At 42.4% G+C, this 72,089-nt stretch overlaps 2 protein-coding genes across 3 annotated transcripts; both read right to left on the minus strand.

Annotated features, from left to right (window-relative positions):
- Positions 1-3,997: 3,997 nt before the first annotated feature.
- Positions 3,998-27,374, minus strand: GRHPR (glyoxylate and hydroxypyruvate reductase). 2 transcript variants are annotated; one of them, XM_069962188.1, is made up of 9 exons: positions 27,247-27,374; positions 24,697-24,827; positions 13,279-13,351; positions 13,020-13,136; positions 11,302-11,390; positions 10,817-10,864; positions 10,579-10,714; positions 8,577-8,707; positions 3,998-4,224 (listed from the first exon to the last, which is right to left on the minus strand). In XM_069962188.1, the coding sequence occupies exons 1-9, from the start codon at positions 27,330-27,332 to the stop codon at positions 4,103-4,105; spliced, it is 933 nt and encodes a 310-aa protein (XP_069818289.1). In that variant the 5' UTR covers positions 27,333-27,374; the 3' UTR covers positions 3,998-4,102. The 2 variants fall into 2 exon arrangements, with proteins under 2 accessions (XP_069818289.1, XP_069818290.1); XM_069962189.1 differs by having other exon boundaries at positions 10,817-10,921; positions 27,247-27,365.
- A 2,421-nt stretch (positions 27,375-29,795) lies between these two features.
- LOC138785821 (glyoxylate reductase/hydroxypyruvate reductase-like) lies at positions 29,796-50,391 on the minus strand. Its single transcript, XM_069962190.1, has 9 exons — positions 50,186-50,391; positions 46,267-46,397; positions 44,494-44,566; positions 43,582-43,698; positions 40,976-41,064; positions 40,317-40,421; positions 33,649-33,784; positions 31,436-31,566; positions 29,796-30,048 (listed from the first exon to the last, which is right to left on the minus strand). Exons 1-9 carry the CDS (start codon positions 50,350-50,352, stop codon positions 29,921-29,923), a joined length of 1,077 nt encoding a protein of 358 aa, XP_069818291.1. The 5' UTR covers positions 50,353-50,391; the 3' UTR covers positions 29,796-29,920.
- Positions 50,392-72,089: the final 21,698 nt, after the last annotated feature.

Consider the following 72,089-nt stretch of genomic DNA (forward strand, 5'->3'; position numbering starts at 1 on the left):
TGTTCCTAAGGCCAATACTGCAGTAGGAACATGCTATGTGATAGCCGGTCCCTGCGCTGTGATACATAGTTGTATTACAGCATGTAAACATAGCCTAAAAGTTTAAGTTGTCCCCCTTTTCCCATTTTATGTATAAAAATAAACATTTGGTATCGTGTGGAATTTCCCGAACTATTAAATTGTTGTATTTCTAATCTCGCCCTGTTACGACAAAAGCACCAAAAACTGCTCATACTAATAGAAAGTACAGATCATAGCGGAAAAAATTACACCACACAGCCCCATAGACAAAAAAAAATAAAAGTTTTATAAGGATGATAATAGAGCAATTTTAAATACATTTAGTTTTTTTTTTTTTTTAAGAGCAGTCAGGTAAAATAAGTTATATGAATCACCTAACATTGTAATCGTACTGACTTGAGAGACCTGGATAACATGTCCTTTTTACCACAGGGCGAATGGAGTGAACACAAAACACTCCCCACCCCCAATCGAAAATAAATGCTTTTTTTTTTTTCAATTTCACAGCACAAATTGTTTCTTTTCTGGTTTTGCAGCATATTTTACGGAAAAATTAAAGGAGAAGTCAAATTTATTGTATTGCCCCCCAAATGTTATACAAATCACCAATATACACTTATTATGGGAAATGCTTATAAAGTGCTTTTTTCCCTGCACTTACTACTGAATCAAGGCTTCACTTCCTGGATAAAATGGTGATGTCACGACCTGACTCCCAGAGCTGTGCGGGCTGTGGCTGCTGGAGAGAAAGATGGCAGAGAGATGCTCAGTGTCCTGTATCCCTCAGTGCTCCCCCGCCATCATCCTCTCCCACAACCACAGCCCGCACAGCTCTGGGAGTCAGGTCGTGACATCACAATTTTATCCAGGAAGTGAAGCCTTGATGCAGTAGTAAGTGCAGGGAAAAAAAGCACTTTATAAGCATTTCCCGAAATAAGTGTATATTGGTGATTTCTTTAGCTTTTGTGGGGGGTAATAAAATACTTTAGGGTGCGTTCACACCTACCGCATCCGCAGCTTATTTTTCCGCGGAAATCCGCAGGTCTGGTAGTGCAGATTTCAACCTGCGAGAAATCCGCGTATGTGTGCGTTTTGCGGTTTTTCCGCAGCAAGTTTATCGCAACTGAAATGTCAGTTTAAAATGTCTCTCATTCTAAATAGACATTTCAGTTGCGATAAACTTGCTGCAGAAAAACCGCAAAACGCACACATACGCGGATTTCTCGCAGGTTGAAATCTGCACTACCAGACCTGCGGATTTCTGCGGAAAAATAAGCTGCGGATGCGGTAGGTGTGAACGCACCCTTAATAAACATTTTCACCGGACTTCTCCTTTTAAGTCTGTCCTTGCAAAGTACCATTGGTGTTCTAGAAAATAAGGGATCGTGTGGGTTGTCAGCACATTCAACTTTGTACTGAACGTATTTACTGAGAATATTTCATTCATTCAGATCTAGAATGTGTTATGAGTGTTCCCTTTATTTTTTTGAGCAGTGTACATTATTTCTAGAGATGAGCGAATCTTAAGCACATTTTGGAGCGAATCTTAAGCACATTTTGGTTCATTCAAACCCAACCATGTGGCATTTTGTTAACAGCGGCTGAAGTTGAATGGAAAGGCTTCCTGGAAAACATTGATGCAGCCATAGACTATCCATGTTTTCCAGAACTCCTTATGGCTGCATCCAACTTCAGTAATCAAATGCCAAACAATCGAGCTTGGACGAACCAGAGTGTGCTCGAGATTGATTCATCTCTAATTATTTCCTAACCAGAATGGACCTGATCTGGGGTTCTTTAAAATGAACAAATGCCAGAGTACTGCAAAATACAAAAGGGTTCCACAATGCTCCAGGACACCACGGATACTCACTTTCTCAGTATGCAACATTTATATCTCACGGTATGTGACCATCACCATTAATGTAATATGTATGAGTATAAAAGTTAAGTCAATCACTTTTAGTCGTCTTCACCATAGATTTTTATTTCTTTTCAATCAGGCAAGTTTTCTGGCTGTGTAACAGGTACTGGGGGTGGCTAGCGTTCTTTCCCCTGCCGAGCGGTGTTTCAGGAGATGGGGCTCCCTTATGCGGCCCTTATGCATCCCTTCCTGCCTCCCAGAACGTGGAGCGGCGGGGTGGAGAATGCTAGTCTCCTCGTGATCTGGGGTTAAAGACTGCCAATTGGTCAGGCAAAGCACCTTGTCCAGAAACATGTTTAGAATTGACGATTGAAAACTGTTGATAGTAGTTGTCCAAAATTATAACAAATGCTGTAAAGCTTATTAAGTAATGCACCCTAGGCTTTTAATGTAGCACATTTTTTTTAGACTCAAGATACAGCTTTTTATACCTATACAGTGTTTTATACCTATTTTACTGTTTGGCAAGGAAAGATTTCTAAGTGCTTTAGCGGTTATTCCTTCCGTACAGAATAGGATCAGATCAAAGTTTAGGCTGGGTTTACACTTCATATTTTTTTTTTTTAATAAAACCAGGAACAGATTTAAAACAAAAAAGGCTGCAAATAGATAAAGCTTCTCTGTTTGAGCTAAAAGTGCTCATCAAAATCATACATGTACTCCTACAGTGTAGATCCGCCTTCTATTTGAATAATCTAGACTGGTCACTCATGGACATATAGGATGAAGGACCATTTTAAGAAGTTAAAGTGGTTATCCAGTTAGATAAAGTACATGTTAAATCATCCCCCCCTCCTGGATACTAACAATCCAATACATGTTATTACCTTATGTCTCTCTCCCTTAGTTGTGAGAGAACGATGACGACAATCATTGGCTGATCGTGTCTTTAGGTCCTGACCTAAAATCATCGTCTGCCAGACGGGCATTGTTACATAAGAGAGTATGTCCACACTAAGGACATCACACAAATAACTTGCCGCAGATTCCGTGCGCTTTTGCTTTACTCTCCACCCATCCCATAGACTGCATTTTATGGTCAGGCAGATTACGGCGTCCGCCCAAAGAATGAACAGGATTATTCTTTGGGCAGATGGCGTAATCCACCTAACCATAGAATGCAGTCTATGGGATCGGAAAGTGGGAGCGGGCAGGCAGCAAGGTATCCACAAGAATTCTGTAGTGTGGACATACCCTGATAGCGATGTTCTGCTAGCTTTTGCTTGCTTCCAGCAGTGTCTGAAAGGCCACTCAGCCAATCACCAGGACAGTGCCGCAGGACATCAGGGCGCAGAGGGGAGGTATGTATAATTTATTTTACAAGGGCTAAACAAATATTGACTGTTATATGAAGGGGTTAGGTCTTGTTAACACGCCCTGTGAAGTTGGACAATTGTATAGCCCATTGCTTTCTATTGGGCTATTCACATGTTCCATTCTTTTCACGAATCTGCAATCCATTCTGTAAAAAAAAAAATAGGGCATGTCATATCTCGGACTCTGATCAGTTCACAGATCCTCCATAGAAATCAATGGAATCTATTTTTTTTTTCCACAGATTTTACAGCTGTGACATCCATGAAAAAATATGGATGTGATATTTTTATTATAAATAGCACTCTACAATTTTAACAGATCTGCGAAAACAACTAACATGCAAAAAGGGTGCAATCTGGGCCACATTTTTTATGTGTGAATAAGGCCTCCCCCCACAACTAGTGCTCCATGTATTATCAGTGTTATAGGTGTTCATATTGCCTCTATAACCTTTTCTTTGCCCTTTGACAAAACTGCCCTGGGGCAGAGAATTAAACGCACCCTTTAGCTCACCTCCCATCCAGCATCACCACCCAAAGTGTTACACTAGCATCCCATTCATTGACCACAATACACTGCAGCCAATCACTGTCCTCAGCATATGATCACTGGCTGCAGCATCCCATGCTGACTGTACAGCAGGTGTCAGACAGGAGGCAAGTTGAAGGATGTGTATACATATATTATAATATTTTTCTATGTCAATACAATTAACAAGCCAAGAATACACACAAACAGGTTATTGAACATGTTTAATACAGGTACCAGTAGTAACTAAAATAAACCTGGTGCATTCAGTTGGTCAGGGTCTCTCAAATATAATTTTCTGCATCATTTACATCAGATCTTAAGTTCACTTGGCATTTCAGCCCCGGCCAAGCCTTTTAGTAGATTATTTACTGCAAGTACAGCCATGGTGTTCCGTGTGCTATAGGTGGCACTTCCAATATGGGGTAAAATAACTGTAAACATAACATGAAAATCTTTATTTATAGAAATATTACAAGGTTACATTGGTGGCAGGAGGCATAGCTAAAGCCTTGTGGGCCCTGGTGCAAAATATCAGCATGGCCCCCCTCAAATCAGGTGCAGAATGAAGGTTGCACAACTACAACTCCCATTTTACCCTGCTGACAGTCCATGCTAGAGGTTGTAGTCCTGCAGCCTGGAGAGCCACAGGCTGCAAAACTAAAACTCCCATCATTGACCATCAACAGGGTATGATAGTAATCTTGCCTGTCCTACTCTTCTATGGTGCCCTGACCTCTTCAGGTCAGGCCTGCATCCTGCGTAATGGGGGCGGGGGCTGTGGGCCCCCAGCATATGGGCTCGGTCACAATGGCAACCATTGCGACCCCTATCAATATGCCACCGATTGGTGGCCTAATGTGTTCTAATACATACAGCTAACTTATAACCACTTCGACACCCCCCCTCAAACCGCTGGTACTGTTCCTTGGCTTCAGCCAATCAATCCTGGGACCTGGTCCATTTCCCTCTTGGTGCCAGTATTCCAATAAAAGATAGCATATATTCTGGTGGCATTGGTTAAATAGGCAGGGCCTAGGGCATCCATGCCCTAAACCTACAAAACCTCTCTCTTGCTACCTGCCCTTTTTTAAGCTAGAAAGAGGTATTTACGAGGACACTCACTGTTTTCAACGCTTTATTTCTCTTCAAACAAGCATGTGAATCAGTGCAAAAGCAGAGGGTGCCAGGTAGAGATGAGCGAACCTGGAGCATGCTCGAGTCCATCCGAACCAGAACTTTCGGCATTTGATTAGCGGTGGCTGCTGAACTTGGATAAAGCCCTAAGGCTATGTGGAAAACATGGATATAGTCATTGGCTGTATCCATGTTTTCCAGACAACCTTAGAGCTTTATCCAAGTTCAGCAGCCCCAGTTAATCAAATGCCGAAAGTTCGGGTTCGGATGGACTCGAACCTGAACCCGGTTCGCTCATCTCTAGTGCCAGGGTTTCTCTGTGCTTCTCTGTTTCACACAGATTTGTGCTTCTACAGACTCAAGGTGTGCTGATGTGACCTGGTCCTTAAACCTTACTTTGGCCGTGCCCGCACCACCTTTCACAAAACAGTGCAGTGTGAATTAAAACCAATAACATTAAACAATGCAGTTAAGCAATGCAACAAACACTATGCCGCATTAGAGGAACATATTCAGATCAATTTTATTATTTGTTCCTAATGTTCCCTAAGTGTTAGTGGCCGATATTATATTATCCTCTTCCTGCAGCAGTACTTTATTATTGTCCCGTTCACAATTTAACCTGATGCATTTTAGTCCCAGAAACTTCAGGGTCCTTGTGTCACCTCCATGTTTCTCTAGTATATGATTTATCTAACTGGGTCCTCCTTTTTTTAATCCTTACCGATCTTACATGCTGAAAGAACTGTATATTTATTGGGCAGATATTCTTCCCAACGTAAAAAAAGCTCTGCAGTCACATAGGTCTGTGTAGGCTACGTATTTGGTTCTGCAACATATAGTCCCCAGTATATCAAATTTAACTCATCACAGGTTTACAGGTCTTTGGATATCCACACCAATTACAGTTACCGCACCTTAAATGGCCAGTTATCTACCCAATGAATATATGGTTCTGTGAGCATGTAAGATCGGCAAGGATTAAAAAAGGAGGACCCAGTTAGATAAATCATATACTAGAGAAACATGGAGGTGACACAAGGACCCTGAAGTTGCTGGTACTAAAACGCATTGGTTTAAGTTGTGAACGGGACAATAATAAAGTACTGCTGCAGGAAAAGGCTAATATAATATCAGCCACCAACGCTCAGGGAGAATTAGGCATGAATGATAATGTTTGTGGCATTGCTTAAGTGTGTATGTTATTGGTTTTTGATTAACACTGCACTGTTTTGTGAACTGTGGTGCAAGGGCATGGCCAAGGTAAGGTATAAGAACCAGGTCACGTGAGCACACCTTGTCTGTGCAAAACAACTGTTGCTCATCACAGAGAAACCCTGGCGCCCTCTCTCCTTTTGCACTGATTTACATACCTGTTTGAAGAGAAATAAAGCGTTGAAAGAGGTGAGTGCCCTTGTATATACTGTATCTCTTTCTTGCTAAATGTCATAAAGTGCTAGAAATCTACTGGAGTGAGCACCCTGTATCGCTATACAATATATATGCTGACCCCTGACATATATCCCCCAGTGTTCAGTAGTGCCCTTCTTTTTTTGCTAGGCCCCAGGGGCAAGTAGCAAGAAGAAAGATGCATTGCAGGCCTAGGGCATGGATACTCTAGGCCCCGCCTCTCTGACCACACCACCAGAATAAATTTATTTTTTTGCCAGCTTGGATTGGCAACAAATTTCCTTTACTTTTATTAAATGATTTTTTTTTTTTTGATGTTTCACCCTAATAGACCCCATGTCGCCTGCTGTATCCACTGAAAATTGCTCTAAGATTTAGCATGTGCAGATCAGCCTCCCACCATTTCTATTGCTGTCTCGCCACTAGATCATCTTTACTATAGAGTGAGCATGTACAGAATCATCTTGCTCCCCTGCTTTTTGGGATAAGGCAGGCAAATTTGCTCCTTCTTCCTGGTATACGCCTCAGGCAGGACCTTCGTAAATGGGGGAGATTAATCAAACATGGTGTAAAGTAAAACTGGCTCAGTTGCCCCTAGCAACCAATCAGATTCCACCTTTCATTTTCCAAAGAGTCTGTGAGGAATGAAAGGTGGAATCTGATTGGTTGCTAGGGGCAACTGAGCCAGTTTTGCTTTACACCATGTTTGATAAATCTCCCCCTATGTGTTAAGTCTCTTTTTTTCAACCAGAACAAGACTAAAAATCTGCCTTCAGGAGACTGGACCTGGATTTCTGGCAAGTATAGCTTTGTTTTACAGCATGATAATGAATAAAAAAAATTAATGTAAATTGTAATCATGCTTTATATAACATCTACTGCAAATTTAGATTTTGAAAGTACACTTAAAGGATTTTAGGATCATTCAAATATTCTCTCATGTAGGGACATCACAGCCTTAAGGGCCTTCTACACATGCCGATTATTGGCCAGAAGCATTGCTAGAAAATAGGCCATGTAAAAGTGACAGTAATCAGCTGAGGTCCGGGCACATATTTGTGCTGTCAGTTTTCTGAACAAGGATTGTTCGTGCAGCCCAGCCGCTTGATTTGTCGGGCCATGTAAAGGCACTGATCAGCGCTCAAGATCTAAAAGAACCTTTAGGCTATGTTCACACACCGCCAAAATGACAGCCAACAACAGCCATTATTTTGGTGTGTTAACATAGCCTTGGGGTGGATCAGAGAATCTGCAGTGTTTCTGCACCAAAACCAAGACTATAAAAATGTATTTAAAATCTGTTGCATCTCATTTTTAGAAAACAATTGTAAAACTGCAGTGGTTCCATATCATGTGGACATACCCTAAGGGCCCTATCACGGGGAACATTTGTTATATCTTTCGAACTTAAAGGGGTAGTCCACCCAAAAAATTTTTCTTTCAAATCAACTGCTACCATGAAGTGCCAGAGATTTGTAATTTACTTCTATTAAAAAATCTCAAGCCTTCCAGTACTTATCAGCTGCTGTATGCCCAACAGGAAGTTGTATTATTTCCAGTCTGGAGAGCAGGAGAGGTTTTCTATGTTGATTTGCTCCTGCTTTGGACAGTTCCTGACATGGACAGAGGAGGCAACAGAGAGCACTGGGTCAGACAGGAAAGAAAACACCACTTCCTGCTGGACACACAGCAGCTGATAAGTACTGGAAGACTTAAGTTTTTTTAATAGAAGTGAATTACAAATCTCTGGCACTTTATGGCACCAGTTGATTTGAAAGAAATTTTTTTTGGGTGGACTACCCCTTTAAGCGATAATCTTTCTGTGTGTTCAGGCAACGATCAAACAACTAACGAAAATTCATTTGTGTGTCATTGATTGCAACTTTTGACCTGACCATAAAATCGTTGTTTATGGTTCATTAATCATTTACAAATCTTTCAGTACATGTACACATTGCAGTAACAATTGTAACTAATGTTTATCGTATATTATGGTGAACAATTTAAGGCCTTTCGCAAAAAAAAACTTGTTTATCGTTAATCACAGAAAATGAAAAATTGCTCCGTCTAATAGGACCCTTACACTGAATAATTGTTCTGCTTACTATCTTGTCCTCACAACCTGACCTTGGCAAAGTCACGCAAAATATATCCCACTATTGAATATAACACTACATATACCACATTTCAGTCTGTCTAGAAGTGATGATGGTAAATTCTGTATAGTTTTTATACTTACCACAGTTCTTGAGGCTGAGAAGTGGGTGGTTCGTTGGCAATGGTTCAGGAGTTGTTACATCTAAACCAGCAGCAGCAATCTGCCCAGTGACCAGAGCCTGGTACAAGTCTTCTTGGTTTACAGCAGAGCCCCTGAAATGGTTATTTAAAAACTTAATATAGTTGTAGTGAACACCCTGGTTTGGAAATATAAAAAAAAAAACATATAGTAACATTTCCATAATTAAGAAAAGTTAAAAGGGAATCTGTTACTAGGTTTACACCGTTGTATTTTAAGAAGGCCACACACCATCAATAACTGACGGACGAACAATTATTTGGCCATTAGTTATCTCTCAATGTCAGGCTCCAGTGTCAACCAGTGGCCGGTGGAAGCAGTATCTATTGAATATTGTGGACTACACAGCGCATGCTCATAGTGCAGTAGACTGCTTCCCTGTGCTTGATGTCAACATCACTGTACTTAGCTTCTCTTTCACCCGTTTATGCTGCACTCAGGACAGCATAAACCTTGTGATAGTCTCTTTATAGCTAATATATTGCAGTTGATCGACACTGAATGGCTTATCTAACGATGTAGTCAATTCTACAGCAACAACACTACAACTTCTCAGTGTTTCTTACTGCTGCAGTAGTAATGTTTGCGTGTAATTATGTGTTGGCAGCATGGACTGACTTGTGGGGTATACTTTAACATAGTTAGGCTAGGTTCACACTGCGTTTTTGCAATCTGTTTTTTTCATCCGTTTTTTGCAAAAAACAGATGAAAAAAAACACGGATGCATTTGTGTGCATCCGTTTTGATCCGTTTTTCCATTGACTTCCATTGTAAAAAAAAAAAAACGGATCAAAACGGATCTGGTTTTTTTTTAACGGACACAAAAGTAGTGTCAGCTACAATTTTGTGTCCGTCAAAAAAAAAAACGGATCAGTTTTGATCCGTTTTTTTTTTAACAATGGAAGTCAATGGACAAACAGATCAAAACGGATGCACACAAATGCTGTGAACCTAGCCTTACTAAAAGGTGTTATCCACAATAAGAAAAAGCACAGCTTATTTTTTTGCAAAAGTCAGCTCCATTCACACCAATAGAACAGAGCTGTAAAACCCACACCCAAACTGAGGAAAAGAGTAGCCCAGAATATGCACTGCAGCTCTATTCATTTTACATCTGTTTTTGCAATCAAAGGGGCTCCACCAACTGGCTAGTTATCTTCTGTCCTATGGATACAGCATAACGTTTAACTTTGGGATACCCTTTTAAAGGTATATGGACGTTGTAGTGAAGGGTTAACCACGGTGTGGGTCAAGCTTTACATTAGAATAGCTTACGTGTAATATATATATATATATATTTTTTTTTACCACTGCAGGAGAAATGTCTGGCTCCTGAATCTAAGGTGAACACTGTGGGGGAGATTTATTAAGCATGGCGTAAAGTGAAACTGGCTCAGTTGCCCCTAGCAACCAATCAGATTCCACCTTTCATTCCTCACAGACTCTTTGGAAAATGAAAGGTGGAATCTGATTGGTTGCTAGGGGCAACTGAGCCAGTTTCACTTTACACCATGTTTGATAAATCTCCCCCTGTATTTTTAAACTACTTGATCCACCATGATATCTTCCTATTTTGTCTGCACTACATTTCATATGCAACAAACATTATGCTAAGGATTTATTTCCATGTTTCGTTAAACACAGACAGCACGGACGGGGAATATTCAAACACTTTTACCACTCCTGGCATTATACTGATCTACTACAGGGTTTCCACATCCGTGCTTCATGGAATCATGAACAACATTCATTCTTTACATTTTAAATACAAAAAAAGTTCACTTCTGTGTAACAGTACCTCCATCCACCTTCCCAGTTTGTGAAGCAGAGAGTAAACTACCATAGGTAGGAACACAGACCTGCTTGACTTACTGTAGTTCACATGAAAGCAGTTATTTTGCATAGTACTCTAACATAGGCTGAATAGTTAACTGTACTAACTTACCGACTAATGTTAATAAAAACTGATGTTTTCTTCATTCTGCTAAAGAAATCCTTGTTGCACAACCCCTCTGTCTCAGGAGTCAAAGAGCAAGACACAATAACAAAATCGGAATCTTCTGTAAGCTTTTCACAAGGCACTAAAAACATAAAAAAAATTGAGAGATTGATGTCTATCGAGCAAATATATAGCCAAGATGTAATGTCCCATAGAGGGGAAAAGACCATTTTTAAAAAATTACCGTATTCAGCATTAACCTCTGCAGCACGTTCAGGTCGAGGCTGACGCCCTGTGTACAAGAACTTTTTTACTCCAAAAGGTTTAAGGCGCTGGGCAATAGCCATTCCTTGTAAAGCAAAAAAACAAGTAAGACTTATACATCTTCTCATCTATCACATTTGACTTCTAAGGGTGCCTTCACACCTAACGGATCCGCAGCGGATTTCACGCTGCGCATCCAGTCCTATCCATTCCTGCGAGTATGTGCTCTCTAGGAATGAATGGGACTGGATCCGCAGCGGATCTCGCTGCGAATCCGCAGCAAATCCAGTAGGTGTGAAGGCACCCTTAAAGTAAAAGGTTGAACTATATGCCAACCAAGGAAGAACTGTCCCTAAATGTCATGTAATAAAGAATCTAATCACTAATACAGTCTTTTATCCTACAAATATAAAAAATTGATTATCAAAATTAGTCCTTATTTACCACATATTCTGGAGTATTTACCTATTCGGCCTAAACCAATGATGCCCACTGTGTTGTTAGATAGTCCATAGCCACACATCCACATTGGTGCCCATGATTTCCATCCTCCACTTTAAAGAAAAAGCATAGCTATAATTAAAGAGGTATTACAATTTAAGCAAATAAAGGTTACAATTTCCCTACTTTCCTGTACTTTCTGTATTTAAGGGGTAATCCACCATCAGGTGAGAAATAAATATGCTGCAGAAGCATATGGCATTGCTTACCCGCCTGCCCCAGTTCTGTTACATCAAAAATCTATTTGTTTTGGGGCTCTCAGTTCTGATTGAGCAGTTGCTCAGTACTACAATAATACTAAGTAAAACAAAAGATGCATTGCTTTTCTTAGCTGTTCATCACAGTCCTCCCACTCTGCCTACTCCCCTCCCACAGCACTCCTGCCAATTTCCTGTCCAAAGCTGTTGTAGAATATCTAATTTCTCAGCAGATTATTGCAGTAAGGTTGCAGCAACCTATAGAGGCCAATTTAAACCCTGTCTGCTCTGCATTATTCAGCCCAAGGCAGCATGATGTTAGCGCACCTCACAATCCCTAAAGGACATGTCAATTCTTTGAGCCAAGAGCCGTGGAGAGCAGAGGCGCCCTATACAAAACATTGAGACAGTAAGGCAGGCGGGATTCCGAGTGGAGTAAGAAACGGAGATTCCGCTCAGAATTTCCACCTCTTTTCCCCAGTGTGAACGAACCCTAAATGTCTCAATAAAGAGACAAGATCCAGATAACCTCCTGTAACATCATAGGATGGTGTGTTGTCTTGGTAAACAGGAAGGCGCTGGAGAGCTGTAGACAATACACATTTTGTAGTTCCTCTAATTTCTACTGCTATCGGGGGTGAAGCACGCAAAACCACACTGAAGGCAGTACTTTTAATGATTACATGATACTGATGTATTTCAGTATAATATTATATACCCCTTTAATTCCTAGTATTTCTGAAGTTCTCTTCTTGCCCCATGTCCAGAAAAAAAAAAATTTGTTCCAAAGGAAAAATAATTTGGTCACACTGTATATATTTTATTGACGGTGCACACAAGATTATACTTGGCTCCTGCTACCTACTTTTTTGCACCAGGAAGTTAAGGGATACTGTTGGATACCACATTGGTTAATGCAAACGGGCTCTTTTGGCATCTGTTAGGCCTACAGGGTCTATTGACATATGTGTGTAAACTCACATTCCCAGCATTTATACTATAGAATGCAGTATAAATATAGGTATAGACTGGTAAAGAGTAAGAGTACTATTACACAAAGCAATTTTCCGACGACTAACGATTAACGATCTTAAACGACCGCTAAGGCAAAAGACCCGAAATCGTTCGCCCAAGTACACGAAACGATGACCGTTATTTATGATCGTTCTTGCGGTCGTTTAGTCGTCGCTATTGCGTACGTTTCAGCTGTGAATTCTTATTCCACCGAACGATATGCGAACGATGTGCGAACGATCAAACAAAAAAATAGGTCCGGATCCTATTAAACGATCAACGATTTCTTGTTGGTCCTTTAATCGTTGCCTGCTATTACACGAAATGATTATCGTTCAAATCCGAACGATTTTTCGAACGATAATCGTTCCGTGTAATACCACCCTTAGAGATCATAAACTGGAACTTTACAGTACACAAAAGTTTACAAAGGCATGCTGAGCAAGTGGCATTGTGTAAAAAAAGACTTACTTTTTAACTTCTTGTGTAGCTTCTGGCAGGCGGCGGCAGGTGGCTAACAATAATGCTACGCTCAGTTCTGCAGTGGCCTCAGTTAGAACATCTGGAGTATAACCCACTCGGATTCCTCTGTAATAAACACAAATGCTATTTATTTCAGCGTCACCATACACAAGAATGAAATAAACATCTACGCAATCCATAACCAAGCGGTATATACAAAGAACGTAGTCCAGATGTCTTTAGATTACCTGTACACTAAGGTACATACCGTTTTCTAATCTCTTCTATTGCTAGGTGGTCAAAACCAACAGACAAAGTACTAATAACCTTAAGGTTGGGTCCTAAAAATTGAAACAGAACAGAATTAGGATATGAAATGTGTTTGGAGAATGGTTTTTAAACATGTGTTTTAAAGACTGGAAATAGCTAAGATGCAGGAAATGACGACTATTGGATATGTAAACTGAAAAATACCTAGATGCCTATGTATAAATAATATTACACAAAAACACATAGAAATACAACAGCTCACCGCAATGGCAAGATACAGACACAACGTTCAGATATATAAATGTGAATAGGATCCTACCAACTGGGTCTCACATATGTGTTCAATTAGGCAGCTCCACAGCCAACATTCAGATTCCGTATAAGGCAAAAAAATGAACACACGCCACACCAATCCGTGATTTTCAATTGCTTATGACTTCATTTTTTCATTCACATTTTTCAAGGACAATTACATGTCTCATAATGAATAAAGTCACTTAAATTTTACATCACCCAGTGGCAAACGGTAGCAGAGTCTCTTAACATGCGTCCTGGTTCAGCTTGTAGCCATCAGGACACACTTCCCAGATGGGAGTAAAAGTCCAACTTCCATGCAAAGTACGCGACGTTTCAAGAGCAGCAGCTCCCTTTGTCAAGCCTAACTCATGTGTGACCCCTCACCAATACATATAACCCGACCTCTCGCGAGATCTGAGATCTGTTTAAAAATAGACATAAAATAAATTAGACAGCATGGAAAAACAACATATATCTAACGGAATAAACCTCCTTCTAGTTTATACATCATAGTTTTTATAAGAAGACACTGAAGTTACATGCCTCGTTTAACCCTTTTGGGTTCAGTGCTTCCATCTTATTAATCCAATACACTTCGCGTTGTAGCAGCTTACGCTGCGTCTGTTCACTGTCAAGAGGTAGAGTGTGTTGATAGTGGACAGACGCAGCGTAAGCTGCTACAACGCAAAGTGTATTGGATTAATAAGATGGAAGCACTGAACCCAAAAGGGTTAAACGAGGCATGTAACTTCAGTGTCTTCTTATAAAAACTATGATGTATAAACTAGAAGGAGGTTTATTCCGTTAGATATATGTTGTTTTTCCATGCTGTCTAATTTATTTTATGTCTATTTTTAAACAGATCTCAGATCTCGCGAGAGGTCGGGTTATATGTATTGGTGAGGGGTCACACATGAGTTAGGCTTGACAAAGGGAGCTGCTGCTCTTGAAACGTCGCGTACTTTGCATGGAAGTTGGACTTTTACTCCCATCCGGGAAGTGTGTCCTGATGGCTACAAGCTGAACCAGGACGCATGTTAAGAGACTCTGCTACCGTTTGCCACTGGGTGATGTAAAATTTAAGTGACTTTATTCATTATGAGACATGTAATTGTCCTTGAAAAATGTGAATGAAAAAATGAAGTCATAAGCAATTGAAAATCACGGATTGGTGTGGCGTGTGTTCATTTTTTGCCTTATAAAGATACAGACACAATAAAGATATAAAATAAAATAAAAAATCACTAAAAGCAGCCCCCCCCCCAACTGCTAAAAAAAAAAATTCTCCCAAAAATAATGAGGCACTTTGTTACCATTTGCAAATAGTGTAAACCATCCCACCAATGATAAGGTGGCCCCATGCCGGGATGGATCTACACTGCCTCTCCATGGCATATAATAAGCCTATGCTCTGGGCATGCAGGGTCCATCTAATACTAGAAAAAATAATAACCACCTGGGTGGGATGGGTGGGGTGCACGGCCAAGTGGAGGCAGCCACTCTCCCAGGCTCAGACTGGCCCACAGAGGAGCAGGGGAATCCCCTGGTGGGCCCTACCCTTTGGTGGGTCCCTAAACAGAAGGTGGCCAGGATGACATAATCCCCCAAAACTGCTGCACATGCCATTCATCTGTTGGTGCTATACAAATAAATATTATTAATATTTACTTCCTTTATCTAGTAACCTGGGTTTTTCATCATATAATATAGAGGCAGGAAGTGACTGTGGTGACAAGCTGCAGCATGTAGTATGCGCAGCCCTTCTCCTCTCCCCTGGGACCCTCGGCCACCTTCTCCTCTCAGGTTGCCTCTTTCTGCTCTATGTGCTGCTGCTGGCAGTCGGGACATAGGAGGAGAGGAGGAGAGGAGGGAGAGGAGCTGCAGCCTGCCCATTGTGGCCCTGGGGCTGAAACTCTTACAGCAGGTACCTGGTGCTTTCCTGTACAAGAGGTGAATATATGTGTGTGGACATGAAGTGTGTATATTGTGTGAGTCTGTGTGTATGGTGCATGTGTGTGTATTATTTATGCATGTATGTAATGTGCATTTATGTAGATGTGTGTATTCTGTGTGTGTGTGTACACTATGTATGCATAAAGGTAATTTCATTATATCTGTGTATGGTGTGTGTATTATGTATGGATATAGGTAATGTGCATGTCTTTTTATCTGTGTATGTATTGTACATATTTGTATATAATAATATGTATGTACATGTTATGTGCACACACTTGTAATTCCCCCTCCCACACCTAAACCTGCTGAGGACTCAGCTTTCAGGTGTCAATTAAGCAGGGAGGGAGGTTACAGGAGACTTTGTAGCTTGCAGCTATTCAGGAGCTTGGAGAAGCCTTTAAAACATTAAAAACATTAAAAACTTTAAAAACATTTTCTATGCTATAGATGCACTGACAAATATATTTAAGGTACCATGTGCAGATCCTGTAGGTGTGAACGCACCCTTCACACACACCGCATCTGCAGCAGATTTGATGGTGCAGATGTGATGCTGTGTTCAGTTATTTAGATCAAACCAGCTGCGTATCTGCAGTAGAAAATCCACTGCGATATGGTGCGTGTGAAGCTACCCTAAAGAAGAAGTCTTCTGAAACTAACATTTCAGTCATTTTCGACCGGGTTCAGTGTATGTCATGGCCCAACTCCTTTAGCTGCAATAGTTGGCTAATGGATTGCCTGCTCAGCCAGTCAGTGATTGGCTGAGCAGGCAATCCATCAGCCAAGTAAGTGATGTTGCAGCTGGCGGAGCTGTAGGAGGCCGGTGGCTATTGGATATCATTAAGAAGAACTACCCTATAGAAAGGAGTGGAGCTGTTTCTGGGAGAAGGCTTTGTTCACACAATGCGAATATCTGTTGCGTTTTTAACATGCATTTTGATTGGTGAAGTTATTGAGAGACTTGGGAGTTCACCAACCAAATCACATCATAAATATCCAGGAAGGGATCCCCTCCTTGTCTATTTATTTCAACAGCTTTATTAACCCCTAGACGACCAAGGACGTACCTTTCTTATGGACGTCCTTTCTTATGAAGCGCGCTCCGGAGCTTCATAGGAAGTGGGGGCCAGCTGCAATGAGCAGGCCGGCCCTCACCGATAATGACAGGCTGCAGCGTGTCATTAACCCCTTAACCTTTGTCAGGCTGCATATTTTACAATGTTAACAGGCTGCAGAGGTACAGTTGTACCTTCATATAAATTCACTGTGGGTAGACTTTCTCCTTTACTTGGTTTCAGAAACTAAAGTTCATTCAGCTACAAATGTGCTGTTCTTCCCAGATATAATCATTATTTTGTTCATGTGCATATTTTACCCAGTATATACCAGTATAAATTTACCCAGTACCTTACACAATACCTTCAGAACCAGCTTAATATGGCATAAAGATTTTCTGGGCTTGTGACTAGTCAAACGCCTACCCATTACAAGGTCAGCTCAACACTGGGAAACCAACTGATGGTCCTCGACAAGTAAACATTGGTGAACGAACAGTATTGGACCTAGTGAGCTTGTATAAAGGCTCTGGAAGAAATGTCACCACCGATAACTTCTTTACAACCATGGAACTAGTTAAGGTATTGAACTCCTGGAACATGACAGTACTTGGTACAGTGAGAAAAAACAAAAGGTTCCTACCTAGCAACATGCAGCCTGCCAAAGAAAAACTTGACAAATTTTGCCTACAATCATGATGCAACAGTCTGTTCATATGTACCAAAGAAGAACAAATCAGTCACGCTTCTATCATCTATGCACATGACGGGAGAAGTTGAAGAGGCACTAGCAGCCAAGCCAGAGATAATAAAATATTACAACAAAACAAAAGGCAGAGTTGATACTATGGATAAAGTGTTGGGAGAGTACGCTGTGAAACGACGAACATTACGTTGGCCTCTGGCATTTTTCTACAATATGATTGACGTCACTGGGTTAGCATCCTACATTGTCTACAGAGAACACAATCCAAGCTTCAGGACAAAGGATCAATGAAGAAAGTTTCTGAAAGATCTCGCAAATCAGCTGTGTCTGCCTCTAATTGAAGATCATAGTACAAAACGAATGATGACGAGAAACCATTTTCTTTGATGTGCAGTAGAAATGGTGCTTGGACGATGCATTGTGGTAGTATCGCAAGCAGCAGCTGGCCCTCAAATACCTGATGGTAGTCGTGGACCCTCCCCTGTTGTTGGTAGTTGCTATGTCTGCCGAGACCTGAGGCTAAAACAACGTAAGAATAGAAAGTCTTGTGTGGTTTGTGCGAAACCCATTTGCGATGAACACTCGGCAGCAAAGACAACATGCATTACTTGCGAAGAAAATCAATTAAAAAAAAAGTTTTACATATTTTTTTTATATTGTAAATGAACGTGTTTTTTTTTACTTGTTTATAATAATAAAATAGCATTAATACTTATAGTAAGATGTGTCTAATGTGCGAGAAATACCTTAAAGTTGCAGCTTTTCAGTGTTCACTCCACGAGATCAAGGAGAATACTCACACAGATGCGAACTTTTGCGTAAATTTATTTTTCATTACACCGGTATCTCGTACAGGACTAAATCCAATGCTCACAGGCTGGCGTGTTCCACTCTCAGTCCAAACCATCCAACCTCGCGGCGGACGTTTCGGAGGACAGGCTCCTCCTTCCTCATGCGCGAGGACGTACAGATGAGGAACGCCTTAAAACTTGAACAAAGATCATGTGATCCAACATTGCCTGGATCATTACTGGTGAAATACCCTATATCTATATACAAGCTTATAGTAATGCACATAGTAAAGACGCATGATGCATAATGGAAGAGAATGCTGAAGTTAGTTAGATATACGCATGCATATTAAAGAAATGCTCTGAAGCTGCATACTTCATTCAGTCCAATAGGACTGAGAGTCTCCAGCTTCAGAATCCACCATGTTTCCCTCCGGAGCAATCGCTTACGATTCTCCTCCACATCGCTACATAACTCAAGTTGTTCCAATATTTGCCATCTAAGATCACATACATTGTGGCGATTTTCAAAAAAATGACGTGCCACTGTGGTTTCTCCGAATTCCTTAGTATCCTTTTTATCCTTATTGTCACTGAACTTCCTAATCGCTGACTTGTGCTCATTCAAGCGAACTTTAATTTGTCTGCTTGTTTGGCCAACATAGCCAAGCCCACATGGGCATTTCAGCAGGTAAATTAAATTTCTGTCATTGCATGTGAAAAATCCTCTTACATCTATTTGGACTGGATTGGACTGAATGAAGTATGCAGCTTCAGAGCATTTCTTTAATATGCATGCGTATATCTAACTAACTTCAGCATTCTCTTCCATTATGCATCATGCGTCTTTACTATGTGCATTACTATAAGCTTGTATATAGATATAGGGTATTTCACCAGTAATGATCCAGGCAATGTTGGATCACATGATCTTTGTTCAAGTTTTAAGGCGTTCCTCATCTGTACGTCCTCGCGCATGAGGAAGGAGGAGCCTGTCCTCCGAAACGTCCGCCGCGAGGTTGGATGGTTTGGACTGAGAGTGGAACACGCCAGCCTGTGAGCATTGGATTTAGTCCTGTACGAGATACCGGTGTAATGAAAAATAAATTTACGCAAAAGTTCGCATCTGTGTGAGTATTCTCCTTGATCTCGTGGAGTGAACACTGAAAAGCTGCAACTTTAAGGTATTTCTCGCACATTAGACACATCTTACTATAAGTATTGCTGTTGTATATCGGATTTAGTGGAATCCGCTGGATGTGCATGGACTGATATACTACTCTAGTAGTGCGGTGTTGGTTATTTATTGTCAGAATAAAATAGCATTATCATAAAAAAAATATTATTCTTTTTTCCTTGCATTATCTTCATTCAAAATATATGAGGGTACATTTGTACCTATGCAGCTTGTTATGGATGCAAAAATCTTGAGCCCTTATATCGGAAGGGGGTGGAGATATTTTATTGAAATTTGGCCAATATATTCTGGACCAAAACTGCAGAGATGTCATAAAATTTCAGCCCTCTACGCCTTTTCAAAAAAAAAAAAAAATTATTGCAATTTTAAAACGGAAAAGGTACAAATTGTACCTAGTCAGACGGACAAAGGTGTCCCCTGTCACTTGCCGATCGGGATCCCTATCTCTGCATCGGACCGCCTCAGTGCGGTCCGAGCCACAGGCAGGCTCAATGAGCAGAACGCCTATAACACTGATTAATGCTATGCCTATGGCATAGCAATGATCAGTGTCTCTAATCTGAGTATTGTATGTAAAAGTCCCCCTGGGGGAACTTAAAAAGTGTTAAATTAAAAATGTAAAATCACTAATACACTACCCCAAAGCCCCTCCCCCAATAAAAGTTGAAATCACCCCCCCTTTCCCATTATATAAATAAAACATATAAAAATAAATAAATACATAAACATATAGGCCCATTTTATTAATTAATTGCAAAAAAAAAAAAAAAAAAAAAAAGGATTTCATTAAAAAAATATATAACATTAGAGAATCTGTGTAAACCTGCATATGGTTGTGCTCGGACTGGCCTATAGAATAATGGTATCATGTCGCTTTTACCATATAGTACATTACGTAGACACAGGCACCCCCCAAACGATACCATATTGCATTCTTTTTTACGATTTCACCAATTCAACCAGAAAAAGTGCTAGAGTTCTTAGAAGGGGAGGAGGAAAAAACGAAAACACAAAAATGAAAATTTGCACGGTCCAATGGGTCATTTTGGGCTTGGTCCTCAAAGGGTTAATAATCCTCTTTGGCCGCCCTTTCAACATACAATTAAATTAGATTGTCAGCAGTCTCCTCCATGTTATCAAATCAGTGGATTCTAAACTGAGTGACCGGAAATGCTGGGAATTATAGTGTATAGAAATGTTGGGAGGTATGGAGGAAGAGCTGACTGCAAAGCATTAGGGGGAAGCTTGATGTCATGTGTTTTCAGCCATCATCATCATCAGTATCTTTACAGCAATGGAGCAGTTTATGAACCTGCCAAAGACAAAACACAGTCAGATTCGCCTATAGCAACCAATCACAATCATCAATTAACAAGCTTTTATAAAATTAAAGCTGAGCTTTGATTGGTTGCTATAGGCACGTTAAGACTGTCTACTTTGTGCTTGGCAACCAATCACAGTTCAGCTTTTATTTTACCAGAGTAATTTGAGAAATGAAAGCTGACCTGTGGTTGGTTGCTATGGGCCACATCAAACCATATTATTTAGTGTTCTTAGTGTGGCCCAACCATTAGCTGTTTGCTTAGTCACAAGTGTGTTTAGTGACATCTGCAGTAAAGCACATCGCCAGTCATTAAGGGGTTAATACTTCAGATGTGTTTGCCTGCAGTAACCATGACAACCGTGCACTGTGATGACAAGCGCTTATGTCATAAAGAAGCTTCCATAAAGCAATGAACTGCGCCCTGATAAGTGCCATCTTGGATGCGTCAGAGGACCTTGAGCTTGACTACTTTGCTGCCCCCTACCCTTCATGTAATTTGGAGGTTCTAGCAGGGAAAAAGGGGTGGTCTGTTTTAGACTACCCCTTCATTAAGTCTCCACCTTCTTGAGACGTGGACCTGGATCTGTGAGGGAGAAGAGATACATCCGCCTAGCCATCCATAAGGTGACAGATACTGCAGCCACATCTCTCTCACTTCCAGTTTATTATATTTATAGTATGGTATTACCCTCTAAGCCCAGGGGAGGGGCAACTCTCCAGCCATGGCTCCCTCGAGGTTTCCCCCACAGGGGGTTTTCCTCACCTGAGTGCTGGAGGGTGACTCTTCGTGAGTTGGGGGTCTATCATTTTCTGTGTCATGTAATTTTAAATAAAATTGGGCCCTTTTGACACCTGATTACAATGTGTTGTGTCTTTATTTTGCGCTCTTTGGTTTAACTTATTATGCTTGGGAGTTGGGGGTCCATTACATATTGCAGAGTCAGAAAGCTGGACATCTGCCTGCTACTCAGATCCATCATCTGCACAATGAGCACAAGTAGGATGGAGCAGTGGCTAGAAGAACTCCTGCATGTATGTGCATATCCCTGGATTAAAGGGGCACTCAAATCTTTATAGAGGTTCTTAAGGTTCTTTAAGGTACCATGTGTCTTCTTGACCTAACAGCATCTAACAGTGTCAGCAGTTTGGAACATGAATTACAGCTGACAGATTCCCTAAAGCAGAAGTCTTGTGAAACTAACAAAAGACAGGCAGGCCGAGGAGTGCGTAAAGATAATAAAGAAAGTATACTTACCAATCCCTGTCCCCGTAGCGCTGCTCTCGGGTCTCTCTCACACCTGCCAGAAGTCATTTTCGCCCAGGGTTGATGTGCGTGCCCTGGCTTCTCCAGCTGCAATGTCATGGAGTGGCTGATGGATTGCCCTCTCAGCCAGTCAGTGACTGCAGCGGTGTCCCGTCCTAAGTCACTGAATGGCTAAGTGGGTGATCCATCGTCCGAGTATGCGACGTTGCAGCTGGAGGAGCTGCAGGAGGCCGGCGTCTGTCAGATATCTTTAGGGAAGCGCTACAAGGGCATGGGGACAGGTAAGTATACTTACCCCCCTGCCTGCCTAAGATTTGTTAGTTTCAAGACACTTCTACTTTCAAGAAAATTAAGTGGCACCTTATGCTGTTTGCATAGAGTAACTGAGTTACAAGCAGTGAGCTAGCATCGCTGGTCACATACACAGCTCTGTGCAAAGTCGTTATAGTAATGTGAAATGTTTAAAGCTGGGTATATCTGGTATATGTAGGGCGGGGCCCTAGAATTAAATTCCCTGGTGGGCCCAAGGTACCCCAGTCTGACACTCCACTCCCCCCATCTGGAACACAGAAAAAAAAAAAAGACAAAATTGCAACAGCTCACCGCAATGGCAAGATACAGACCCAATACAGATATAAAAATCACCAAACCAGCTCCCTAACTGCTAAATTGTATTTGCAGAATTATTTTGGCAGTGGGGGGGGCTACTTTAGTGATTTTCATATCTGTATTGGGTCTGTATCTTGCCATTGCGGTGAGCTGTTGCAATTTTGTCTTTTTTTACATTTTCTGTATTTTTGTGTGTTTGCAATTTCAGTCATGGCAATGCGCTCCTGCCTAGTGCGAATGGTGTTCTAGGAGAGCTGACCGATTTTGTCTTTTTCTATGAATAATAATAGTGTTACAGGCTTTGGAGAAACCCATTTTCAATCTACTTTTTTGAAATTCTTTATCACTTGCAGTGATAAATCAGACAGACACAAGCTTTAGTGAAACATAAACAGTAGCCAGCTAGGTAAAATACAGACCTTTAGAAATATCCAACTGGTACCATGCATAAAGTTGTCCCATCTCACAAGGATAGGAATAACTATCATGTTTTAGGGGTACAACTGCTGGGACCCCCTCCAATCTTGAGAATGGGGACTTTTAGGATGGATCATGCATTGCCAATCCATGGCAGCTGCCCATAGAAATTGGAAGAAGCAGCAGCATGCGTGTCCTACCACTCCATTCTGAAGGGAAACTGAAATCCACAGGGACGCCAGCTTACAGAGGTGGCTAGCAGTGAGATCTCTAACAGTAGATAGTTATCTAGTTTTCGGAGTTGGGCCAACCCAAGTGTCACTGTCGATATAACTTTCAAAATCTAAATCAACAGTAGATGTGAAATAACGCAAGTTTGCAATATACATTCATTATTTTTGTTGTTGTTATCATCATGCTGTAAAACAAAGCTGAACTTACTAGAAATCCAGGCCCAGTCTCCTGAAGGCAGATTTTTAGACTAAACACATGAAGTCTGACCTGTACAGAGAGTCACGGCTCAATGTGTCCATCAGTCACATGACTGCCTTCCTGTTTTTAGACTCTGGAAAAAAAATCTAAACATAGGAAGTGCCATTTTTATCCATGAAAACAAAAAATTTATAATAAATATATATATTGCAGACTTGCTTTATATCACATCTACTGTTGGTTTAGATTTTGTCATGACGACAGGTACACTTTAAGCTACAGTACATAAGAAGGTAATAAGAACCACTGCCAATCTATAATCCTCAGAAAGAACTGAGGACACTGCATTCCCCCAGCTTTTGGTATAGTTTAACATTTAAGACTGGGTTCACACTGTATTTTTGCGGTCTGTTTTTTTTTATACATTTTATACATAAAAAGAAATAAAAAAACTAATGTATTTGTGTGCATCCGTTTTGATCTGTTTTTCCATTGACTTCCATTATTTAAAAAAAGGATCAAAAAGTAGATCATAACTTATCAGTACACAAAAAAGTGGTTGACCACATATCTGTGTAAGCAGAAAAAAAAAAAACCAACGTTGATCCATTTGCAAAAAATGCAGCGTGAACCCAGCCTAAGACCATGAAACATGCTTGCATGGAAGGTGAAATAGGGTAATAATGACATCTGTTAGAACCCCTTGGGACTGTCAGGAGCCTTCCTACCAAAAAGCTAAATTTGATGCTAACTGATTTGCCATGTTTATGCCCTTATTTATAGCTGATGTTGAAGACATGGTTACGTTGGGCATTGTTTTTTCTGTACTATGCAAATAGGTTATTGTTTATTGATAGAGAATATGACCATGTGACCATTCCTTGGGCAAGTCCAGTTATTGTCCTAAAAAACAACTTTAGAACTTGCTGCCCTGTGTCAAATTAGCGTGGCCTAAAGTACCAAGCCCTAGGCCTGCGCCACTTCTCCGGCCCTCCTCCCCGCAGGATTTCTCCTATACATTACTTGTCTGAACACTGCAAAAGTGCGGGGTGTTCAGACAAGTGATGTATAGGAGAAATCCTGCCTGGGGCATTCCTAATGGTGAAGAGGGCAGGGAGGAGGGACGGAGAGGTGGTGCAGGGCTAGGGCATGGGTACTCCAGCCCTCACCAAATTTGATACTGCGCTGAAAGTTTAAAAGTTGTTTTTTTTTTTTACGACAATAACTGTATCGCCTGTCAGACGGACCCCAGGACAGATCTTGGATTAAAAGCAGGTATCTGACAGTACAAGTGGTTTTGGGGGGGGGGGGGCAGATGGTGGGTACAGAGTGGCTTTAACTGTGGCAAAGACTCAATCAAAACTTACCTGCAGTGTCTAAAACTTCTTTATCGATCTTATCGGATAAGAGGCAAAGCAAGCCATGCGCCCCAGCAACTCCTTTCAAGAGTTCCTCCCTCGGCACAGGATCATCTGAATCCCATTGCTGGACGGTACAACTAGAAAATAAGTTTCTAAAAGTGCTCAGAAACATCAGATCATTTTAGGTGGCTACTATAGACATATATCTACAGGGGTACTCTGGGCATTCTTTTTTTTTTTTTTTAAAGATATTGCTGGTAGATCTTTTAGATCTATTGCATGGTAGGCGAGAATAGGCGGTTTAGTATTCTCTATGCGCCTCATTAGAAAAAATATATGAATGCCCGAAGAACCCTTTTAAATCTCCCTACCTGGCTTACCGACCCCTATTCCAGCATGTGATATCACTTTCTGCCACAACAAGTGGGCAAGTTTATGTCACACAGGACTGGAAGTGGGGTGGACTGGGAACAGAACTCCACCAGTCCACCTGCAGGGTCAGGAATACACATCCTGGATCTGGATCTTTAACCAACCTGCTCATAGAGTGAACTACAAGTCTACTAGGTAACTGGCAGAGGATGGGAGACACTGCCTTGCACTTTGCCTTTACACAGAGAGATTTATCTGATGGATTTTTGAAGCCAAAGCCAGGAATGGATTTGAAAAGAGGAGAAATCCGAGTCTTTCCTATATAACCTGTTCATTGTTTATAGTCTGTTTCTGGCTTTAGCTTAAAAATCTGTTAGATAAATCTCAGTGCCTCAGTGCCATTTTTGGGAACTTTGTAGTTTATTAGAGTGGTGCACTAGGGGCAGGACTACCACTCTCAATGCACTGATCTTCCTCCAGACGGCATTCCTAATGAATATTGATCAGCACCAGAGGGATGTCACTGCAGAGCGCCGCCCTAGTAGTTATTTGGTGGGTGGGACGGCCGGGGCAGAATTGTTCACTGAAGGTGGTAGTCCTGCCCCTAGTGCGCTAAGCTGCCTCATTTACATATCTAATAAACTACAAAGTTCACCTAAACGGGGCAGAGGATGAAAGTAAGAAACTTACCTTCTACCCAAGCACCCTGTGTGCTATAGGGACTTATCAGCAGGTTAGATGCTTCACTTTAAAGCTATATTCACACAACGTATACATTTCGTTAACAACGGCTGTTGGTAATGAAATTAATATGTTTGCATTGATTTCAATGCAACGGCCATAGTGTATACATACAGTATACACTACAGCCGTTATTGAACTGTGGCTGTAGAAAATAATGAGCATGTCTATTTTCTACAGCCGTAGTTCGATGAAAATAGTTGTGCACACAATGTAAAGTACAGCTGCCAGCAAAGGTGGCCCCAATCCAAATGGGAAAAAGATAACGTTTCTGTGGCCCATATGGGAGTGTCAACAGCCATGGATAAGATCCGTCTAATCCTGAATAATAAACCAAATGGGACTAAATAATACTGCAATAAACAGGGTCAAAGACTATGCAGATACATTTTTTTATCATGACAAATTGTTTCATAGGAGATGCCCAATCCGTCTTAAAGGGAAACTATCAGCAGGAGCAGGATAGAACAATCTAACCGGATTCTAGGTTCCCATAGAAGAGAGTAGTTTCCCTCTGCCAACCCCAAACACAAGTAGCGTTGTGCAACTGGACTGTAAGGGGGTATTCAACAGGTTTTGTTGCTGTCATTGGACAGTCCATAAATACAGACATTGTGCTACAGAACAAAGTCATGATGCCATTATGATTTGGGGAGCTCCGAAACTATTTGAACCTTCACGCTAGCAGTAAAGTGGCCATTTTTATTGGTCGATCATCTAGCTATTCAGAAACACAAAAAATAATGCAAAAGCTTGCTCGCTGCTAATGGTATGACATACACATAATACTGATATGAAAACCACTAAAAGCAGCCCCTCCTAACAACTAAAGAAAATCTCCCTAAATATAATGAGGTTCTAAGCATACCATGCTACCATTCCAGCGGGGTTATAGGTCAGCTAGGTAACTAGTTCCCCAACTACCCCTTTAATAATACTTAGTGGCCACATACAGTATTCTTTTGTTTTACTTGGGGGTATTTATCTATATACACCGTGTTTCTCCTATACGTCGGGAGTACTTACCTCTGACACATGTCACTGAATTGCCATGCCATGGCATACACCCGCTACAATGCAAAACAAAATAACTTGTGTATGGTGCAGCATGCTTTTCTGCAGTGGCCTCTGTATAAGCCACATACCACCCCATGCAAGTCAGAGGGGTATATGGTTACAGTCAATGTATACACCTGCACGCACCTATGTGTTTGGCCAATAGCAGTGTGAACACAGCCTAGGTGTCCTGCACTTCTGCATCATATACAGTTGTGTCAGTCACAAGACTCAACAGTTGTGTGTGTGAGCAAAGTGTATTATTCCATAGAGTGCACCAGGCTGTGCCAAGCAAACACTGAGGGGGTACAATATGACAGTATGTAAATGTCGCACAGTCATATAACACTGTGTGGACAGCATCGGAAGAGCGGAAGTGTTACTTACTTCTCAGCTAGGGCTAGGATCTTGTGCCCTTCTGGGGGCAGCCTTCTACTTACAAACACCCTCATGATCTGCTGAGCTGCTCTCATTACCAGCTGTGACAAGAAAGAAGCGCCAGGAGGAGGAGTTCTACTGCCTGGAAGGAGGAAGAGCCTTGTGGGTCAACGGCGCAGCTTTCCCATAGAAAGAGCTGAGAATGAGACCACAGCGCCACCTGGTGTATATTCGAGGCAACAGCCGCAAGACGATGACATCCAACCAAATGGCTACAGGAAATTGGCCATTTATTCCATTCATTTTTAACATGCGAATAAAAGATTGTGAGTATTGTAAGTCACCGATATAACTTGTATCTGGTATATATTCTGAAGTAAAATTATGTGCACAGGTGTCTTCTTCTTTATGATGTAATACAATGTGCAGGTAGATTATCGAGCATATAAATAATCCAAATAAAGCAAATATCTTACTTGGCTTTTATTGTAGAAACCAGAATTATGAACAATGTAAGAACTACAGATTTCACATAAGTGAGCAATGATTTGTAAGAACAGAATTCTTGATGGTCCACTATTTTGTGCTGCAGAGGAGTCCCAGCATTGACCTGATGCCATCCATTGGCATCAGGCTTTCTACCCTCTTCTTTCATTACCCATCAGTTGTTGGACAGAATGAATGGAGCAACACTGCAAGAGGAATTTTTTCTGTCTGGTGATCTGGTGATCTGGTAATCCTGTGATCTGGTGTTCAAATTCAAGGGCTTAAAGGGGTTATCCAGTGCTATAAAAACATGGCCACTTTCTTTCAGAGACAGTCCCACACTTGTCTCCAGCTTGGGGCGGGGTTTTGCTGCTCAGTTCCATTGAAGTGAATGGAGCTTAATTGCAAACCGCACCTGAACTGGAGACAAGAGTCGTGTTGTCCCTGAAAGAAAGTGGCCATGTTTTTGTAGCACTGGATAACCCCTTAAAAATTTGATTGGAACTATGCCATTCAAATGAATAGGGTCAGTTCATAGATCAGTTTCCCTCCAGCACTGGACAGCTGGATATAGGTGAGGGAGACCTAATACATTTCTCCACAGCCTAGTGGTAACAACTGCACCCCAGAGAGTTGCAGCAGATGGACAGAATGCAATTAGATGACCACATAACACTTGACATCTATCAGGCAGTTTGCCAGAGCTGGAAGCAGATGGTTCTGTACTGGGTTAGCCCATCAGCACCACCCATAACCCATTGTACTTGGTTAGTACAGCCCATCAGCACCACCCATAACCTATTGTACTTGGTTAGTACAGCCCATCAGCACCACCCATAACCCATTGTACTTGGTTAGTACAGCTCATCAGCACCACCCATAACCCATTGTACTTGGTTAGTACAGCCCATCAGCACCACCTTCAAGACCCATACACCCTAAATACTGTTGTGTAAATTAGCCCTAGAACCTGATTCCTTAAAGGGGTATTTCTACCATGAACTTTTATGGCATATCCACAGGTTGTGCCATTAATGTCTGGTAGATGTGGCTCCCACATTAATGTAGAGAGCAGGATTCCTGCTGGCCACCACATTCAAGCAGAGTACAAGAGCAGAGGTGGCCTCACCCAGCTGTTTATGCAATAGCTGTCTGACATTGGTGCCAGGTGTTAGCACCTCGCCAGAAATAAGCACTTAGGGGGAGATTTATCAAACATGGTGTAAAGTGAAACTGGCTCAGTTGCCCCTAGCAACCAATTAGATTCCACCTTTCATTTTCCAGAGTCTGTGAGGAATGATAAGTGGAATCTGATTGGTTGCTAGGGGCAACTGAGCCAGTTTAACTTTACACCATGTTTGATAAATCTCCCCCTAAATGTTCCATCCCGAGGGTGCGTTTACACAGATAGATTTATCTGACATATTTTTGAAGCCAAAGCCAGGAAGAGACTATAAACAGGGAACAGGTAATAAAGCAAAGATTGAGATTTCTCCTCTTTTCAAAGAGACACACATCATTGACCCAGGTTATGTAGGGTTAGCCCTGCCTGGCCAAGGGACGCCCATACCATGGGGTCCATAGATTCGTAGGCAGGGGCAGAGTAGGGCCTAGCACTTTCACCACCAGACACAACTTCGTCCTTCCTTCATCTCGTCATCCTTCATGAAACACCTACAGCTGTGGAACTGCAATTATGCATACCACATTCCTATGATATAACTTTTTATACATTTATACTTATTAAAAGCTGAGTTTTACTATACTTGCTTGTTAACCATGATTGTCATTTACTTATACAAAGACACTGTGGGGACACTTACTTATGGTGCATTTACACTGAGAGATTTATCTGACTTTATCTGATTTTTAAAGCCAAAGCCAGGAACAGACCATTAACAGGGAACAGGCCATAAAGGAAATACTGAGATCTTGTCTCTTTTGAAATCCATTTCTGGCTTTGACTTCAAAAATATGTCAGATAAATCTGTCTGTGTAAATGGACCCTTACTGACTTATATTTGACTCATAAACAACCCTTAAACAAGTTTATATAGATGAGAAATTAGGCATTATTTCAATCTTTGTATATTTAGTATCCATAGCTATAACAATCATTTAATCTCATTACTGCCAATATAGTCACACATGTAGATATTTGCTCGCTTGATCCTGTGGATGTGACACCCAGGACACTTTATGAATTCAGCGGTACTTCTTTGGGCATTGAGTCGCCTTTCAGTCCTGCTAATAAGTTATTTGCTGCAAGGGCCGCCATGGCATTCCGTGTTTCCACAGTGGCACTAGCAATGTGAGGAAGAATGACTGAAAAGGAAAGAAACAGGGAGTCAGAAGTGCATTACAGCAGTAGTCTCATCGCTATAAGCTTGACTAATAGGCCCAGATTCATATAGTCCATTGATATAGAGTGGAGCCAATCAGTCATAAGGTAGACGATAAGTGAGGGGTTGAAGAGACGGTTCTACCTAACATTCATGTTAATAACTGTTTGCAGAACGGCACTGTGCGGCTCAGAGGCTCAGGGAGGGTGCACAGCCTCACGGTCCCAGACCCAGGTCCCGAAGGTAATCTTGCAAAATGTAGGAAAAGGCGGCACTCCAATTTTAGTGAATAAAAGTGGTTTAGTTTATTCACCCAGCATGCAAGCTGGGTGAATAAACTAAACCACTTTTATTCACTAAAATTGGAGTGCCGCCTTTTCCTACATTTTGTAACATTCATGTTATATTGATTAGTTGATTGTTTCACAAAAATTCCAATTGATCAGAAATCCATTGATATGACATGCATCTATAACCACAGACTCATTATAATGGGACCACTCAAAACATCCTGAATTGTCATCAACATCCTATTGTCACCTCACCGCTCACATCAAATAAGTGATATATTTAAACTTCTGGTCCCATACACCTACAGTAGCTTATGGGCTAGGGGGCTGTCATTGCTTGTCTAGTATATGGACGTCATTAGAAGAGGAAACTAGTGACATCACAGGTCATGTATTGTGTTAAAACATTGGAGGAAGGGATATACATATACCATTGGGGAAATCTTTTTTTAAAGAGTTATAACAGGTTTAAACATTATTAACCATCCACAGGGTAGGTGATAATTAGTTGATTGGTGGAGGTCTGACCACTGGAGCCTCTTTCAATCACAAGTAGGGGGGTCTCTGCCCCCAGAGTCAATTAGTTTCTATGGAATTAAAAAAAAAAATGTACAGCACTCTAAATCCCTTAAAGGGGTATTCACTCCAAGAAATTGTTAGTTCTATTAAATGCACATTCCTCCCCTCTTTGCAACTAACATAAATTTTTGTTATTGTTTCATTTCATTTCTCTCTACGCTAACTTATCCCCTTTAGACAGGCAAAATCCTCAGTGCAGAGTCCTCTCCATCTCGCTCTGATCGCTCTCCCCCCTACCCTCCAAGATGGAGGACATGTGACCTCTGTTTCTGTGGCTTGGTTAGCTAAAGAAAGCGATTGCTAACCCAAATCACAGATGAAGTTGGACACATCATGTGACCTCTGTCTTTGTTGGCTTGTAGTAGTAAAGGATGTGCCAGGAGATGTAGTTTCCCAGGCAGCGCCATCTTGAAAATTTATATTTTATTTAAGTTGTGCTTAAAAACAAAACAAAAATTCAGATACAAGTTAAACCTGAAATATTGTCAGAAAACAACATACCACAGTTTTTGAGTTTGAAGAGAGGATGATCTGTAGGAAGCGGCTCGGGTACTGTTACATCAAGACCTGCAGCTGCAATCTGCTTAGACTTCAAGGCCTGATAAAGATCCTCTTGGTTTACTACAGCTCCTCTGTGTGATGAAGAGATTGCATTGCTCAATTAAAGTACTAAACAAAAGTAGGAAGCAATAGGCATTTTGGAGGAGATTTATCAAACTGGTGTAAAGTAGAATTGTCTTAGTTGCCCCTAGCAACCAATCAGATTCCACCTTTCATTCTTCACAGATTTCTTGAAAAATGAAAGGTGGAATCTGATTGGTTGCTAGGGGCAACTAAGACAATTCTACTTTACACCAGTTTGATAAATCTCCCCCACAGTCTTTGTTCCACTACTGGTTTTGGGTAAATATTGACCAAAACCGAATCTATTAAATGTTTTCATTGAAATTTTTGTACATTTCATTTAAACATCCCTTCAAGAAACAAAATATATGAAAATTAGAGCAAAAAATGCAATAGGTAGCCATACTTACCTTTCTGTGCTCCTCCCGATGCCCTCTGATGCCGGCTACAGCCTCCCTCTCACTGACAGCCCGCTCCACTAATCACTGTGTAGCTAGTGATTGGCTGAGTGGGCTGTCAATGAGCAGGGGACCGGAGTAAGCCAGCATCAGCAGGAGTGTGGACAGGTAAGTATGGCTGCTTTATTGTTTTTTACTTATTCTGTACCCTTAAACAGTTTTGGAGTTTCCACCATCCTAATGAATGAAGATGCCAGGAGCTCTGAAAGTGTTTAAATATTCACACTACTGTAGGGTAAATATTTAAAGTGTTACTGTTATTTATTTATATTTTTGCCATTATCTGCATTTAAAAAGCCTTTACCCAGGCCCCCCCCTCCCTCCTCTCTCTCATCCACTGCTCATTATCAGGAAATCTCAACTCTTTTACCTCAGTCGGGCCCTGTCTGTTCTATGAAGGGGGGAGGGGGGAGGAGAAAGGAGGGAGATAAGTCAGCAGCAGAGAACAGAAAACAAAGGATTACACAGCGGGGAGCTGAATGAAAGCAGTATTCAGAGGTCAGAGAGGTCAGTACTGACTGTTAGAGGAGATAGCCTGGTGATGTAGCTGTAAATTAACTCTTTGTTGTCCTGGGGGGGGAGCTTCAAACTGCTTTATCATGATAAAAATGCATTTTTTGGGCTAATAAACCCAATTACAAAGTTTCTTAAAATCACCTGTACTATTGACTTCTGCCAAAAAAAAAATTTAAACAACAGGGACACTTTAAAGTGCTCCCTGAGGTGATTGGTGCTCAGTCGAGCATCGAGCACTATGTTCGACTGAGCATACTTCCTTAACACTAGTATTTTTACTTTTTTAGGCTATGTTCACACTACGTGAAACTACGGCCGTAGTTCTCGCCGAAGAACTACTGCCATAGTTTTGTGGGGTACACACATCGTATGCGCTCCGTCCGGGATCCCGTGCGGCGCTGGAAAAAATTGACGTGTCAGTTTTCTGCGACCGGAATTCAGTGAATTCAGTGAATTCCGGCCTCAGAAAGACCTGTCAGTTCACACAGTGAAGCAAGCGGCTCCGGCCGCTTGCTTCACTGTGGGCTATGGGAAGCTCTGATGCGGGCGCAAGCTGATGCGCCAGCATCAGAGCCCCGTGGCCGAAAAGATCACCTGGCCGGTACTTAAGTCACGGAACAGCCGGTTGTTCACAGCGTGTGAACATAGCCTTATACAGTAACCAAAACCTTGAGATTTTGAGGACATTCTCATATTACTCTATGGCTGAAAAAGATAGCTACTACTTTAAAAATTATTCAGAAATCCCAGCATGTAGTGAATAAAAAAGTCATAAGCAATGTACCTAGTGTAGAGATTTTAAAGAAATTTTCCAGCTACTAAATAAATTGCTATAGACAAAGACTTTACTGCGTTTTTTTTTGAGTAACCGATAAAAGAGTAGGTGCTGCCCTAGTGTTAGGCTATGTGTCCACATATGTGCAATAACTGTGCAATGTTGCCCATATTATAAGTACCATTGCGTGTCTATTGAGAAAGAAATGAGGGGCATGGTCTCCACCATGTTTGGGAAACACATTTTAAATGTATCTGTGGAAACACAGTCCTATACATGACACTATGTACTAAGTCTAACAATGTATATAACCCCCGGACCAGTCTTATCATTATCATTACCTGCTAGTATTTATGAAGATTGCATTTCTTTTCATGTTGGAGAAGAGCTGTTTATTGCATATCTCATGTGTTTCAGGTGTTAATGCACAGCACACAAGAAGGAAATCGGACCGCTGGGCCAGTTCAAGCATGGAAACTGTAAAAGTCGCACAGATTCAATGGTTACTAATATGCAGTGCTGTTAATCTGCTTTATATATCATGTTTTTAAAGTGTAACTGGCATTTAAAATATTTTTTCGCAGAAATCAATAGTACAAGTGATTTTAAAAAACTCTGTACAGCTGTACAGTTTGGAGACAGTCTGGGCACCTAAATCGCTAGATTCATAGGTCAGAAAGATAAGATTGCAGGATATTGTGCTGTGCAGGGCTTCTTTTCTCCTTTCTATGCTCACTCATACCCTCCTTATACCATAATGAACACAGAAATCCTGCTTTTTCTGAAGTTAGGGAGGAGGCTGCAAAACAGTTTCTGGACTACAGAAGGAAACTCTTTAGCTTAATAAAACCCATTACAGAGTTTCTTAAAATCGCTTGTACTATTGATACTTATTGATATCTGAAAAATGACATTTAAATAACAGTTACACTTTATGGCTCTGTTTATATTATTTCATGGCCCTGACCCTTGCTGTATAAGCCAAGAAAAGTTTCCAGCATATACACCAAGCATATCCAGTGGGCTTCATTGTTATAATTATTTTCATTTTTTAAGTGCCCTTGATTCCAGAGCATTAACCCAATGGAGGCCAAAAGAATGTGCTGTTTGCCTTCCTAGACTGGTAATCATTAGGACACATGGAGGATATAGTAATACACTGTTTATTACAATACAAATCTATAAATGATTTACCCCATTGTACACTTACATTGCAGCCAAAGATATAACTCTAGTGTAAGCTATGATCGGGATGTACCATGCTAAATGGCTTATTTTATGTAAAATATTGTAAACATAAAAAAGAAGAACCTGGATAGTTGGCAGACTCCCATTATAACCTGCAGTGTCCCAGAGCGGGTTTCCACTGCTTTTAAATAGCATGTACTTATGTGTCTATATGCTCTAGGGCTGAATTATATAGTTTGCGTTCCAACCACAAGGTGTCACTATGTATTCTTTCCTGTCTAGCACGGTTGAAGGAGGAGTAACTAAGGGCTAACTCAGAAACTCTCTTGCCTCATGTACAAGAGAGAGCCTACTGAGGACATTTGACCAGGGCCTGGGGTGGATTAACTTTACCATAGGCCGGGGCTGTTCAACAAGGCTGGGCCCCCCCACCCCACTGTAACTATGGAAGCACTAGCGTGGTGTTGATAATACAGGATAGCTAATGTCATGATGCCCTGAGTTTTGAAAAATTGTGGTAAAAAAGCAGCAATTTCTTTTGCAAATCTTGGCCGAACTGTAGTAAGGAGATAATACACCATTGAAAGTCTTTTTGGGTGGCCATGGGCCCCCAGTAGCTTAGGGCCCTAATATAATCCACTACTGCCAGGACCCATTTGTGGGTTCGTGCACTGAATCACAGTGTGTATGCAGAACTTTTTTTTTCTTTCAGCACACTTCATCCCTAGTTGTGTCAGCTGTGAGCCAAGCCAAGCAGCACCTGACCCCCTCACATCCCACCCGTCCTGGCCAGGCGCTGGAGCCGAGTAGTGCCTGCCTGCGTCCCACCCATTCTCCGCGAGCATCGGAGCCAAGTGGGGGCCCAGCACGTTAATCACCCGCACTTCCTGCCCGGTCACCATGCTCTGTCTCTGTGGTGCCGGTGCCTGTGTGGTGGCCTGTGCTGTGTGTGTGTTGGCCTGTGCTGTGTGTATAGTGCTGGGTGTGTGGTGGCCTGTGCTGTGTGTGTGGTGGCCTATGCTGTGTGTATAGTGCTGTGTGTGTGGTGGCCTATGCTGTGTGTATAGTGCTGTGTGTGTGGTGGCCTGTGCTGTGTGTGTGGTGGCCTGTGCTGTGTGTATAGTGCTGTGAGTGTGGTAGCTTGTGCTGTGTGTATAGTGCTGTGTGTGTGGTGGCCTGTGCTGTGTGTATAGTGCTGTGTGCGTGTGTGGTGACCTGTGCTGTGTGTATAGTGCTGTATGTGTGGTGACCTGTGCTGTGTGTATAGTGCTGTGTGTGTGGTGGCCTGTGCTGTGTGTATAGTGCTGCGAGTGTGGTGGCCTGTACTGTGTGTATAGTGCTGCGAGTGTGTGGTGGGCCTGTGTTTGTGTGTGTGGTGTGCTTGTGGGCCGGTGCTTGTGTGCTGTGTCCTGTGAGTGGGGTGGGCTTGTGGTTGTATGAGTGGTGTGCCTGTGCTTGTGTGCTGTGTCCTCTGAGTGGGGTGGGCCTGTGGTTGTATGAGTGGTGTGCCTGTGCTTGTGTGCTGTGTCCTGTGTGTGTGGTGGGCCTGTGTTTGTGTGCTATGTCCTGGGTGTGTGGTGTGCCTGTGTGCTGTGTGCGTATGTGTGTGGTGCGCCGTTTTTTGTGTACTAGTGCCATCCTCTGCCAGGCCCACACCCTTAGTTCCTGATCCTCCAGTGGATGCTCCACCTACCAATGCCACGCATGGCGCACCTTCAGCCCACACTAGGGAGGAAGAAGGAATGCCTGAGGACTGCTGAGCCAGGTGAGTATGTTTTCTTTTTTAATTGTTTTCCTTTTTTTTATATTACAACCTCCAGGGGGCAGCAATACTTACATGAGGGGCAATATCCACAGGGCTAGCATGGCGCGGTGGAATATCACAGGGGAGGGGGTCTTACATCCTATGTGACAAGGGGGCAATTTACCTTTAGGAGGGGAGAGACTGCCTACATGGATATAACAACTTACTGGGGGTGGGGTGGGGTTGGGGGATAATTACCTGGGGGACTACTTACAGGGGGATGCACAGAGGGGTCCTACATACTGTACACACAGGAACTCCATACTATATGGAAGCACAGAGGGGGCTTGTCTACTGTTTGGAGGGACATATTGAGCACGATTGCTTATATGGGGGTACAGAGGAGTACTGATACTGTGTGAAGTAATAAACATGGGGAGTTTGTGTAGAGATGAGGAGAATGTTTGGACGAGTGAAGAACTCTGATTTGCAAAAAGGTCACAAGAAGAGACAACGTCCCCGGTGAGTTACTGGAAGTATCACTTAAAGGGTACAAACCCACACACTGTATAAACAGCAGATACGCAACAAATAGGCAGCAAATATGCAGCAGATTTGTTGGTACAGATTTCATGCTGTGTTCAGTTATTTAGATATAATCTGCTGCGTTTTTGCTGTGTATTTGCTGCGTGTTTGCTGCGTATTTGCTGCGTATCGCAGCAGTAAATACGCTGCTTATATGGTGTGTGGGTTTATACCCAAAAAGTCTGCAGAACACAGTTGTCACTGCTGCGAGAGAATATTGGCCTTATATAGTAGATTTTATGTAGTAACAGTACAGTAGTATTATGCAATGGCAGCGTAGAGTGAGGCTGTTGGGGGGATATGTAGGTTTGGAGTGGTATGGTGTCACTTGTCAAGGGGGGGGGGCCCCCAAGTTGACCTTTTGCACCAGGGCCCATGACATTTTAGCTAGGCCCCTGCTTAGGGGTCTTTCCAACAGATGGCTGTACCCTAGGTTCCTGATTAGTGCACATAATCAGCAATATGCGGAAAGTGGGTGTAGGTACTGTACTCTAAAGGCCCCACAGCTGAGTACTTTATGGTTTGGATAGGGCCCCTAGCTCCTCACTGGCAGTCCACTGTTACCACCGCAGGTTATCAACTAAAGTCAAGCTAATCAAGTCAGTTTATTTCAAGTCTATTCCAGTCAAGTCAGAGACAATCCCTCTATCTGTATTCCCAGAGGCTGCATATATATATAGTGCAAATAGGCGCTGAGTTGGTGCATTCCTGAATCCTGTCTGAACTTTTAGGTATGTTCAGCCCCACCTATCTCGCCTGTTGTGCCTTGGCAGCTTCAGGGTTAACGTGCTGCTGGCAGGTGAGCTGTTTGGAGGATCAGGGGCTGGTTCAAGCAACTGCTGGACTCAGTTCCTGATCCTGTATAAATAGAAGGTAAGCCCAGCATTCTGAGCTGGCTATTAGTTGTTACTAGCCCCAGCTCCCCTGCTCCTTTCCCAGCGTTCCCCATGTCCTAATTCCCTTGCTATTGCTCTGCCAGTTTTCTGACCTTTTGCCTGACCTCCGACTAGCCGCTCTCTTTCTGATTTTGTATTGAGTTGTCCGTTTGTTTTTGACTTGGCTAGCTGACTCAGTGTAGGGACCGACTCCGTGGTGGTCCGCGGCCGTTTAGGGCCGTGCGTGGCAAGTAGGCACATTGGTTGGGGCAAGTTCAGGGCTCACTGTCTTGTCCGTGTCTCCCCAGCCTGACAGATTCCTTGAAAAATGAAAGGTAGAATCTGATTGGTTGCTAGTAGCAACTGAGACAATTCTACTTTACACCAGTTTGATAAATATCCCCCCATATATATTGACTATGGGTATTTGCTACAGGATTATCCTATTAATTTTTGATGTAAGGGGTAAAATTACTTGGTATTTAAAGAAAAAATAATATTACTTTAGGTGGGGGAATATTTTATTGGGAATTTTACTGTTATGGAGACTGGCACACGCCCTGGGGGTCCCTTTTTTTCCACTGAGTGGGTTTGGTGGCACTCCATTTGCTGAAGCATAGAAGTGGTGCCTGGGTTTGGACTCAAACTCCAACCGACTTTATAGTTACAGATATTACAGATGATGGAATGATCTTTTTCGCCACCAAAATGGAAGAATTGCCACACTGCTGATGTCAGTGGATGGCACACTGGTGGCCTCTTCTCGCGGTACCCATTGAGTGCTTTTGGCTGATGCTCTATGCCTAACCCTTTTCCCTCCTGACCCTGAAACTTTGGATGGGACCTGTCACTGGGTCGGTGGCAGAGACCCAGCTTTATCCTCTGATGATGAGGCAGAGGATGTCATTTGTGGACGTAGATTCCACGTGAGGTCTGCAACGTCGTCATCTTTGTAATCTGGGACAAACTTGTCATCTCTCAAATTTTCTACCTCCATAGCCATGCAGTACGATCCTGTACTGCAGCCAGATGCTGCCCCTGACTGGCTCTTCTCACTGCTCTGGGGCGTGTCAACCCCAGGAGTCTTAATGCTTCCTTCAAATTCCTTTAAGTCCAGTGTCTTTGGGTTTAGTAAAGCTGCTAGGCTCAACAGGACCTCTTTTTCTAACAGAACTGGCAATTGCAGTTGGATCCCACGCCAGTCTTCCACTGGCACCACCCTGTATGCCACCTTGACTGCTGACACTGCCCATAACCTGAGAAGGCCCTGATTTTTTTTACACACATGGACATATTTCTTGTTTGTGTAACAATTACCTAAATCTTCAAACCCAATCATTATGACCCAATTGGTCACCAAGGTTTTAAGTAATTTTGAATGATTAGTTCTAGAAGTTATTAACATATATAGTACATTGAGCACTATATTCAAATGCAATTTAAAGCGACTCTGTACTCACAATCTGCTCCCCCCCAAAACCACTTGTACCTTTGGATAGCTGCTTTTAATCTAAGATCTGTCCTGGGGTCTGTTCGGCAGGTGATGCAGTTATTGTCATAATAAACAACTTTTAAACTTGCAGCCCTGTGTCAAATTGGTGTGGCCTAGAGTGTCTATGCCCTAGGCTTGCAACACCTCTCCATCCCTCCTCCCCACCCTCTTCATCATTAGGAACGCCCCAAGAACAACTTCTCCTATTCATCACCTGTGTGAACACAGCACATGAGGATCGTTAAAGCACCTGTGCAGTGTTCAGGTTAGGAATAGGAAAAATCCTGTCCGGGGGCATTCCTAGTGATGAGGAGGGACGGAGGGGCGTTGCAATCCTAGGATGGACACACACTGTAGGCCACGCCAATTTGACACAGGGCTGCAAGTTTAAAAGTTGCTTTTTAGGACATTAACTGCATCACCTGCTAAACGGACCCCAGGACAGATCTTGGATTAAAAGCAGCTATTCGAAGGTACAAGCGGTTTTGGGGAGTCAGATTGTGGGTACAGAGTCGCTTTAAGCATATAGTGTTGTGTATTTCAAGCCTGAGCACACGGTTGTCAAAATAACATCATAAATACAAATGTGAACAGCGCTCCATAGTGTGATTTCCACAGTTACAACTAGTGCGAGAGAAATTGGAGACTCTCACCTGAATGAGTTGTGTAAATGCAAGGCACAACTCTCAGCAATAGTATGTAGGTAAATGAACCGCAGCCACTCCCAGGGACCAAATTGGTTACTCAAAGCAACAGATACCTCCACTCCAAACCTTGGATAACATCGGGCGCAGGTTTAAGATAAGTGTTAAAAATAGTTATAAAAATTTATTTATTAAAACATTTGTTTTAATAAATACATTTTTATAACTATTTTTAACACTTATCTTGAACCTGCGCCCGATGTTATCCAAGGTTTGGAGTGGAGGTATCTGTTGCTTAAAATAACATCAGACACATGATAGCATAGTATTATTACACTAGAAGGCCACAACCACACAGCATCTTTTTTTGGCCATTTGACAGACGTCCAAACAAACAGTCAACACAAGACATTGTGTTTGCCCCCAGATAAAGGTTGTTATTTCAACTTCATTGTATGGTTGAGGCTGAAGCAATTCTTACCATATTCTGCCGAGATCTTTGTTGCTAATTCATGCCGGGGTGCAATATCATAGTATAGAAATTTGCTGACACCAAATGGCTTCAAACGGCTTACAATAGCTTCACCTACAATAAATACCAAATAAAAGAAAACAGTGTTAATGATTTTGTATCATATTAATTGTTTTTAAAGGGTCACTGTTATATTTTTCTAAATCTAAATCAGCAGGGTATATGGTGTAAAGCATGTTTGCTATTTACTTATGACTGCCCTATCTTTGAGAACAGATGACCGGGACATCCTGCATTTGAGTCTTTTTTTTTTTTCAACCAGCACAAGACTGGACCCGGATAGCTTTGTTTTAAATACATGTGGAATCTGCATGTAAAGTCTGTGCCTATTTTAAATCTCCCATTGAGTTCAAAGGCAGAATTCACATGAAGACAAGCACAAAAGTGACATGTAATTTTATTTTCCATGCTGAAAAGTCTGCAAAACTTCTTTTGAAAACTGCACAGATTTTTCTGAAGTTGATTGGAGAAGAATTTTAATGCACAAACACATTGATTTGTATGTAAAACTTGGTGTTGATTTTTTGTTGATTGTAGCCGCATGTATGTACCCTAAAATGTACTGTATTTACACTAGGTACACTAGTTACCTTAGCTATATTACTCACCTATTCGTCCTAAGCCTAGGATTCCAACAGTACTTTTGGAAAGTCCACTCCCACACATCCATAGTGGTTTCCATGTTCCCCATCCTCCACTAAGTAAAGATCAAATGGGAGTTAGACAGTAAACCCACTTTCAATCTCTAAATATAAGAATCTTTTTGTCTACATTAGAGGTAGCACTGTTTATGTCCATTATAACATATAACATTATAACATGTATAAGGGAGTTTTCACCAGTTTTTCTGACTCTAATTTTTGGTTGTCCTGAGATATAGATAGAGACTAGCTGCTATGATGCCTCCTGTACACTAAACACACACAGAGCAGGGCATTCTGTGATTCTATGTCTTTATAGTACACCCTCAGAAGTAGCAATAACGTGGAGAACATTACAGAGCAGTACTGAAAAATGTAAGGTGTGAATCAAGCTATAGGCACAGATATAATATGCGCTACAACAGGAAAGACAGACCTGCAGCCCTCCAGCTGTTGCAAAACTACAATTCCCATCATGCATGGACAGCCACAACCAACACTTTGGTTGTTCAGACATGATGGAAATTGTAGTTCTACAATAGCTGATGGGCTGCACGTCCCCTTCCCTGTACTACTAGATGCTTGAGCCCCGGCGCCCCAGCCCCTCCCTCCTTTCCCCCTCCCCTCTCCATGGACTTTTTTGAGCAGTTTTTGCAGAGGGAATTACCAGTTTAGGAGAAGGGAACAAGAAATATTTAGTACATTCAACTGATTTATGCAAACTTTGCTGAATGTGCGGTGCCTATTTGAATAATCTATAACATCCCCTGGATATACTTGGTTACAATAAAATGTCTGGTATAAAGTCAACAGATCTATCAAATTTTGTAATGAAATATAAATTCCATAGTAATGTCATGAGACAAGCCGTTGGAACATTGGGTTTCATTCTATGTTGCTGTTAGGGCATCTATCAATGCCTTGCAGTGCTCCAAGGCTTAGATTAGATATGTTTTTGACATAACAGGACAATACAGCCATCTTTCCTATAACTTCTTACAATACTGTCTACTATCATCCTACTATGTTCACTGTGAAGCCCTAGCCTGAGAACAGGCTTGTGCTACGTGTCCCCTGAGGCCATTGACTGACTGCACCATCATTAGCACACTGTAGGACCTAACTGTAAATTCAGAGTAAGTATATGTTTTTATTTTTTTTATTTTTCGCATTCTTGAATGTAGCCTTTTTTAATTAAAATACTGGAAAAGCCTAATAACTGATGGAAGTGAATGTAGGATGAATAAGAGGAACATGAGGTCCATGAGCAGGGGCAAAACTTGGATTTACGGGGCCCCATAGCAAAAAACTGTAAGGGCCCCCCTCCCCTATGTACAACACAAAGCACTGTGTGTGTGTATATATGTAGTCTCAGTAATGTGGCAAAAAATAAAATCTCTTGTGGCCAGAGGTAGAATCCTGCAGCTACAAAAGTGACTGGCAGAGCAGAGAGCTGATGGCTCTGTAAGTCCACTGTTTTTAACTATAAGAGCCCATTAGAGGCCCTTATGGTTAAATACATAGGTGCAGGAGAAAACTACCTTTTGCTTTCCCCCCTTATGTACTGCAGTGTGTAAGTGACCTAAAGTTCAAAAGACAAGGAGGTATCTGCTTTACTGCTTGTGCACTGATAACCCCTGACCTCTGCACAGAGATCTGTACATTTTCTTACTTGATTGCAGCAGCCGTAGAACAGAGTTTAGGGGTTATCAGTGCAGTGAAGCAGAGATCTCTTTGTCTTATGCTTGTTAACCCTTTTTTGGGGGGGTACAGAATTTAAGTAAACATTGGGTCACTTACACACTGCAGTACATAAGGGGTTAACAAGAAGAACACAGGGTGGCTCTTACCTTCTCTCTAGGGCCCCCCTGCTGCACTGGGCCCCATAGCAGCTGCCTACCCTGCCTCTATGGTAGCTACGCCACTGCGTGAGGTTATATAACATTGGTATGAAATTAGGCATCTCATTGGTAAATTGTATTCTTGTTATAACACGTATAACAATTTTCTTTCTGTCCAGATAAATACGTTCTAAAACTGGATACATTAAACAAATTGATGTTAAAGTCTAAAACAGTGCTTCTCAAACTGTGAGGCGGGCCTCACCAGTGAGGCGCCCCCTAGTTGTTGGTGAGGCCTAGCTGGGGAGACAGTTTTCATAAAAGTAACTATGATCAGCACAGTCCTTTTGCTGTATGCAAAAATTTCCATTTTAGTAACATTATTAATATATTTTGTACTTGCTTTATTAGCATATAGAACTTGGGAGATAGGTGAAAGGTAGCCCTAGCAATATTTTCAGCCTTTAAATGGACTTTCACCACAAATAGTGAGGCCCAGACACCCTCTTGGTCAGTCTGGTGAGGCCCAGGCATTGCCTTGGTCTGTTGGGTGAGGCTCCAGTAGAAAAAGTTTGAGAAGCACTGGTCTAAAATATGTCCTTTAGTGGAGATAAAACAAGGCATTTGTGATGTCTTTAGGGAAACTAGGGGAATCATAATGGCATGAACTGGAGTTGCAAACAAGATTACAATATCCTATGGTTTCCCTTTATGTAAGCTTATCTATATGACCTCCTTGCTTCATCCACAGCCTCAATTAGCCTTCGAGATGTTGCAAGCAGCAACGCTACTGTAAGCTCAGCAACGGCTTCTGTTAAAACGTCAGGCGTAAATCCAACTCGAATGCTTCTGAGAACCAAAATATACAAGATTAAAAACAACATAAAACACACAACTATCTTGCAATAAACTTTTATAATAAATGATGAAAATAATTAAGGTAAGAATGCTATCTATTTGAGCATGTTCAGTGCATATAGCAAGGGGTATGTTCACACACTGCAGATTTTCTGTGGATGTGCCCCAATTTAGATGTAGAAAATTTGCAGTGATTTTGACCCAAAGTAAATCAGAGCATTTCAAATGGTTACAATCTGCATCAGATCCGGAGTGATCAGCTTATATGCTTCTGAGGTGCTCCCAGACAAATAATTCAAGCAGTTTTAGGCTTCCCTCTGACACATCTTTTGCAGTGTTTCTTGGACTTATACATATTGAGGCTTCAGGCTTACAATTTACAGCTTTTGGTTTGATGTCCAAGCATATGAAAAATTACACACATCCAGTGACATTTGTTGGTCATTTAGTGGCAATGTCTCATAAAGACAGCCTTGTTCATATGAATGGCTGCTATGTAAATTTGATTTTTTTATTTATTTATCTGAACTACAAGCATTTCTAAGATATACAATGCAAATATATGTCTATTTTCTTCCCCTGGTGTCACCATAACAAAAGTATACTATTTATTCCGTATGATGAAGAGGTCTCCTGACCTGTTTAACCTCAAAATTGTAGCCAGTTACATTGGTCTTTTTTCCATGAAAACATTTTTTGTGTTTACCATAACATCCTCTTAGTGCAGTGCTACACATGGCCCCTTGTGCTAAAACACCATGAACTTGGTAGATACTGAAAAATTACCGTTTTTTTAATTCTTCAAGTGACAAATGGTCATATCCGACAGACATGGTGCTGACCACTTTCAAGCTTGGACCTGTAAAATGACATAACTGATTAATCAGCTTAAATAATTGTTTCAATCAAAATCTATGCCTGTTTCTGGTCTTGGAAAAACAAGCCCTTATATTGCTCTGTAAATGGAAAAATGTAAGTTATAATTGTTAGAAAAAGAGAAAAAAAAAAAACAACAAAACTGTGGATGTCTCACTTATTTTTTTCCATTTTATATACCGCAGCAACAGATCTGCATCAATATTCACATCATTTGGTGTAGATTTAAAAACACGCAGATTCTGTGCCCAAAAATCGAGACAGAAAATCTGCAATGACTTTATCGCATGTGACCCATACAGTAAAGAAGTATTATTGTCTCTGTAAATGTAACCTGTTTTTTGGGGGGAGTGCCCTATTGTCTATAAAGGGAAATCAACTACAGGTTAGAAGACTCTAACCTGCTGTTATGTTCCCACAAGGCACGGGACCTTGAAAAATGAAGGTTACTTTCTCACCCTTATCCTCTGTGCCATTCTTCAGTTTAATTAGTATGTGAATTGGACTACCATTCTCGGTGATATCATCCACCCCACCTGCGGACTGCCTTCCCATAAATATTGAGGTGGCGCTCTGCTATGACATTGCTCCGGTACTCATCAGAGCTCCGGATGATTATTCATGAGAAGGCAGTGTGTGCGTGGGGCAGATGAGGGGAATAGCCCTGCCTCCAGTGCATCATTCCTGGGCAGGGGGTGCGTGAAAACAATTACATTCAATTCCCTCACTGGCTCCAGCCCTGCCACCAGCATTCTGCCACTCCGCTCCTCGGCCGTTTTCTGGTCTGAGACAAGTCTGAGCTGTGATGTCTCAAGCCAGCTCAGTCATTTAGCAGCAGTGGTGGGACACCTCTACTGTCGCTGAATGGCTGAGCCGGCGTGCAGTAGTGGATTATAATAGGGGCGTTTCGGGTGGTAGCCTGGGGCCCTGAGCTCCTGGGGGGCCCATGACCACCCAAAAAGACTTATACTTTCAGTGGTGTACTGTCTCCTGGCTACACTTCCGCCATGATTTGCAAAAAAATCACAGTTTTTTATGTCAATTTTGCACAAATCAGGACATGATGAAATTATCTGTCTAGCCACGCTAGTGCTGCCATAGTTACAGTGGGGTGGGGGGGCCCAGGCTTGTTGAACAGCCTGGGGCCTATGGTAAAGTTAATCCGCCCCCTGCCGGCGTGTATCACGTCTACAGCTCCATCTCAGATCAGGAAGTGGCTGGAGACCGGGGACTGGAGCAGCGGGATCCGGGCAGCATCACTTGAGCCGGGGAGGTAAGTGAATGTAATTGTTTTCACCTACCGCTCCCTAGTAATTGTGAAAAAAGGGGCCCCAGATAAAGTACCCCTTAAAAGGGCTATTCCCATCTCAACTAACATTGTTAAACTTGTAGGGCTTGTCTTGATATACCTTCTCTTTCCCTCCCATATACAATGGCCCAAATTAATTAAAGTGTATCAGTCTGACCACTGCTTTTAGAGCAGGGTGGTGTTTGGTAACCTAGACAACAAGCCGTTAGAAATATGAGATAAAGAGTGGGCAATTCAAGAGTAGAAGGTAATTTTGCAAAATATATTAAGGGAAGTTCCCAGTGCATATGCTAATCATATCCATAGACCCCCTTTACCCGACTACTGTCAACCCCATCTTCTCCCAAGTTAAAAACAATAACAGAAAATCCTACCTGCAGCATCTAATAGTTCCTTGTCAATCTTCTCAGTCAATAGACAGTACAATCCCTGAATTCCAACAACTTTCTTCAGAAGTTCAGAACGTGGTACTGGATCATCAGAGTCCCACTGCTCAATATCACAGCTGTCAGTAAAAAAAAACATCATTTAAAAATTATTTTGCAAAGAGTATACAGGTATGAGAACAGTAAAAAAAAATGTTTCGCTAAATATGCAATCCCTTAAATGTAAAAATAACTAGTTCATGTAATAAAAACTTGTGCAAAACTGGAGCCACTTTTAAAGTGAGGGTAACCCCTTTTAACCCTCCTATGGTATTTTGGTGATGCCCCCTTTATATTAATTTCTGTCAGCACTTGCTGCTCATGTTTGGTTGTCCTTTGCTATTTTGTGCACTTGCTTTGTACCATGGGAGGACCTTTACGAAGAATGGCGTACTTGTAAGCTGGTGTTAAATTAGGCCCCACCCCCAATCGCCACACTGGATTTATTAAGAAGCGCACACCGTTGAATCCACCCTTTCCTGCTCCTGCCAAACAGCGGGCGCAGAAATCCACACCTGCTCATGAGCAGATATAGATTTCTGCCATGATTACACAACAGCAACGCCAGACTGCTGACAGGACACATTGCTGCCAGCTTGCTGGAGGAGTCCAATGTCAGTGTGGTTTCACTGGTAGCCTGGTAGGGCAAAGGGGACAGTCACAAGGGTACTAATTCTTCTTTGTCCTCTAGTGTAATGTTCTGGAAGTGTTAAAGCGAACGTACTACTTAGATCATTGAAAAAAATCATACTACCTTGTCGGTGCCAGCGTGTACATCCCAGTGGAGAAGTCTACATTTTAAACCACCACCAGGTTTCCGCCATCTGCAACGCTTTCTGATATACACTATACACTGGAGGTGGGCCTGGCACCCCCAGTACTCTGATATACCCTTCATCCGTAATATTGCCAGTCTTGATTCTTAATGAGGCGCGTCACAGAGGGGACGGCATATCATAGTAGTGGAGTGTCGGGCTCACCTCCAGTACATAGAAATACCTGGTTTGCATACAGAAACCAACGCAGGAGGTGGGAATCTGGCAGGGTTTAAAAAAAGGGCAAAGCTACAGGAATATGCATGCCGGTGCTAACCATGTGCCCTTATCAGGTACATAAGGGGCTTGAAGTCAATGGGGGACATTTATTAAGTCCGGCGTTTTTTACGCCCGACTTATAAATGTCCCCGTATCTCCGGCGCTACGGGGATTTATGTAGAGGCGGACTGCCTCTACATAATACCGTGCGCTCTGGTGCGCACCGCCGAAAACCAACGCCAGCTGAGGACTGGAGTAGGTTTTCGGCGTATCTTTTTGCGGAACGGATGGTGAATAGTGCGGACTCTGAGTCCGCGCCCTCCGTTTTGCCCCCTTCACACCCCCTCCCCGCCCCCTGGCGTACCCGGCAGAAAGTGCCAATTTGCGAATATTTTATTCGCAAATCGGCCATTTGCAAATAAAATATTGCGCAAATCGGCAATTTCCGCCGAAAACCCCCGGAACGCCAGATGATACATGTCCCCCAATATGTTCTGTGCAGTAAACTTGTGGTATGGTACCTTGGTTTAAGAGTAACTTGGATAAGGAGCATTTGCAAGAAGAGCTCACAGTTTTTCAAAATTGTGACTTGGTTTAAGAGCATTTCTTTGGATTAAGAGCTCCCTGTACTGGGTGGGAGGGCGAGTGGGGGAGGGGCATGGTCTGCATATCGGGGTCAATGACTGCAGTCTTTGTCAGTCATCGTGTTTGCCATCCTCTCCCTTCCTGCTATAATGTGCCTGCACTCACACTCAGCTATACACACTGTTGCTTTAATCTACCTGCAGTTACACTCAGCTATACACACTGCTGCAAGTTTCATTACATTATACACCACATGCTGATTGCTGTACTGTACAGTAACTTATACTGTAACATTTCTAAATGTTTTTTTAATTTCTCTTACATGTTCTTCAGAATAATAAAAATCATTATTTTGGGGTGTGGAACCAATTGTCTGCATTTCATCGATTTCTTACAGGAAAATTTGCTTTGGTTTAAGAGTGAATTTGGATTACAAGCACAGCCCCCGAAAGGAATTATGCTTGTAATACAGGCACCACTTTATATGTAATCTTCGAGTTGTGATAATACCTGTCTCAGCTGATGGATTGCATGCTCAGCCAATCAGAGATAGCTAGTCAGTGACTGGGGTGGGACAGTGCTGCAAAGTGGGCAATCCATCAACCAGGTTGTGACGTCAGCTCTGCAGGATATGTCGGGGCCCAGTGTTGGAGAGGCACAGGACAGATGAGTTGGAATAGTTTGTTATGTTCCCTTCTACCCTGGACTTCTCCTTTAACAGAGAATGATCAGGGATTTTAATCAACATGTTACATATTATACTGAATATTTTCCTACAAAGATACATATCAATCTGCTCGGTTGTTCCTGCTCTATAACATGGTGGTGATAGATTAGATAGCATTGTCATGATGACAGGTTACCTTTAAGGAATGCCTTATGTCATAGACAGACAGGCAGCCATGGGAAACCTATCAGAAGCCTCGAGCTCCCGCCAATTGAGTTCTTGGTTTCCAATCTGAACTGCACTGTCCCAGTTGCTGCAGTTCACAGTGTTCAGGTGCATAAAAATTCATATAATCATTAACTGTGTCTTCTCCTTTAGTGCAGTCCTGTAAATAAACCTGTGCCCTCATCTCAGCAACATATTAACCATATTTTACCTAACACTGGATTTTACACGTTGCTGCTGCCCATCTCAAAGTATAAGACGGATATCGGTGCAGAAGACCTAAAAGTGCTTTATGTGTGGCATAGCAAATCCATGTAAATATAATGTGGTGTTCCTTAGTTAAAATGTGAAAATTCATGATACTGTTATAAGAATAACCAAGAAAAGTAAGATTATTTTCATTAAAATGGCATTCACTGCTGCCCTCATAGTTCTACATGCATGGCAGTATATATAGTAGTAACACATGTCAATAAATTCACACAAACATCACAAATTGCTTAGCTCTTTGATGCATCATTTTCATCAAATCTCTTGTTCATCTTTCCTAAATACAGCCTACCACTTCTTTTTTTTTTAACCATGTTTCTTACCATCATTGTGTCACTAAAGGTTTAGCATTGTGCATTGCATTCAGAATGCTACATTGTATAAGGGGATGTTGCTAGATTAACAGCATTATATACGTTGTGCTGGACTTGAAGCATATCCTTACAATTTAACACAATTTTACAGTTGGGTAAAAATAGAATGAATCTACATAAAGGGCTGTATTTTCTAGACACATTGCAGTACTTATCTTGTACTGAGTGCCAGCTTACAATGATTTTTAGAGTTCAACATTGCATTCGTATTTCTTCTGGCTTCAGAGCTCAAATCTCCTAATATTCCAGCCAGGCTGAATGTATGCACAGAGCTTTTTGTGAAGATCTGAAGCTGGCAGAAATATAAATGCATCTCTGTGCTGTAACTAAGATTAGCACTAGTTCATGTACTAAAATGTAATTACAAAGCTATACAACCATCTCTAAAGACTTTGGGGTACATTTAATAGCTGAAGTATGCCACTTTTAAAAATGTGTGACTTTTGGGCACTTTTTATGCTGCACTGGCCCCCCTTTTTAGAGAACTTACACCAGGTAATCATAGCTGAATCTTTACCAGCTTATAGCAGGCATAGATTAAAGGCAGTAATCTTACTTGTCACATGTCACATGTCTTGATCGGTTGGGGTCTCGCTGCTGAGACCTTGCCAATCACTAGATATTGACGGGAGAAGTGTATGGCTGTGCGCTTTACTCTCGACTCGCCCCTCAATCTGACCTGTTACAGGAAACCGTATTACATTTCTGCTCACCATCCTGATTGACGTAGAATCTTCATACCATCTGGTGGAATTCTTCTTGTTATATAAACCTTCGGTAAGTGTTTTCCTGAAGCCTTCATTGCTTGTGATCTGCAGCAGGTATGGAGATCTGCAACTAATGTCCTCAGGGGAACCTTTAAATGACTGTAAATCCACATAACAAATAGAATGATATTAACACAAATTCTGGAGGACTTTGGATCTAACTTGTGCCAGATGACCAGGTTTGGGGACTTGAGTAAACAGTGGGAGGAAAGTGGATTTTGTAGCCAATGAATATTTGCCATTTACACTCCTGACCTCTTTTCAGTGCTGGTAGATTATTAATCAGTTGTACACAAGTCTGTTACAGTCCTAATTCTCTCCTCTAATGTATAAGGTATACCTTGGGGAAGATGTGGAAATACACTAATTGACCAAACAAAATAATTTCATTGAAATTGAATGAAACTTCATATGTGTGAATGCAATGATTATAAAAGGAAGTAATTACGATACTAGAGTAAGGGCCCTATTCCACCAGACGATTATCGTTTGCATAATCGTTAACGATTAACGATCTCAAACGACCGCTATTGCGAAAGACCTGAAAACGTTCACTCATTCCCTATTCCACCGGACGATTATCGTTCAGATTATCGTTAAATCGTTCGAATCTAAACGATAATCGTTCGGTTGAAATGCAGTTAACGATTAGCGACCGAACGAGAAATCGTGGTCGCTTTATAAGACCTGGACCTATTTTTATCGTTGCTCCTTCGCAAAACGTTCGCAAATCGTTCGCATTGAATAAGACACCATTCGATCGTTTGCAATAGATACGAACGCAATAGTGAAGAAAAAACGATCGCACTTACGATCATAAGTAACAATTATCGTTCTATTGAAATGAGAGAACGTTTTCAGGTCTTTCACAATAGTGATCGTTTGAGATCGTTAATCGTTAACGATTATGCAAATGATAATCGTACGGTGGAATAGGGCCCTTATAAGACCTGGACCTATTTTTATTGTTGCTCGTTCGCAAAACGTTCGCATTGAATAAGACATTGTTCGGTCGTTCGCAATAGATACAAAAGCAATAGCGAATAAATAGCGAAGAAAAAACAATCGCAATTACGATCATAAGTAACGATTATCGTTCCATGGAAATGAGTTTTCAGGTCTTTCGCAATAGCGGTCGTTTAAGATCGTTAACGATTATGCAAACGATAATCATCCGGTGGAATAGGGCCCTTATAAAGCGATCAACAATTTCTCGTTCGGTCGTTAATCGTTAACTGCATTTCAACCAAACGATTATCGTTTAGATTCGAACGATTTAACGATAATCTGAACGATAATTGTTTAGTGGAATAGGGCCCTAGGGGCCGTATTACACAGCCCGATATTCGGAGAAAGCAAGTGCCGACCTGTCAGGACATTGCTTGCTTGCTCCTTGCTCCTCATTCTCAGTCAGAGCTATTACACACGCTGGGCTGCCCGGATGATCTTTAGATCTTATGGGTAGCCCATATAAGATAGTGGCAATCTGCTGAAGCGGCTCATATTACATGGAGCCACAGCCAGCATACTGTCGCTATCGTTATCTGCTTTTTGGTTCATGCAGGAGGACAACAATCAGTTGACATCATGCATGTTGGCTGATTGTTGTCTTTTTTGCTTGAGCTATTAGAGTGAATGATTATCTGGCAAAATGGCTGGTAATCGGCCAAGTAGGGCCAATAATCACTTTGTGTAATAGTACCCTAAAAGTATAGGTTTACTGGGGAAAACTGTGCAGGATGTTCTAGTACTCTATTGGGTTGCAATTAACCTGGATAAAAGATGAGCTATGACGCATTCCAGCTAGTTACTCTGGATGAGCTATAAAAATCCTGTGTGCAGATGGGAGAAACTTCCAAAAACAGCGTTCGAAAATAATAGGCGTTACAAACTGATGTTAAAATAACAAAGTGGGAACACAGCAGGCGGCACTGCATTAAAGTCAATGCAATTCCGCAGCTGCAGAAAAGGACGGAAGCTGATTTAATTGCAATCAGCGTCAATTCTTTTCTAAAAACCAAGGTAGTGGGAACATAATCTGGCCCTGTGAAGGACCCAGAGCTGTATAAGCTTATATAAATGGGCAGGGCACAATTTCTGCTTTTTATGTATGCCATTATTTTTTTGATTCTTGGATATCACAATGTACCTGACATGATACATTACATGGTGGTTTAGTGTGGAAAAAAAAAGCTATTCCAGCAATGTGAGAATTAAACTAGTTGTCTGGGAAGGACACTTTTTTAGATATGCAGCAGTGTTCATGAAACAGCAGTGAATTTAAAACAGCAAATTAAGTGCAAAATCCTTATAATAATTTGCGTAAATGCAAATGCACTGGAAAGACAACACATTCAATTAGAAATCAAAAGAATAACAAAATGTATTTAGTTTGTGTTAATCTTTTACAGAAAGTAAATAAAAAGGGATTTTACGCCAACTTCTGACACCTCTGAACAGGTATTCCAGTCCAGGATTTTCTATGTGACCCCACAAGTTCTCTATGGGATTGATCTTAGGCGATTGCGCTGGTCACTCCATTACCTTATTACCTGTAACCAAGATGTTGTTACTGGTGTGTTTTGGGTCCTTGTCATGTTGAAACATCCAATTCAAGGCTTTACGTCTTCAACATAAGGCAAAATTACTTCCTCAGGTATTTTAGTCAATTGAAACTGATCCATGATCCTTTGTGCCCAAAACAGCATAAAACATGCCTTGGGGTCTTGTGCACCAGATCTTTTTAGAACCTAGCAAACTAAATAGATTGACATCTGTAGCCTGACAAAGTACAGACAGTCCATAGGGAATTTAAATTATGGAAATGGGCATGATTCAGATAATATTGGTATATTACTGTAAATTATTATTGCTGTATACCAATGAATTTGTAAAAAGTTATTTATAAATCCAAATAAGTATATTGTTACAGTAGTTTGATGTATCCACTATGTACCCACTATTTTAATTGCAAGTGGCACAATAAACATTTCCAATATTAGTATGCTAAGGATAGCCTCGCCACAGTAATTATAGGCCAGCCATGTGCTTCCAAAGATTACGTTCTGTACAATGCAGTTTTTGTGATGAATGCTATGGCAAGCATCCATGTAGCAACAAAATAATCACAATGGATATGAATGCTGTTATTGGCTTTTCGTACTAACCAAAACAAGAACAATTACAATTTTACACTTGTAAAACACAAATATCCTGCATGTTCCCTTGCGATCTGCACAGAACAATAGAGCTCCACATTGTTTGTCAGAATTTTCCACTTTACATGATACAAATAATAATATTGAAGTGATCTATGCCTCTTCTCCACTGGGCCTTGCAGTAATTACAGATGAGCAAAATTGGCACAATGATCAACATTTTAGGAAGTTTTTTGTTTATGACACTATTAGAAATGTTCTGAAATTTATAAACATTGGTTATTTAATTTTTTTTAGTTATCAATCATGCTTTAAAACAAAGCTATGCTTATCCAGGTCCACTCTCCAGAAGTCAGCTTTTTGGCCTTGTGCTGGTTGCAAAAAAAAGACCAAACACAGAAAGTCCTGATCATCTGTATAACACATGCACAGTGCTTGGGCACTATACTATGAAGTGGAAAGAAAAGAAAGATGGGGTAACAAGAGTTAACAATTAGGCTAGGGCTGCACCATGACACGTCTAGAGATGAGCAAACTTGATGAAAGTTCAAGTTTGCATGAACCTAACTGATCTGCATTTAAATCCCGCTGCCTAGGCAAAGTGACTGCAGCCTCCAGGCAGTCCTCGGGCTTCATCCGCCTTCTCCAGGCAGTGGGATTCTAATTCCACTTGTTTGGGTTCGTGCAACCTTCGCTAATCTGTACACATGTCACATGAAAGCAAATCATATTTAAGAAGTGATTAAAATATTTGTGCAACTATTGTGATCTTGCTGTAAATAAAATAGAGAAATTTCAGGCATAAACTCTCGACAGGGGACTGATCTGCATACAGATATAGTTGAATCCACAAGACCGATTGTGTTGGAGCTGTGGTCTAGGGGTAAATCAACTAAAGACCAACAACAGTTTTACTGGATTTAATTCTCCTGATTGAAATGAAACATAGTTGTTTATTTTCTTTTTTTTTTTCTCATCACTGTATCATTTTTAGAGTGCAAAACATTTCAATCAGGTTCAAATTAGTCTTAAAATTCAGTTTTTATATAACGAGTCATTTTCATCAGGGGATTTGAACCCAGGAAAAAAAACTGTTGCTTGATTCTAGAAAGGTGATTTACCCCTAGACCATAGCTCCAACACAATTACACTTTGAGATTCAACTATATATCATTGCAGATGATTCCTCTGTAGGCACTTTATGACTGAAATAAACACTCAGAGACATTGGCTGACAGCAAGATCGTGCAGGAGGCCAGGCAGTAGAGATTATTAATGAAAGAGGAGAAAGTAGTGGTGAGGCGTGCCATAGTGCAGCATATATTGCTGACCCATAACTCCTCTTTTACTCTTTATTACAGTAGGAAACCCAAGATTTGTCCTCCCCAAAAAAGTAGACTGGCTGTGGTGAGTTTTGAATTATGTATTGTAGGGATCTTCCCGGGGGATGGTGTGTTTGGACACAGTTCAAACAGCAAACTTGGACTTATAAAAACAGCTTGGTGTTTATTTGTAGCATAAACAGTCCACCAAACAGTCCAACAAAATAAAAGGTCCTGCCCGTCTGGGCACTTACTAACAAACAGGTCACCTATCTGACACTTCGATAAGCGGTATCGCAGGATATGAATAAGCCCCAGCAGCGGCAGTATTCCTTGCTCCCAGCAAACACAGCATGCAGGCTGTTCACTCCTGGCTGAGAGCAATTCCCCTGCACTCTGTGCAACCTTTTGCCTTCTCAGGCTGATTGCTCACCTGATGGCAATACCCGAACTGGATCAGGGGGGGAAGGGAATGGCAAGTCCCACTACCAACCTACCAGCCATTCCAGTAAGTTCAGGCCCGAAAAAAAGAACAAACAACTCAGCAGCATAACACTGCTGAGTAACAGATCTCTCCTGGACTCACCATCTCACACTATGCAGTAACCTAGGTTAGATGTACCTCCCCTCGAACATTTTTCCAGTGACATGTCTACAGTATATATTTATCCTATGTTTTAGTTTTTTTTCATTAAATGCTATGTCTTATTGAAACTTTGTAGTCCACCATGGTTGTCAATTACTATATTCTTCCTTAAGGGTGCCTTCACACCTACCGGATCCACAGCGGATCTCACTTCTGCGGATTCCAAACGAGAACCGCTGCGGATCCGGTACCATTAACCCCTATGATAGCACATATTTGCAGCGGGATTAACATCCCGATGTGAATATGTGCTTTAACCCCTCGCTGTCCGCAGCCCGCCGCATTAGCCCATCCTCGGCCGCATCCCCCATCTCCGGATGCATCCCCCCATCCCCCGCCGCATCCAGCAGCCCGCATCCCCGGCCGCATCCTGCAGCCCGCCGCCGAGAGCATAAAGTACCTGCTCGGCGGCGTGGTTGCAGTGAGGCTCCCGGCTAATGAGCGGGAACGGAGCCGGGAGCCCCACTGCAGCCACGCCGCCGAGCAGGTACTTTATGCTCTCGGCGGTGGGCTGCAGGATGCGGCCGGGGATAGGCGATGCGGGCTGCTGGATGCGGCGGGGGATGGGGGGATGCATCCGGAGATGGGGGATGCGGCAGAGGATGGGCTAATGCGGCAGGGCTGCGGACAGCGAGGGGTTAAAGGAGCTGCAGAGCAGGCTTGCTCAGAAGGAAAGACACGGTTCTCCACAGAAAGGAGGGCAACGTTGTTTGGTACACGCCGAAATGTGCAGTAAACTTGGGAGATGTGTACTTTTGGTAATTACAGAGCTCTGAAATTCTTCTTAAACTTTGGTTATAAATGATAAAACAGAAAAAATACTTTGGAAGCGGCAAGTCTCTGTCAGAAAAAATTCTGGATACACTTAAAAACCAAAACTAAGTTACTTAAACTTGGTAAGAGGCAGGCCTCCACCACTCACTTCAGTACAATGGCCAGTATTAGCTTGTAGTCAGTTCAGCCGGGATCGCTGTATGGATATGTAGAGAAAAAAGCAATAAAAGCCAGAAAAATGGGGAGCGATCTCTATTTCTTAATACCGACTCTAAAGCATGGAATATTGCAGTAGGTGGACCTACTCCCCCCCCCCCCCGTCGCCCGGAGCACTGATATCACTACTTGGTTTGACTTCTCTGGAGAACAGTTTCCATTCTCTTATACTCAGACCAGAGCTCTCTGCTCTGAAATTGGTACACACCCAGTGCTCAGTGGAAGCTGCCTCTCGTGTCAATCTTACTGAAGATATCCGTACCACCTCAAGCGATTCAGTCTTTAGTACCCATTCACGGCGGCGCGCATATCCGTCAGCTCCATAGACACCATTCAATGGCCGGGCCCATTCCGCTGTCAGCCAAAAGAATTGACATGTCAGTTCCTTTGGCGGAAGGCGGAATCCGCCCAGCCATAGAATGGTGTCTATGGCACGAGATGCGCGCTGCCGTGAATGGAAACGAGCGACAGAATCTGACGGAACTTATCCATGTGGATTCCGTAGTGTGAATCCACCCTTTTTTGTTATGTAAACTGTGATCATTAAAATACTGCCCAGGTCTGAATGTTGTTGCATCAAGCTGCTCTTATCTGCTATAGGATTTAGTGATCCAAAAGAAATACAATGGACTGGAGAGAGTGACCTATAGTATTGTCTAGGGCCTTATGGTGTTTATACTAACCTATTTTTTCCTAATATTTGATTCAGGGATTAAGCAAGTACGCGAAACGCGCGTCGGGTGAGTGGTATGATGGTTGCTGCACTAAGAACAGGATTTATGGGCAGTATATATATATGACATTTGATTTGTATATGCTTTATACAGTACTATGCATAATACCGGTTAGTTATATGCTCAATGCCCAGTGCTTCGTTTGTGTAAATTAACTATACTTTCTTTTGGTCTGATATTTAAGGGGTTCACTATAGTACAGTGGAAGATAACATTTATAGCACTGTTTAGGATTTTATACTGTTTCTACAAGTCTATGTTCTTTCCTCCCTAAAATTTGAGTGATTTAAAGGATATATTAGAACTTGAGTGATTTAAAGGATTGAATAGTGAAAAGTGAAGATTACAGTATAGTTTAGAGCAGCATACTGTGTATACCAATTCACTCCTTCTAATGTTTGATACAGTGACCTAAGAGAAATAGTATTGCTTTAAGATAACCCCTTATAGTGGTTAAAGGACTGAGGGTGAGGTGCTTATTTAAGAAAGTTGTACTAGTCATTACCACTAGGCAAGTGAACTGATTAGGTTTCGACATCAGGAGGACTACAAAACAGTTGGGTAAGGAAAAGTGAGATGGCTCTAAAAATAAATAAAACTGTGAGTGCCACAAAAGATGCTAGAAAGTCCAAAGGAACCGGAAAAATCAATAAATTGTTCTGTTCACTTAGTATCACAACAAAAGTAAAAGAAGGGAGTAGAACGGGTGAAGACCTGTCACAGGAAAGAAGGGAATCTGGAGGATAGGTGAAAAGGAAGGTCTAGAGAACTCTGCTTGGTTAGGTCTCTGAGATTTCTATCATCAGAGGAGACCTGAATAAAATTTGAGAAATATTCAAAGAAGCCGAGCAGTGAAAAAGTAATCTGGAAGATACTATGAAAAGGGGGAATTGAAAAGATGGTTTTGGAGAATGTCAAAGTTACAATGTGACAGATCGAGGTGTAGTAAGGTATGATGGCGGGAGTGCCAGATGGGGCAGAGGGGAAAGATCCTGTGTTTTTAATGCAGAATTGGTAGAAGAGCTTGGTAAGGAATCCATAACTGACCAATTCTCTGTAGAAAAGCCCAATAGGGTCCACATGTGGGCTCCTCCTCCAGGGAGTTGCCCTAGGGCTATTTTGAGTAAATTTTTAAAGTCCCAAGATAGAGAAATTATCTTAAGGAAAGCTTGTGAAAAAGGAGAAATTCTTATTAATAACTCCAAAATCATGTTATTTCCAGATTACGCTTCTTAAGTTTAAAGGCAAAGAATGTCTTAAAACCAGGTGAAGGAATGGTTGCAGCAAAATAAGATCAAATATGCCCTGTTATTCCCTGCTAGACTTATAGTGTGTTTACACAGACAGATTTATCTGACAGATCTTTGAAGCCAAAGCCAGGAACAGACTATAAACAGGGATCAGGTCATAAAGGAAAGACTGAGATTTCTCCTCTTTTCAAATCCATTCCTGGCTTTGGCTTCCAAAATCTGTCAGATAAATCTGTCTGTGTAAACGCACCCTTAGAATTGTCTATAATAAGAGTGTTCACTTTTTTGGGTTCGCTAGAGGACAACCATGTCATGGCTAGACCCAAAGGGTCTTTAATATTATATTTTATATTTAATATTATGCTATGCTCCAGTTGAGGGATTCAAGTAAAACTATCTCAGGGGAGGGACTGCCGACGATTGGGTTGCCAGTACTGTAACTGTTAGAGAATGGTGGGTAAGATCTTTACCTGGAATATGAGGGGGTTGGGTGATAGGAGAAAAAGGTTAGCTATTATGAACTATGTTAAAAACTACCTACCTTGTATTGTCTTCCTATTGGAGAGGCACCTGGTTAGAGAAACTACAAAGAGGTCCATAAGCAATAGCAGGAGAGCAATATCACTCATGTTTTTCTAACTATGCTAGGGGAGTGTATGTCCTTACACACAAAAGACTAAAGTGGGTGCTACTAAGTCAGAAGTTAGATCAGGAAGGGAGATATGTCTTTGTGCACTGCAGGATTAAGGGGATTGAATGTATTTAAAGCGTTACTGTCATGTTTTTTTTCATTGCAGAAATCAGAAGTATAAGCGATTTTAAGAAACTCTATAATAGGTTTCATCAGCCAAAAAAGCCTCCTTCTGTACTAAAGAAGCAATCTCCCAGCCTCCCCCCCTGACTTCTTATCTGTGCATTATCAGGCAAACACGTCTTCAATACAGAGAAGCCAGTGAAGACGGGCTCTGCTCTCTCCATTGTAAGCCTATGAAGAGGGGAGGGGCTGAGGGAGATGAGGGAGCAGGTAGAGGTGACATGAAGGTCAGCTGTTTCTAGATTGTCTGGGCACCTAAAACGCTAAATTCAGGTGCAGAGAGGTCAGTGCTTATCTATGAACTTACTGAGAGAAGATTGCAGGGTGTTGTGCTTTGCAGAAATCCTCCGTGCTCAGTCACTCCTAACAGCCCCTCCCCTCTCCATAGCCACATAATGGAGACAGAAATCCTGCTTCTTCTGCAGTGAGGGGGGAGGCTGGGAGATTGCTTTTTCACTACAGAAGGAAACTCTTTTAGTACATAAAACCTATTACAGAGTTTCTTAAAATTGCTTGTACTGTTGATATTTAATGTTTTCAGAAAAATGACCCTGAAATGACAGTTACGCTTTAAGAACACCTCCAGGATAGCCACCGTTCTTTTAATGTTTGGTTTGTCTCTCTTTTTATAAATTGTTTTAAAATATATATATTCAATAAAGATACAATAGTTTTGCTATGAAAATCAGCATTTGTTTTTATCTTTTGTAGTTTGTGGTAGCTGTAGTAGCAATATGACGGCTGTTTGCAATACACCTATACTAATGACAGTTATAGTTTACAGGTGTACAGGTATTGCACATAGACAAAATTGCGAATCTGTAAAAAACAAGCCATTACATGGCCTGTAGATAGATAACTGAAAGTGCTGGAGCTCTTAGAAGGGGAGGAGGGAAAAACGAAAGCGCAATGATCAAAATTTATAACTGTAATAGGTTTCATCAGCCAAAAAAGCCTCCTTCTGTACTCAAGAAGCAATTTCCCAGCCTCCCCCCCCCCCCGACTTCTTATCTGTGCATTATCAGGCAAACACGTCTTCATTACAGAGAAGCCAGTGAAGACTGGCTCTGCTCTCTCCATTGTAAGCCTATGAAGGGGGGAGGGGCTGAGGGAGATAAGGGAGCAGGAAGAGGTGACATGAAGGTCAGCTGTTTGTAGACTCTCTGGGGACCTAAAACGCTAAATTCAGGTGTCAGAAAGGTCAGTGCTTATCTATGAACTTACTGAGAGAAGATTGCAGGGTGTTGTGCTGTGCAGGACTGCTCTGTGCTCAGTCACTCCTAACAGCCCCTCCCCTCTCCATAGCCACATAATGGAGACAGAAATCCTGCTTCATTTGATGTGAGGGGGAGGCTGGGAGATTGCTTTTTCAGTACAGAAGGAAACTCTTTTAGTACATAAAACCTATTACAGAGTTTCTTAAAATCGCTTGTACTGTTGATATTTAATGTTTTCAGAAAAATGGCCCTGAAATGACAGTTACGCTTTAAGCTTTTGTGTAACTTCCACCTCCCTTCAACGCTATTTGAGTGAACAAATAGATGGACTGAGAGTAACTAACTCTAATAGTGGCCTAGGTCACTCCCCCATCACCATATTGGTGAATGAGATGGGACTGATTGATTTATGGAGAGAATGTAACCCGTTGATAAAAGAGTGCTTATGGTGGAACAATCTTAGGTAAATTAAGACATGAGGGTTTAGGTCTCCATCATAAAGGTTTAGTGAACATCATTAAAAACCAAAATGGCAATAGGGAGATATTGGCAATAATAATATCAAATGGAAAAATGATAAACTCTCCAGATCTGTTATTGTCCCAGTTTAACCCCTTAATGACAGGGGCGTACATTTAAGTCCCCGCAAACTGGGCGTTGGCGCAAACGGGCGTAAATATATGCCCCGCCAGGGTACTGGGCTATGGAGCGGGTTCACGAGCTAAGCTCGTCCCATAGCGGGTGAGGACCGGCTGTCATCTGCAGCCAGGCAGCCAGGCCTGTCTGCGGGGGTCCCAATTGCATGGCCTGACTGCCAGAGGTCTCTTACCTTTCTCCGTGCAGTCAGGTCTTCAATCTTCTGATAGAGACTGACACAGGGAGGCTCTATCAGAAGATCACAGATAACACTGATCCCTGCTATGGTATGGCATAGCAGTGATCAGTGTATGTAATCCAAAGTATGTATGTAAAAGTCCCCTAAAGGGGCTATAAAAGTGTAAAAAAAAAAAAAATAAAAAAGTTTAAAGAAATGTCCCAATCCCCCTCCCCCAATAAAAGTCATAAAATGATCCCCCCTTCCCATTTTATACATAAAACACATAAAAATAATTAGGCGAATTAACATATAATATACCATAGCGTGTGTACTAGTCCGATCTATTAAAATAAAACAATATTATTCCTGCACGGTGAACGGCGTGAACAAAAAGTGGTAAAAAACCGCAGAGATTACTTTTTTAAAATTACATTTTGTGTATAAAATAATTAATAAAAAGCGATCAATACATCTGATCCAGAAAAAAATGTTACTAATAAAAACTAGAGATAATGGCGCAAAAAATGATGCCCCATACGACCCCGAAGGTGAAAAAAAAGCGCTATAAGAGTCACAATAGGGCCATTTAAAATATACCCATTTGCAATAATAAAAATAGTAAAACATTAGAAAACCTAGTAACCATGCATATCGCATGCATATAGAATAAAGAAAAAATGTCAGTTTTACCGTAAAGTGCATTACGTAAACATGGAACCCCCCAAAATTTGCGGAATGGCATTTTTTGACCCAAATTCACCCCATAAATAATATTTTGGGGATTCCGTTATTCATTTTATGGCAGATTGAAAGACGCCATTACAAAGTACAACTGTTACTGAAAAAAAAAACAAGACCTCACATGGCCCTGTAGGTGGAAAAATAAAAGTGTTATGGGTCTTAGAAGGCAAGGAGGAAAAAACGAAAACGCAAGTGACTATTGGCCCAGTCCTTAAGGCCATTTCAGGCCCTGTCCTTAAGGGGTAAAAGAAGCTTATGGGGAATAGTACACTTCAGAATACAATCAAAATAAGAACGATCTAATGGAACTTTTAATGGAGCTTCTCTACCAAGGGTAAGCCAGGCCCAGAGAGAAGAGCTTGGAGCCCCAATAATGTTAGGGGAACTATCCATGGCTTTAGAGAGAACCCCAAATAGCTCAACCCCACTCTTCACCAGGGCTGTGGAGTCTGTAAGCCGCACTGCTAACACTGCTAATAATGCCAGATCCCTGTGATATAGAGGTCAGCCATAGTGATATACAGGGGGTCACACATAGTGATATAGAGAGGGGTCACACATAGTGATATAGAGGCCACACAGTGATATAGAAGGTCACTGTGGGGGCACGCAATAGCAAGCGCACACACACACACACACACACACAGCCTGCTGCAGCATAGCATACACCCACACCCACACCGCCTGCTGCAGCTATACCATGCACACACACACACAGCCTGCTGCAGCCATAGCACACGCACACACACACACACACACACACACAGCCTGCTGCAGCCATAGCACACACACAGCCTGCTGCAGCCATAGCACACACACACACACACAGCCTGCTGCAGCCATAGCACACACACAGCCTGCTGCAGCCATAGCGCACACCACACACACACACACAGCCTACTGCGGCCATAGCACACATACACACAGCCTGCTGCAGCCATAGCACACACACATAGCCTGCTGCAGCCATAGTATACACACACACAGCCTGCTGTAGTCATAGCACACACACAGCCTACTGCAGCCATAGCATGCACACACATACATACAGCTGTAGCCATTGAACTCGGAAGAAAAACACACAATCTTCTCCCGGAGAGAAAACACCACACTGAGGACAGAGGTTACTGCTACACTACTTATGTCTTCTCCTCCTCCCCTATATTTCACAGGATATCTTTTGTAGGGATCTTCCCGGGGGATGGTGTGTTTGGACACAGTTCACAACAGACTTGGCTTTATAAAACAGGAGCTTGGCGTTTATTTGTATCATAAACAGTCCAGCAAACAGAAATACAGCAACACCGTGCTTTTAAAAACCAAACAAACAAAAAGGTCTTGCCCGTCTGAGCACTTACTAAACATGCAGGTCACCTGTCTGACACTTGGATAAGCAACATCGCTGGGTGTGAATAGGCTTCAGCAGCGGCTATATTCGAAGCTCCCACCAAACACAGCATCCAGGCTGTTCACTCCTGGCTGAGAGCCCTCCCCTGCACACTGATCACACCTTTTGCCTTCTCAGGCTGATTAGGATCAGAGCTCACCTGATCCCAAAACCCACACTGGATCGAGGGGGAGGGAATGGCAGATCCCACTACCAACCTATCCGCCATTCCAGTAAATCCAGGCTGGAAAATTAAATAACAACTCAGCAGCATATCACTGCTGAGCAACCGACCTCTTCCGGACTTATCATCTCACGTTATGTATCAGCCTAGGTGAGATGTACACCCCCTCGAACACTTTACCAGTGACATGTCTACATATCCCCCCCCCCTCCTCTTTTTCAGACCAGAGGGCTGAGCGTTTTGTCCCCACAGACAGTGTACCCTTGATAGGGCGTCAGCATTTGCCTGTAACTTTCCTGGCCGGTGTTCCACATTTAAATTAAAGTTTTGTAGGGACAGAAACCATCTAGTCACCCTTGCATTTTTCTCCTTATTAAGCTTCATCCATGTTAGGGGGGCATGGTCTGTCACTAACTTGAATTTTCTGCCTAGCAAGTAATACCTGAGGGACTCTAGGGCCCACTTCACTGCCAGACATTCTCGCTCAACGATGGCGTAGTTTTTCTCGGCCGGGGATAGCTTTCTACTCAAGTACATCACCGGGTGCTTCTTTGCCATTCACGACCTGTGAGAGAACGGCCCCTAACCCTGTGTTAGAGGCATCTGTCTGTACTAGAAACTCTCGCCTAAAGTCAGGGGTAACTAGCACAGGCTGTTGGCACAGGGCAGACTTAAGGCTTTGAAAAGCCTTCTCGGCCTCTGGAGTCCATGTCACCATTGCGGACTTCGCACCCTTTGTCAGGTCAGTTAGTGGGGCTGCAACTGAAATTCGGCACAAACCTTCGGTAATAGCCCGTAATACCCAGGAAAGCTCTGACCTGTTTCTTTGTGAGGGGTTGAGGCCAATTCTGTATTGCCTCAATTTTATTTAGTTGTGGTTTCACTAACCCTCTCCCAATAATGTAGCCCAAGTATTTGGCCTCCTCTAAGGCTAGTGCACACTTCTCTGCATTGATGGTTAACCCTGGATCACTTATGGCATCTTACAGAGGTGACTTTCCCAATCCGGGCTAAAAATGACCACATCATCGAGGTAGGCAGCGGAGTAATCACGATGTGGTCGTAGAATCAAGTCCATCAACCTCTGATAAGTGGCAGGGGCTCCATGTAACCCGAATGGCATCACTACGTATTGGAAGAGCCCATCAGGGGTGGAGAATGCAGTCTTCTCTCTAGCCTCAGGAGTGAGGGGGATCTGCCAGTAGCCCTTAGTGAGATCGAGGGTAGTTATGTACCTGGCATTACCCATCCACCCTGGGCATGGGGTAAGCATCGAACTTGGAGATCTCATTTAACTTTCTAAAGTCATTACAGAACCTCCAAGTTCCATTGGGCTTTGGGATTAGCACAATCGGGCTGGACCACTCGCTCTGGGACACCTCAATGACTCCTAGGTCAAGCATACGTTTTACCTCGGATGATACCGCCTCCCTCCGTGCTTCTGGTATCCTATAGGGCTTGAGGTTTACTCTGCTTCTAGGCTCAATTTCAATATGATGACTAATGAGATGCGTACGCCCTGGGAGGTCAGAAAACTTGTCTTTATTTTTCTGCAGGAACTCCTTAGCTTCCTGCTTCTGTGACACTGATAGGGTGTCACCAGTCTTGACCGGAGGGATTGGTGGTGACCGATGACCAACAGGATTTGTCGCCACCAAGGATTCCCTGTCTTTCCAGGGCTTCATCAAGTTTATGTGATAAACTTGAAAAGGCTTTCTTCTACCTGGTTGGTGTACCCTGTAGTTGACCTCACTGACCTTCTCTACAATTTCATAGGGACCCTGCCATTTTGCTAAAAATTTGCTTTCTACCGTGGGAACAAGTATGAGTACCCGGTCACCTGGGCTAAATGTCCTGATTCTTGCAGAACGATTGTAAATTCTGCTTTGGCCCTCTTGCGCCCTCTGGAGGTGTTCCCTTACTAGGGGCATTACAGTGGCTATACGGTCCTGCATTTGTGCTACATGCTCTATAACACTCTTGTTGGGGGGGGACTCACTTTCCCATGTCTCTTTCGCTATATCCAATAAACCCCTAGGGTGATGACAATAGACCGATTCGAAGGGAGAGAACCCTGTGGACGCTTGGGGCACTTCCCTAATAGCAAACATCAGGTAAGGTAGTAAGTGATCCCAATCACGACCATCTTTTTCCACCACTTTCTTCAACATATGTTTCAGTGTTTTGTTAAACCTCTCCACTAACCCGTCTGTCTGTGGGTGATATACAGAGGTACTGTTAGGACTCGAGCCATGCGTTCAGCTCTGCATCAATAACAGCCAGAATGCTTCCCATGTTTTTGTCATACTCTACTCTGCTGCGCCTTGTTGTAGCTGTGGCAAGTATTCTCTCCCTGGATGCTCACATAGGTGTTGTGTGTGTTTGCTGATTGGTGATTGACAGCTGACACACTAGTCAGCTGTCGGTATCTGGGAAGGACCTGGAGCCTCAGCCCCAATCACGCCTGGGGGCTGGGACTACAGGTTCCATAAGTACCATCAAATGTCTCATGATCCTTGCCTGTGAAAGACTCTAGTTACCTAGTGCTTCTTGAACTAGCTATTCCCTCTGACTTGAACTCCTGATTACCTGACTTTTGGCTTGTACCCGACTATTCTTTGGATCTAGACTTTGTACTTATAATGACCGGCTGTTACCGACTAGGACCTCTGACTATTCCCTTTTTGTGTGTTAGTCTTGTCTCTGTTTTGTGTTCCCACTTGGATCAGGTTAGGGATCGCCGCCCAGTTGTCCGCAGCCATCTTAGGGCTGTCGAGGCAAGCAGGTAGGGCCGTCGAGGCAAGCAGGTAGGGCCAGCTGGGGCGGGTGTCAGTTCTAGGGCTGCACCTGTCTGTTGTCATCCCAGACCCCTCTACCTGACGTATGTACGTATGTGTGAGATTTTAAACAGTTTGCATAGCTCTTTCATCACTTTCGACATGAATGGTGTACCTTGGTCAGTCAAGATCTCCTTGGGGATCCCCACCCTGGAAAACATATAAAACAATTTCCGTGCAATTGTTTTAGATGCAGTGTTTCTTAGGGGTACAGCCTCAGGATAGCGGGTCGCGTAGTCTAATACAACTAGAATGTACTGGTGACCCCTAGCCGACTTTACAATGGGACCCACCAAGTCCATTGCTATCCCGTCAAAAGGTACCTCTATGATGGGGAGCGAAACCAAAGGACTGCAGAAATGCGACACTGGGGCGCTAAGCTGACATGTGGGGCACGACTCACAGTATTTTTTTATGTCAGCATAAATCGCAGGCCAATAAAACTTTTGGAGGACTCTCTCCTGCGTTTTATCCATCCCCAAGTGGCCCCCAAGGACATGATTATGGGCCATGTCCAGTACCTGACGCCGGTACGACTTAGGCACCAGAAGCTGTTCCACAACCTCATCATTAATTTTAGTGACTCTATAGAAGAGATCATTAGTCATAGAAAAATGTGGAAACTTTTTCTTAGCTTCTGGTTCCTGAGGTACCCCATTCATAACCGCAACCTGCTCTCTCGCATTTTTTGAGAGTGGGGTCCTGCAACTGTGCAGTACCAAAATTATCCCTAGACACCTCTAAGTCTGGAACATTCTGGTCAGTGGGAGGAGCCTCTTCCTCACCAGCCAGGACCTGCAAAGGAAAAGCATCATTTTCATCCTGTACATTTTTATCATTACCGTGGGTAATGCAATAGACTTAGGGGTATCCTTACTTCTTTCAGGGGATTGTTGTTTTCCCCATAGAGCCCAGAACAATGGAAAATCACTCCCCAATATCACATTATGCATAAGGTTTTTAACCACACCCACTTCATATTGTACAGTGCCTAGTTCAGTCCCGACATTAGCCAGTACTATAGGGTAAACCTTTGTATCGCCATGTATGCATACCACGCTCATATGTCTTTCTGGCACAAAGTCCCCAGCCACCAGACTGGCATGCACCAAGGTGACAAGGCTTCCTGAGTCCAGCAACGCCTTAACAGGGAAGTCATTGACAGTAATCTTGCAGACTTGCGGTTCAGTCTCTAGTCCAGTGACTGCAACAAAAGACGGTTCCGCAAATAGCGACTGACGATGGCTAGCGTCACACTCCATGGGCTCATGGGTAACAGGGCAATGGGCAGACACATGTCCCATCTCATGGCATCTCCAGCACTGGATAGGGCCTGGTCTCCTTGGCGGGGAGTCCTTTTTAGGGCCACTTAGCCACCTGGGACCATCACCAGTCTTTTGCCCTTGAGACACCGCCTGAGCGCTCTTCCCTCTATCAGCACCCCTCCACACTTCCCCAATAGATGGAAGTCTATTACCAGCTGAAGGCACAGGTCTGGCACTCCGGGGAGGTGAAGGTGCTGCAGGAACATCACGGAGGTAGTCCTCGGTCACCTGGAACCTCTCGACAAGGTTGACAAGCACTCCTAGGGTCACCTTGTCCCACCCAGCGTTGTAGATCAGCGATCCATCACGACCCTCTCTAGGATCTTGGCAGGAGTAGAGGTGTCTGGCTCCAACCACTTTCTTGCCAGATGAATCAGGTCATACATCTGGGACCTCGCTAACTTGTCCAGACTGTAGCTCCAGTTGCGTACCCTCCGGACAGCAGCAGTAACTCCTAGTCGGGCAAGTATCTCCGCTCTTAGCCTAGGATAGTCCTTGACCTCTTGCTCACTGAAGTCATAATAGGCCTTTTGAGGTTCGCCTGTTAAATAGGGCGCAATGACCTCTGCCCACTCAGTGGAGGGTAACTTTTCTCGCTCAGCCACCCACTCAAAGACATTTAAGTAGGCCTCAACATCATCATCAGCAGTCATCTTTTGCAGCGCTAGCTGCACAGCTCTTCTCACAGAAAAAGTCTCTGGAGCGGCTACGGCCACTGGCTGTGGATTAGCACCTGCAGATGCCTCTTGCTTTGCTATCAGGTGCTCAATAAGTTTCTGTTGTTGAGCCATCGCCTGTTCATGGCGCAGGTTAGCGTCTATCAGAGCCTGTTGTTGCTGCCGATTAGCCTGCTGATGTGCGGCCAATGCCTGTTCATGGCGCAGGTTAGCGTCTGTCAGAGCCTGTTGTTGCTGCATTTTAGCCTGCTGCTGTTGCAGACTCACTTGCATTAACTGCTTCATCATCTCCTCCATGTTGCTTGACTGTTTTTGGAGTGAAGCAGCAGCCTTCACCCAGGACATAAGCAGCTGTAGCCAAGTTGATGCACACCGTTGCCCCTAGCAACCGTTTTGCCCGCTCCGCAGCTCCAATTGTAGGGATCTTCCCGGGGGATGGTGTGTTTGGACACAACAGACTTGGCTTTATAAAACAGGAGCTTGGCGTTTATTTGTATCATAAACAGTCCAGCAAACAGAAACACAGCAACACCGTGCTTTTAAAAACAAAACAAACAAAAAGGTCTTGCCCGTCTGAGCACTTACTAAACATGCAGGTCACCTGTCTGACACTTGGATAAGCAACATCGCTGGGTGTGAATAGGCTTCAGCAGCGGCTGTATTCCAAGCTCCCACCAAACACAGCATCCAGGCTGTTCACTCCTGGCTGAGAGCCCTCCCCTGCACACTGATCACACCTTTTGCCTTCTCAGGCTGATTAGGATCAGAGCTCACCTGATCCCAAAATCCACACTGGATCGAGGGGGAGGGAATGGCAGATCCCACTACCAACCTATCCGCCATTCCAGTAAATCCGGCCCGGAAAATTAAATAACAACTTAGCAGCATATCACTGCTGAGCAACCGACCTCTTCCGGACTTACCATCTCACGTTATGTATCAGCCTAGGTGAGATGTACACCCCCTCGAACACTTTACCAGTGACATGTCTACACTTTATATTACACTGCTGCTCATATACAATCATCCAGCATCCAGGAAGAGAACAGCACAGATCTCCTCCCCACACAATGGACTCTTCCAGCTCAGAAACAAACTGCCAAATAGTGACTGACAACTTTTCCATGACCACCCTTATGTAATAGGGCCAGTGTCCTATTAGAATGTTGCTCATAATGTATATTCATAAGCAAAACTTGTAAAATTCATATCAGAATTCAATTCTACATTTTTTAAAGATTTTTTTTAAAGTCGGTACATTTTTTTCCGACTCCAGCCAAAACTAGCTTCAACTCCAACTCCACAGCCCTGCTCTTCACGCTGTATAAAAAGCTACAAAAGGAATTAGGACAACATGGCCACTTTCTTCCAGAAACTATATCATTCTTGTGCTCACTTTGGATGTAGTTTAATTGTAATACCACACACAACCTAAGGAAAGGCGTGGTGCTGTTTTTGCAAGAAAATAACCATGTTTTTCTAATCCTGGATAAGCCCTTTAGGGTGCGTTCACACGTTCACAGGATCTGCAGCTGATTTGATGGAACAGATTTGAAGGAGCAGATTCAAAGCAAATGAAGTCTGGGCCATCAAATCTGCTGCGGATCTCCTGTACGAGAACGCACCCTTAAACATTGCATTGTACAGTATGTCTACTGAGCGCAAATTTACAAACCAAATGGTTACACGTAAATGCAACTGGAGACCAAGCATCAGGTTGTCTAGTACCTTTAATAAAGTTTACTATGAGCATACAACCACTTGATTCTAGAGTGACAGTTTATTTAGCTTCAAACATTGCAGATTTCAATAAAAATATATACAATACAAATGTTTTAATATAATTTTAAGCCTGAACCATACCATTACATATAATTTTGTTTCAGTTGTAGCACAACACTCTATTGCTGTTACCAACCCATTTGGGACTGAAAATCAGGACCATAAAATTACTTCTAATAAGCCACTAAAAGTATTCAGCCTTTCTTTAGGGTATGTGCACACTGAGCAATTACAGCAAAATTCTGTGGCGGAGCTCTCAGCCACGGTCAGTGTCCTTCAGTGAGTGAGAGGGCATGCGCTTCCTCCCCTCTCCGCTCAAAGAAGTGACATGTCATTTCTATTAGCGGAGAGCCGCGGCAGCGGAGGAACGCACGCACGCACTCCAATAGACGGGCAATAACACACTGAGCATGTTGGAATTTCGCCTGATTTGCTCAGTGTGAACATACCCTTATAGCAAAACACATCAATCTCCAAGCTCAAGGAGATCAGCAGAAACATTCAATGGAGTACTCATTCAAGAATCTCCATTGATATATTGGCCCATAGAATATGCAAAAAAAAAAAAAAGAAAAAGAGGTCCGTGGAGCCTCAGTCACAGGTCTCAAAACTTGGTAATATCCAGATATCCCTCCTGGGAAGGAAACCCGTTGCCCAGGAGGGATATCTGGCTATTCTTTTTTTATTTTTCCTGGCTTCAACAATATATTATTTCTGCTTCCCCCTTTGAAGGGGGAAGAACACCATTTTCCACAGAGTAATTAAGGGTCTGCAAAAGAGTTGTTTTTGTTGTTGCTTATATACTTCAAACGCCACACAATCCCTGCCTGGCGTTGGATTTCCGGCATACTTTTATTCTATACCCTTTCTTAATACCCCAAATTATCCCAGTGTATTTACCTCTTATGACTGACTTTATCGTGTCCCATATAACCAAAGGAGAGGCAGTACCCTAAGTTCAATTCTCAAATTTCCTCAAATTCTAACCCTATCCTATCTTTGTGTTCTATCAAATTAAGCCAATGTGAATTCAATTTCAACATATGTGTGCCTCTAACCTCCACCAAGTGAAAATCTACTAATACTGGACAGTGATCGGATAAACATCTTGCTAAATATTTAATTTTTGTGATATTTTTAACCATGCTACTATTAACAAATACCATATTGATTCTGGACATCGTTTTACTAGTTCGGTTCCAGCATGAGTATTCTCTTGAATGGGGGTTCCACTCCCTCCAAAGGTCCTTAAGTCTAAGTTCCCCCACCATATTCGCTAAAGGGGATCGGCATGGTTTCCAAATACACTCCTTTTCTTTCATTCTATCCAACTCTTCGTCCATAACACCATTAAAATCCCTGAAACCATTAATGGACAACCTTCCTTCCCCTTACAGAAAAGACACAAAGCCTCAAAGAGGTTCAAATTGAAAGGGGGAGGGCAGTACAAAAACGCTAGCACACACTCTACTCCTTCCAATCTGCCAAATAGAAAAACATATCTCCCCTCTCTGTCTAGAAGGCAAATAACGCCAGGCAAGTAATCTCTGATGACATTCATAACTGCGCAACGCTTCCTTCTCTCACCCAAACCTCTGATATTCCAAGTTAATATTTTCGTCATTATATCTTTAAATCCCTAAATAGATAAAGAGAAACAAAAAAAAACAAAAAACAAAAGAAAATAATAATTCCTCCTGCCCCTCTACTGCTCCAACCTCCCTACCCCCCATCTCCTGAGGGGGGGGGGGGGGGAATATCTATTCTTGTGTTTTGAGGCTCACAACCGAGGATCCATTGACCTTTTTTTTTTTTTTTTTTTTTGCATATTCTAAAATGTTTTAGGGGGCAATGTATCAATGGAGATTCTTGAATGAGTACTCCATTGAATTTTCTAGTGATCTAGAGATCAGTGATTGTAGTGTTTTTTTGGTCTACTTTTCATTGTCCTGGTTAGCCAGAATCCTGC

The sequence above is a fragment of the Dendropsophus ebraccatus genome, chromosome 3 (genome assembly GCF_027789765.1).
Source record: "Dendropsophus ebraccatus isolate aDenEbr1 chromosome 3, aDenEbr1.pat, whole genome shotgun sequence".
Classification (NCBI taxonomy): Eukaryota; Metazoa; Chordata; class Amphibia; order Anura; family Hylidae; genus Dendropsophus; species Dendropsophus ebraccatus.

Excerpts from the sequence above, each read along its gene's own strand:
- LOC138785821 (XM_069962190.1), bottom strand. The coding sequence starts at position 50,352 with ATGTGGATTTACAGTCATTTAAAGGTTCCCCTGAGGACATTAGTTGCA. Across the intron at positions 41,065-43,581 it reads GCTGTGGATGAAGCAAGGAG|TGGAGGATGGGGAACATGGA; the intron begins GTCATATAGATA and ends ATCTTTACTTAG. Across the intron at positions 31,567-33,648 it reads ATCTTCATAAATACTAGCAG|AGGAGCTGTAGTAAACCAAG; the intron begins GTAATGATAATG and ends TTCATCACACAG.
- GRHPR (XM_069962189.1), bottom strand. The coding sequence starts at position 27,332 with ATGAGAGCAGCTCAGCAGATCATGAGGGTGTTTGTAAGTAGAAGGCTG. Across the intron at positions 13,137-13,278 it reads ATAGAAGAGATTAGAAAACG|AGGAATCCGAGTGGGTTATA; the intron begins GTATGTACCTTA and ends TGTTTATTACAG. Across the intron at positions 10,715-10,816 it reads AGAGGTTAATGCTGAATACG|TGCCTTGTGAAAAGCTTACA; the intron begins GTAATTTTTTAA and ends TTATGTTTTTAG.